Source organism: Quercus robur, chromosome 11, assembly GCF_932294415.1.
Source record: "Quercus robur chromosome 11, dhQueRobu3.1, whole genome shotgun sequence".
Lineage (NCBI taxonomy): Eukaryota > Viridiplantae > Streptophyta > Magnoliopsida > Fagales > Fagaceae > Quercus > Quercus robur.
This window is the reverse complement of record NC_065544.1, coordinates 26,944,808-27,004,061: the sequence shown is the minus strand read 5'-3', so window position 1 is coordinate 27,004,061 and position 59,254 is coordinate 26,944,808. Positions and strand designations below refer to the sequence as shown.

The window sequence follows — 59,254 nt, the reverse complement described above, 5'->3', positions numbered from 1 at the left end:
TTTCTGAACCTCTTCCTTGATCGCCTTGTCCCTCTCGGGAGCGAATACCCTCTTCTTCTGACGAACAGGCTTAAAAAAGGGGTACACATTCAATCGATGAGTGATCACACTTGGGTCGATTCCTGGCATGTCGTCATGACTCCATGCAAAAACGTCCATACTTTTTCTCAGGAACTGGATGAGGTCTTTTCTTGCCTTCTCCTTCATACCTGTTCCAATTCTGGTAAATTTCTCGGGATCATCTTCTTGCAAAATAACATCTTCCAATACTTCCGTGGGCTCTGCAACAACTCTTCTTTCCTCGATACTCATTGTCTGCACCTGTTCGTCCAAAGCCATCATGGCTAAGTAGCATTCTCTAGCTGCCAACTGATCTCCTTGTGCTTGCCCTATCCCGTACTTCGTAGGGAATTTGACTGATAGATGGTAGGTAGAGGTTATCGCCTTCCAACTATTAAGAGTTGGTCTTCCAATAATGGCATTGTATGAAGAGGTACAGTCTACCATGAGGAAATTGACTTCCCTGGTTATCTGTTGCGGGTATGACCCTACCACAACTGGTAATGTAATGGTACCCACGGGCTGCACCTTCATTCCTCCGAATCCAATCAGTGGTGAGCAAACTGGACGAAGTGGATCCCGTCCAAGTCTCATCTGTTGGAAGGCAAGGTAGTACAATATGTTTGCTGAGCTTCCATTGTCAACTAACACTCTCCTGGTTGTATAATCTGCAATAAGCAGTGTAATGACGATCGCATCGTCATGCGGGTGATGGATCCTCTCAGCATCTTCGTCGGTGAAGAAAATGGTTGGCTCGTCCATTGATCTCGTCCTCGGTGATCGTCCAGAGAGCTGGACGTTTTGTACCACTTTGAGATACGTCTTCTTCGACTTGGAAGATTGCCCCATTGAGTTCCCTCCGACGATAATCCTTATCTCTCCTAGTGGGGGTCGGGATGATTCCTCCATTTTGCCTTTCAACTTCTCATCTTTATGATCCCTTCCAACGAAGTGCCTCAACTTTCCTTGTCTGATAAGGTTCTCAATTTGCTGTTTCAGGTTATAACACTCATCCGTGTCATGCCAATGGTCCCTGTGAAAACGACAATATTTGTTCTTATTGTGCTTATTGGGATCCCCCTTCATCTTCTCTGGCCATTTTAAAGAAGGATCGTCTTTGATTTGCATGAGCACATGATCAAGTGGAGCGTTCAGGGGTGTATAATTCTGGCTTCTTCCCAAGGGACCTGTCTTCCTGTTATCTCGTTCCTTCTTATCTTCCGTCCGTCCCTTCTTTGGACGAGGGGCTTGTTCTGAGTGTCGAGCTGGGTGCGCTTCCATCCTTTCAGCTCTTTTCCTCTTCTTGGCTATGATCGCATCTTCTGCATTCATGAAGTTCTGAGCCGAATGGACGAGCTCAGCCATGGTTTGAGGCTCCTTCTCATATAGCTTGTGGATAAATAGGTCAGAGTTGATCCCGTTATGGAAGGCCGCCAATAGAAGTTTATCATCTACCTCGTCCACACTAAGGGCTTCTCTGTTGAAACGAGTGATGAATGATCGCAGGCTTTCGTTTTCCCCTTGTTCTATGGTGAGCAAGCTGGACGAAGAACGCTTGTGCCTTTCTCCCCCGATGAAATTGTTAACAAACAATTTGCTTAACTCTTCGAAAGAACTTATGGAACTTGGGGGTATTTTACTGAACCAAACTCGTGCCGGGCCTTTAAGGATAGTAGGGAAGGCTCGACACATGATTTCATCAGGGACCCCTTGAAGGTGCATCGTTGTCTTGAATGTTGCAATGTGATCAAATGGGTCACGCGTCCCATCATACGAGTCCAGGGAAGGCAGTTTGAACTTTGATGGTAGAGGGTGGCCATTGATGGAAGCCGTAAAAGGAGAGTCAGTTCTGTGGACCAAATCTTCTATAGGATTTGTCCTCCTCATGTTCTCCTTCATCTCCTCCATGACTTTCTTCATTTGGTCAATCTCCTCTTTCAAGTGTGGCACCGCCCGTGAAGTGGTGCCTCTAAACTAACTTCCAATCTCAGTATTCTCTCTGTCACCATGGCCTTGTGTCTGTCCTTCGTGTTCCTCACGTGTCTGTCTTCTCTGATTGATCTCCATTCTTAACTCCTGGTTTTGGCAAGTCAATTCCGCCATTGCAGCCGCCATGGATTGCACATGCTGAACGGACGACGTCTGCATGACTGGTGCAGATTGGTGATCACACTGGGGATCACTTGAAGCGCCTCTGCTTCCCTGACGGCCAGGGCTAGTAGCCCTCGACCTAGTCCTGACCATCCTAACCCTTTGTCGCGGAAAAGAAAGTCGCAAAACAACCTCTTCCCACAGACGGCGCCAACTAATATCGCTTCGAATCGGTAAGGTGGATGGCCTGGCTTCGGTGGGCTATCGAAACGGTTGAAGGCCTACAAGGAACAAAACACAATCAAAGAGGAGACCAGAGAAGACCGATCGAACCCCCTCCAATGGAGAAGTTAGTCTCGCAGAGAAGGATGTTCCAAGTATTTGGGAAAATTGTCTCAGAGAAATTCTTACCGCTGTCGGGTTCAGACTGGTCCTTTATATAGGGAGCCTGGGACGGTTATTTGTCCAATAACCTCCCCAGGATTTGTGGAAGCCAACAAGTCCGGAGTTAACTTCCTTAACGGCTATAAAATTGTAACCACTAACGGAAGTTAACTTATTCGAGGGATTTGTTGAGATAGTTGCGGGTTTAGTCAAAAGTTCTAAGTGTTGCGCTTTCGTCCGTCTGGTGTAGGACGGTTTGGTCGTCCAAGGATATCTGATGGTTGTTCATGGACGACCCTCATGGACGTGCATGTCGTCCATGGGAGAATTAAATTATAGAGTGGTGCTATTGTCCATGAACGTTTCTCCTTCTTCTGGGTTAACTCTTGGATCAACTTGCACTATAGGCTTTGGACGATCGATTTGGACGAGCTAGAGATGGATTATTTTCCGCTTCTCTATCACTTTCCACCTTATTTACCTAAATAATAACAATTTAACTCTATCCTCATTTATTACTTTCCATAGACCTCGTTGGGTGTTGTTTAATGGTGTCCCTTTCTTCTTAAAATTGCTTAATATTTTTTTCATTGGGTGTTGTTTGACAATGTTTCTTCCTCTTTGTTAGACTTGTTCCGTGTTTCAAATGGTTTTTGGGTTTTCAGTTTTCCTAATCTCCTAATTCACGTACTCTCTTAAAAAAAATTTTTTTTGATAGAAAACTTTATAGATATAAAATGATTATATAAATTAGTGTATCTAAAAATCATAGCAGCTCACCAAGACCGTGCATGTGTTGCTAGAGGTGTCAGCCACAAATACAAAACAAAGCCTCATACAAACTCATACTGACATTTCTACTCTAAACCAATTAACCAAGTCTCGTAAATGAAAAAAAAAAAAAAAAAATCTCAGAATCAAAGAGTAAAAGACCTCAAAGCTTTGGTCAAGCTTCTTAATTCCGTAAGTTTTTTTTTTTTTTTTTTTAATTCATAAAAAAAAAAAATCATTTTGTTTTTATCTTTTCTTCCTCTACCTAGAGCACATTGAGAGAAAGAAGCAGAGAATTTTGTTTTATACTAGGTAGGCAAGAGAGAGATAATAGGTGAGAGAAAGAACATAATTTCATTTTATATTGGGTAAGCAAGAGAGAGAAATTAGGATAGAATCAATTTGTAATAAATAAGGAAGAGAAACATAAAAGATGCTCATAGGGTGTGTAATAAATCGAAAACATCAACCGAACTATGTCCAAAATTTCGGTTCGATTTCGATTTTAATTTCTTGAAACTGAAATATTTTAGTTTCGGTTTCGATGTCCCACACAAATATACCGACCTAACCGAAACCGAACCAAAATATATTAAATATTATAGCAAGAAAGGTCATGGTATCATAGTGGCAAGGACATGCTTGTTCCCACAACTAAACCCAAGTTCAACCCATGACAAAGGCTTTTTATTTTTTTTTTCTCCTTATTATACCAAAATTATGTTGTTTTGGGTTTGTTATATAACCCTACTAATCGAATCCAAATCTTTTGTCTCACTTTTCCTGCTCCACTCTATACTCCACCAATAAAAGTTTGCCACGTGTTAACATAATTAATTAAATACTATCATTATTGACTTATTAATATTATCATTATTAATTAATGATAGTATTTAATTAATTAGGTGAATACGTGGCAAGCTTTTATTAGTGGAGTATAAAGTGGAGTAGGAAAAGTGGGACAGAAAATTTGAACTCCTACTAACCCTACCCTATTTTTCAACTCTTCTCTCTCACTTCAACAGCAACCGTTCACCCTCTCTCTCTCTCTCTCTCTCTCTCTCTCTCTCTCTCTCTCTCTCTCCAGCCGTTCGCTCTCCCCACCTCTCTCTTTTTGTCATGCCTTTGTTTCTCTCTTTCTCTCTATCATGCCACCGTCTCTCTCTCTCTCTCTCTCTCTCTCTCTCTCTCTCTCTCTCTACTTCAAGGCTTCTTCGCCGTTCTCTCTCTCTTTTTTTTTTTGGTTTGCTACTTTGCTTGGTACCTGGTGTTTGGGTGCTGAGAAAACGTGGGAAAGCAAAGGGAAATAGTTTTTTATTTTTTTTTATGTGTGTGTTTGCTTGGTACTTGGTGTTTGGGTGCCAAGAAAATGTCGGAAAGGAAAGGGATATAGGTTTTTTTTTTTCTTATTTTGGTATGTTCTCTTAATATATACATGATTTTGAGTTTTTTTTTGGGTGTGCTTGCTTGGTGCTTGGTGTTTGGCTACTGAGAAAATGTGGGAAAGCAAAGGAAAATAGGTTTATTTTTTCTTTGATCTATTTGGTTTCTAAGAAATTGGAAGCAATCGAAAGCCAACCGAATCAAACCGATTGAAATCCAGTCAATTCTGTGTCAGTAGCAAATTTGGTAAAACCGAAAATTTTGGTTCAGTAGAAAAATCGCACTTAAAACCGACCGAAACCAACCGATTACACCCTTAGATGCTATATTAATTAGATTGGTTGAGGTGGCTAATATGTTTTTTTAACCGTTAGATTTCCTACAAATCTATGATATAAAAAATGTGTAACATTTACAAAATTATACTTGGTGTAACTAGAACCTATCTATATATATATATATATATATATATATATATATATATATAAAAGTTGAACAATTATTTTGAAGAACATTAACATAATTTTCTCCTTTTACGCAAGTTTGGCCCAACCAAAAAAATGAAATGGGTGGGAGCATGCTCTCTCACAGAAAGAAGCTTATTCATCCAAATAAACTCTTAAAAATATTTTTTTAAGAAAAATTAATAAGACAATATCTGAAATCAGTAAGAAAATAAATCAATCACGCTTGTAGGTCATTTGGCTCTGCTTGGATGCGAGTTGTGGATGATAAAGTCCAGCTTATTTGTGGGTCTTTTAAGCCACTTAGATTTGCGGGTCATTTAGCACTAATCTCTGAGTATTTTTTTTGGACTTAAGGTCCCAAAGAAAAAGGTGAGAAAAAAATTTGGGTATAACATAAAGCCCACTTTGTAGATGGGTCCATTGCCATTTGCTCTTTTCCTTGGGCTTTTTTTTTAGGCCCTTAGGCCTCTCTTTTTCTTTATATATTCAGCCCACCCATTTAGCCATGCCCCAAAATAGTTAATGTGGGGAGGCTTAGGAATTGGACCGTGGCCAGAAAAATGAGGCCCAAATTATTATTATTATTTTTTTCCCCATCAATATAGTACAACAAAAGAATACGGTGCTGTTTTAATTTTGGGTTCTCACTTTTCTGCTTCTTTATTATTCTAACAAATTTGGAATTCCTAGCCAAAAAAAACAAATTTGGAATTTAGGAACCAATATGTCAACGATGTGGGCAAAAAGACATGGTTTAACCGAATGAACTGATTGTTGTTCCTGTTGCAAAACCAGAAAGAGCTTTTGGTAGGAAAAGATGGTGTGAAATGAAAAAACTTTTTTGTAAGGTTGGGAGACAAAGGTGATGGTTTCACACGTCTTTCTCACAAGTATTGAGAATATATGAAAATTTGCTTAGAACCAAGAGATAAAAAGGAAGCATACTTGTGGGTTCTAGTTAACTTAACTAGTAAAGTTTATGATAGTTGAAAAAGAGATCTGAGGTTCAATTTTCGCCTACACAAAAAATGGATAGGTGTCTTGGTTTAAGGATAAATAGCTATTATTATGAGTGGACATCATAGGTTGAAAGTAAAAAAAAAAAAAAAAAAAAAAAAAAAAAAAAAAAAAAAAAAAAAAACTTGGGAGACATCTGGATAAAAAAGTTACATTAAAAGCAGAAGAGTTTAGAAGATAAAAGAGAAAAAAGGGGTGGGGCATGCACAAGGAAGAAAGAAAAGGTATTGTAGAATACTTGAGAAATGATGAAAGAATAATTTGAGAGAGTCACTTAAGCAAACAGAAAACTAGAATCTTTACCAAAGTTCTTATAGGTACTCACTCAATGAATAAGATTAAAAATGGTGATTTCTTAATTACTCAAAAAAATAATTAAGATGTTGGTTTATCATCTACTCCTCTCCTCCTTAAAATGAAAAAGATGTTTGTCTATTAGCTAGCTGTTGGTATCGAGTTAGAAGCATTTCTTATGGACTGATATTTTTTTTTGGTTATGTGAGTTGTTACAAGTTATAACCATTTCTTATAAGCATATATTTACTTAATGTACTTATGAATGTATATAGTCAAGAATCTTGTAGCCAATGGTGGCTCTAAGAATTTTTTTAAGAGGATTACTAAATAATTTAAATTGCACAAAATCAAATAAATAAATAACTTAATATATCAATTTCACAAATAGAGAAAAATAAAATAAAAAAACACACACACACATACATATATCAATTTCACAAATCGAGAAAAAAATCTGCACACTAATACATGAAGTATTACAATTTCTTTCTACCAACAAAAAAGAAAAAAAAAAATTGATAAGAGATCATAAAGTGAGAACTAAGAATGCTGAGATAAGAGTAATAAAGTAAGAGAGAGAGTTAGAAATGATGATAGAGAAGAGAAATATGGAGAGAGAGAGATGATATTTGCTACAACTGCGAGCAAATTATTGTAATTGTAAAACCAAAGAGAGCATTTCTATTGGCATCGCCAAGGAGAATTCATAACCACAATATTTCTCTTGATACCATTTTTTTAAGGAAAAATGAAATTGGAGATTATTTTAATGTAAGGGGTTGAACGAATTACAGATTTTAATAATCAAGGATTCTTATTTATTTATTTTTCTTGTTTTGAATATGCTTTTTGTTGAGTAATTTGCTCACTTCTTGTTGTTTGGTCTAGTTTTGTTTTTGTTTGGGTTACTTTTGTTGTGATTTGGGCTAATTTTTATTGTTATTATTTAAGCCTTTTTTCTTTTTGGTTTGTAGGGTTAAGGATTACGTTTTGGAGGCCAGAATTAATTTTGGAGTTATACTATGGGTCCGTTTGGATTGAGCTTATTGTTGCTGAAACTGAAAACTGAAAACTGAAAACACTGTAGCAAAATAATTTTTAAATGTGTGAATAGTACCGTGAGACCCATTTTTAATATTTTTTAATACATGAACAGTGTCAGCACAGTGCATAAACAGTACATTCACTATTCATAACAGTAAATTTGTCTCCCAAAGTCAACAAATGCGGGCCAAAAAAAAAAAAAAAAAAAACGCGAACTGGAGAAAACACGGACGCACAGGCGCGGAGCCCAAACGCCCTCTATATTCACAACATTTTAATAATAAATCTTATGTGACAAACTGTTATTAGTGGGCAAAAAAGTTATGTCAGTATTGGGCCAAAATTAAAATCAATAACAGCTTACTACAAAAGATTTGTTTTGAAATTATTGTGAAAATGTTGTGGATGTAGCATTACTCTTATTTTTTTTTAACCCAAATGCTTATAATTCTTAAGTCAAGGTGTTCAACATTTTTATTAAGGTGGTCAAAATAGGTTAGATTATTATTATTATTATTATTATTATTATTATTATTTTTTGCAAGTATATATATATATATATATATATATTTTTTTTTTTTATGGCAAGCTAGGTTGGTCCTATAACTACCTTAACATAAACATGGAGCCACCCTTGCTTGTAACTCAAACTAGTACTTCCTAGCATTTCCAATGAAGATGTCAAGGATTCAAATCCCACCATTTTCAACTATTGAATTATCAAAATAATAATAATAATAAAAGAAAGGGAAAAAAACTATGAATGTATATATGCATATGTAGTAATAAATGAATACAAATCATTCTATTATTCTTCTTTACTTTTCCTATAAAATAACCAAAATTAAAAAGAATAAATAAATAATCAGACACATGGCATACAATAATTGATGGCTAAAAAATAAAACACAAAAATTGAGACATTGTTGTAAATATGAAATAAAATGCCTAGTTGCTCATTTTATTGTAATAAAAGCACACTTTATATCGTGACAAAAAATAAATTCACACCAGTGAAATTCTAATTGCAATGGAATTTATCTTGATTTCTTAAGTGGAGATATTATTAGATACGGGTGTGTGTGTGTGTTTTTTTTTTTTTTTTTGGATAACTGGATAGTAAATTAGTAATAATAGGGGATGGAGGATTTTGAACATCTCTGTTTGAAATACTAGGGAGTCCGTTTGGTTGGAGGGATTTTAGTGGGGATGGAAAAGAGGAAGAGAAATTGATTTTTTTGAGTGTTTAGTTGGAGTGATTTTAGAAAAGAAAATTGGTGGGGTCTGGGTGTTGAGCCCGGGCCCACCAGAACTCAATCTCCCCAAATTGGGAAGAAAATACTGATGGAAAACAAGGAGCTTTGCTCCTTTCCCTTTTGGACAAAACTATCGCCACAACATCAACATTAATTTTTTGAACTTATCTTTTCTTTCTTTTTCTTTTTCTTTTTCTTTTTTGTTTTTGTTTTTTTTCAATGCTGTCTCACTTGTTTCTTTTTTCTTTTTTGTTTTGGGTGCTCATCTAGTCATGTGTTTCTTTTCTCACCGGTTTTGGGTTCTTGAATTTTTTTCTGCTATTTTTTTTTTTTTTTATAGAAAAATAAAGTGTTTGTGTTTCTTTTCTCACCAATTTTGGGTTCTTGAATTTTTTTCTGCTATTTTTTTTTTAAGAAAAATAAAGTGTCCATTTATACACAATTTCTTTAAAATAAAAATATAATGTGTTATTTTTTTTATTATTTATCTAGTAAGGATATGATTGTAAATTTATATAAACTATATTTTTTATCCTCTCATTTTTCTTCTCAACCAAATAAAAGAGTTTTCTATTATTCCACTTTACCACCCCTTCAAAAACTATGAGAGAAAATTAAAATTCCTTCTATACTCACAGTTTTTCATCTTCTTTTCGTTTTCTATCATCTCATCCTCCAACCAAAAGGATCCTAGGAGCTAGAGGTCTCTCTCTCTCTCTCTCTCTCTCTCATTACCGGGTTTCAAGACATGAGAACCTTCCAGCAAAACAAAGATTCTAAGCCTAACGAAATATCATCTACAACGGAAACTATAGGCCAATGGGGTTTCAAGGTAGAACAAGAGATACGTTTAATACACAGAAAGAACAAGAGTAATAGGCCTTATATTTGATATCTCTTGCAACGTACTGGATCAACAGGGATAGGATCTAACCTCAATTTGTTGTGCAGCATGATAACAGCAGCACACGATCAAGAAGAAGTTTTGCTCCTGATCCAATGAGATTTTGAGTTTTCTATGACCATTCTGACATAGAGTACCCCAAATTCTTGGAACTTTATAGGCCATTCTGACAATGAACATACAATTCGAGCCACTGGACAGTAAATAAACAAATGCTCCACAGATTCTAGAGCCTCCTATAACCTAACACAGCATGAACTAAACATCCTCTATCTCCAATCTTTTTATTGATTACCTCATGAGTTGGGATCACATTCCAAGAAATTTTTCCACACAGAAAATGCCTTGAGCTTTTCTTGCATTTTTGAGTTCCAAACGTCATACTGGTTTGATTGAAAATATGTGAAGGGTTAAAAATATTGTGGTTAGCGATGTAATTGGGCTATGATCTTATCAAATGAGAACTAAACAAACTCATTTTTCACAAGTCGGAGCTTTGTAAACCCAAATACGTAGAGTAGCTAGATTTCCATTCTAAAATGGTGGTAACAATTTTACATGGTATAGTAACACCCACAAACACATACTAGAAAGAACCTCAATTCAATCTTCCTTACGTGTGTGAGTGTGTGTCTATTAGCCAAAGGAAAAAAAAAAAAATTCCTTCCGTGTCAATTTTTTTTACTCATTGAACGAATAAATAAAATTAGAATATGAGCCATCCAAATTCTTTTAGATTTGTGTGCTTTACAAAAAAATTTAGAGAAAACTCAAAACCAAATTGTCTTTCTCCTTGGATTATCTCCCAAACAAAAGTTCATATATTTTTTCTATCTTGATTTCACGCTATAAAGTCTAGCAGGCATCTTTTAAAACAGCACCCTCACCCCCCCCCCCCCCCCCAACAAAAAAAAAAACCTACTTTAGAAACTCCATATTTTTTTCCAGAATCTTCTCATCGGGCCAGAACCACCAAATTATATAAAAATTCAATTCCTATAGTTTTGGTGGGCAAGGAATACAGAAATTTAGTTTTTTTTTTAACGAAGAAAACCATAAATAGGATAACTAGAATAAAAGGATATCTTTTCTCTTAAAAGAAGGATAATTAGAAGGATAAAGATTTCCTCCAAACCGGGTTGGAGGAATCTCCTCCAACTTATTATGTGGTGGTTCATATAACCATCCATATGTATTAAATCACATGACTCATTAAATCATTTAAATAAGTCACATGATTTCTAAATAAATCATGTGACTAAAAGTACACATGGATACTCATTTGAAATGCCATGTAATGGGTTGGAGGAAATTCCTCCCAAATTGGTTTGGAGGTAAACTTTGTTCTAATTAGAATAAATAACCAAATTAGGATAGAAATTTGAGAAAATCTTGCAACAGGGGACCATTATCGGCCCCTCCCACCTCTTTTTATAAATCATATTCAATTTTAATCTATGATGTTTGTTTCATGATGATTTGCTCTTTATTATTAGGCGCAAATCATCAATTAATTCGAATTCGAGATCTCTTATTTAATAATAAGAGATTTTATCATTTTTTTTTTTTTTTTTTTTTTGAGAAACCAGACTAAAAGTCTGGGCTTATTGAGTTAACTTGAAACTTATAATAAACCATCACCCTTTATATGCTTTGGAAGGTGAAAACCTTCATAAAAATTCTTCAATTAAAAGTGTTCTATTTAGGGCAATATCTAAAGTAATATTGAGATCATTTCCATTACAAATTCATTCATTTTATGATCCACATTATTTATCACAAATCTAAACGGGTATTTAATGTCACACCAATAAAAATATTAAAATGATTTGACACAATAAAGAATAAAAATTAAAAAGAATTAAAGAATATTAAGCAACGACGAAACAATCTATACGTCTGTATCAGTTGACCAAAATAGGATCAAGTTTTGTATGAAGTTTCCTTTTTTATAATGTAAATAGAATAGATTCTGGGGTTTTCGGCGGTGGCCAATACACCAAATTGTTAGATCAAGAACAATAATATCTTATTATAGGCTAAAGGAATCCTCACTTTTAATGTGAGCTTGAAACTCAAGCATCGGCTCACATGATTCCCAAGTGTTTCAATATCCAACCCTTTAACAGTGAAACTTCAAAATGAATCAAAGTTCCAAAAAAAAAAAAAAAAAAAAAGCACCTGCTTTGCCATCTTGCCATGTGATGAAAGAGAGATTAGTCCCAAGTCCCAACTTCTATATTGATTTTGAACTTAGTGTCTCTGTCTTCCTCTAGAATTCACCAACTAATAAATTAATTTTTCTTACCAATTAAGTAATTACTTAAAATATAACATAGTATTATTTTTGTTGGATAGACCCGTCTGGAATATTAACTCTCTCATAATTAAGGCAGAAGAAATGTCATCATGATGGCAGAAACTAGAAATTCTATATTTTAGTTGAATTGTGGTTCTAGACCTTTCTTTATTCTTTCCACACATTATATTCTCAAACTTTCTCCTCCAAGACTCCAAGTATATAGACGCCAGCCTATAACACCTCAAAAACTAAACAATACCTACCTTCCAATACCCTCTAAGTGACTATCTCTCTGTGGTGTTGTATTTTTGGTTTGCATTTCAGAGATGAATGATCCCAAATATGGCTATCCATATGCCAATCAAGGTAACTTCATCCTCTTTCTTGTCCTTACTAGCTTCCTTTCTTTTATTTTCTCTGTTATGTTTTATATGTGGTGGCCAGGGAAGGCTGTTATATATAGCTAGATTAAACATTTTTTTAAAATTTTATTTCAATTATTAACTTAAATGAATACCCCTTTAAAAATCTATATCTCCAATGAAAATCTTGCTGAATCATTGGATTATTTCTCAACTTGCACTTTGTTATTGTTAATTATCAGTTATCACTATAGAGGGGATGTTATATTTTGGTAAAAGAAGAAAAACAAAAATGGAACATGTTCTTATTATTTCAATATGCAATTTTGAACACAGGCCCTTATCAAGGACCACCAGTGGCGGCACCTCCTCAGTACTATGCAGCTCCACCACCACCTAGGCGAGAACCAAGTTTTCTTGAGGGATGGTGTGTACTATAAACTAGTTCTGTATCATAATTGCTTCTTTGTTATATATATAGTGTATTTACCAACTATCTCTTTTATTCACAAGAATATATATGTAGTAATATATATACAGGATATCCTGATGATCGTGACAAATTCTAACTTTTTTTGTTTATTTGATTTGTCTGATTTTGCAGCCTTGCAGCTTTATGTTGTTGTTGCCTCTTAGATGAGTGTTGCTGTGACCCATCCATTATATTTGTTACCTAATACTTTGTATACTACATGTAGAACTATATTACCTTGTATTGAAAGGGTCTTTTATATATATATTCCTCTGTAATATACTTAATACATATTCTGATCAGTTCTAATGCCCTTCTTGTTGATTTCCATCATATTCAGGACATTCTTTGGATAATGATAACTTATTTTTATTGGTTTTTTTAGTTTAAATAATAAGTTATTATATACAAATACAGTTACCTTTAAAAAAAATGCAATGTTTAAGTTGATAAAAATAATGAAAATTCTTAGTTAATATTGTACCGTAAGATTTACAATTTCTCTTCTTAGAGAGAGAGAGAGAGAGAGAGAGAGAAGCACAAACGATTTCAACGAAATCTTTTGTGCATCCATGTATGTGACAAAAAGTGGGAAGCATTACGCATATTAATAGTATATATCTAATTCTTCAACGAAGGTCTCAATAAGAGTGGATAGATAAAGTGGATTCTCCATCTATAAAAATATTTTCCTTTCTCTTTAATTTGGAAAATGGAAGATGTTATGGGCAGAGAGAATCTCAACTGAAGGGCCTGATGTCATAGCTTTGCAAACTTCATGAACACCTCTCTTTTTTTTTTCTTTTTTCTTTTTTCTTTTTTTTTTCTTTTTCCTTTCTATTTTAAGTGTAATTATATTAAGAAATAAATTTTTTAAGCACAAACGAGTCTTGGAAACTAAACACCCGGCCCATGCATCAGCCAATAATTATCATACAATATGATTAGGAAGGTCCAAGTAGAACACAAAAGCAAGATTATAAATGAAATGGATTGTTTATGAACAATTTGAACTCAATCCGAGGAAAAAAAAAAGTCTATATTTGTTTATTTAACAAATGAAAAAAAGTCTATATTTGTTTATTTAACAAATGAACCAAGTTCAAGTCTAAGTTTAAGATTGACAATTAAATAAGTTAAGTTCAAATATAATAATGTGCTTTTGAATAAGCTTATGAATATTGAATACAAGACTTTATTTATATAACTCTAATATTATATGTTTATATGTATATACATGCATAGAAATATACTTATACACAGACTTGAGATTTGATTTTATAAAATTGTAAATAAGTTCATAAATTATCAAATTATTAATTGTAATTTATTAATAATATAAATAGTCCATATGTAGTAAAAATTGTATAATTTTTAATAAAATAAGATTGGTAAATCTAATTAATTCTCATAAGTTCATAAACAAAATTTTTCTATCTAATTAAATCAAACAATATAATATTATTTAGTTATTAAGTATTAGCATAAATTTGTGAATAGCTATAAAAATTTAGTTGTAATTTTTATTAGATATGAGAAAAGTAAAAACCTGTAATATTGTTTAGTGATGAGCTCGAGCTTGATTCATTTTTGAAATAAAATTAGATGATAATTTGGAACTTTTATTACTCGGTTTGAGTTAGTTCATTTATAACTTTTACTAAAGGGTCTCTTCATGTGCATGCTGGGGTTTTGGGCTTGTTTGGTACCAAAGTTAAACTTAATTTTCAATGCTTAGTAACGGTGTTTAGCAAAAAGCGTTTAAGTCAAAATTCTCAATTTAGAATGTTTAAATATTGTATTTTGAGAACACCTCAAATGGTGTTTTCATTTTTCAAATAACTGTTTTAAGTAGCATTGTTGTAATTATTTTGAAAATTGTGAGACCTACATGATGCTCACAACACATAAAACACACTTTTTTTTTTCCTAAAAACACATATTCATACTAAATGTTTAATTGTGCTTTCAATTTTAGAAAAAAAAAATGTTATAGAAATATGGTACCAACAAAATACACTTTCATTACAGAATCTAGAGTTTTTGAAAACCGATACAACCAAACGGGCCCAAATTTGTCATATGCTTGATGAAGGAACCTGGCAACCTGCACTAAAAAATCATTCCAATGCATGGATGAGAGTTAAAAACAGAGTTAGAACAACTGTGAGAATGTCTACAAGAGGTCTAGCAGCTACTTCTGTGATGATTTTGCGAATGTTCAAACCATGGGCCAAATTGAATCTCTTAGGGAACGTTTGGTTCGTTATGATGTACCCTTAATGTCATGAACATTACTTAAAATAATATGATATTAAGTTTTTTTGTTTATTTTATTTTTTAAAATATTACCATAATTTAAAATTACTAAATATATCACATCATCTTAATCTCATTACATTTCTAAACAATATAATGTTATATTTTTGTATTGAGATTATATTAATATAATATTACGATGTAACGTAATATCATGGCAAACCAAACACCCGTTAAGGGCCCGAGAGTTTTGCAATCACAGTATTCCTATTGTCAATGTTTTTGGAAATTTTTTTTATTCAAGTACACCTTCCTCCACTTGCCTTGAGTTTACCCATCACTAATGTTAGGTTCGAAGAAATCCTCTATGGTTTCTTACCATTAACAATCCGTCTGGTTAAGGAGATTTGGAGTTTGGAAAAATGGAAGGGACAACTGGTGGAGTCTAGGAGTTTTCTTTCCAGGTTCACTAAAATACAATCTCTCCAAAATAGGGAGAAATGTGAAGAGAAAATAAGAGTTCAAAAATGATTAGCCTTTTGGACAAAGCTATCCTAGTGCAACAAGGTTCTTTTTTCTTCTTCCACGGTTCAATCTTTCTTTTTTCTTTTCTTTTTTTCGTTCAGTTCTTACTTCTCACTTGTTTTGGTTTTTCTTTTTTCTTTTCTTTTCCTTATCCATTTCTTCCCTTCTTTCGTTTTGTCATTTTATGTTACTTTTCCTACGTTCTTTTTTCTAATTTTTTTTTTCATCAAATTATCCATTTTTTTTCTCTCATATCTTTTGGGTTTTTGTAGGTTTTTTTATATGAAGTGTCCATCCATACACAAATTTTTAATAAAAATATAGTTTGTTACTTTTTTATTTTTTATCTAAGAGGGGTATGAGATTAAATTTATACAAACTACATTTTTTATTTTCTCATTTTTATTCTTAATCAAGCAAAAAAAAAAAAAAAAAATTCATCACTCCACTTTTCCATCTCCCCAACCAAATTGAAGTTTGCAAAAATTTTTATGTTTGTTGTCTTCTTTATGAAGTTGAAGTAGACTTTAAATGGAGAGAGCCTGGATTTGGCAATAATTTATGGAAAACACACATTTCAGAAGAATATGTGGAGATTGATTCTAGTTTATATTGACCAACACACACTTCAGCTACACTTTTTATCTTTTGATTTATATGAGGTTGTTAAGGTCTTATTGGCCAGGGGTCTATTCTGGCTCGTATAGGTGCTTCCATTAGTGGGCACAACCTTAAGAGTTACATTAATTATTGCATTAGCTTTGCATCACATTATTAATTATTACATTAAATAAAAGAGACGGCACCTACTTATTTAATTCAACTGGGAATTCAAATATGGTATGGTCACCTTATTGGATCATGGGATTCAAATATTTGGTACAGAAATCACAGATCAGACTCAAACTAAGATCAACCTATGTTTTTCTTTCGGTATATTAATTTCTTTGACTACTTTGGGCTCTCAATTTACTTGGATTGCACCAACAAAGGGGCCCGAAGGATATTGTTGTGATCCTCATAAGGACAATGTTATTTTGGACACCAGGCCTACCTCAATGGTTAATGAACTTAATAAGTAAACCCAGAAGTGTCAGTTGTGAGTTTGAGTTAAGTCAAAACTATCTTGTCATCAAATTAAAAAAAAAAAACTTAAGGTTCATCTTTACTTACACCAAAAATCAATTAGTATTTTTGTTTGATGATAAAAACAATGCTAAAATGATCGTCTTCTAAGTTTTACCATAATTCATTTTAGTCATATAAGTTTTAAGTTTATTTAATTAAGCCTATCAACTTCCATTAATTTTTTTTTAATAATGGAAAATAATTTTCAATCATTGATTAAATTTTTTTAATTTAAAAAATTTTGAAGAAAAAAATTAATCAATTGGACAATTAAATGCAACATATAACAAAGGTTGATGAAGAAGCCTTGATTGAATAAATTTGAAACTTAGAGGATTGAAAAGAAAGAAAATAAAGTTAGAGGATTGAAGTGAATCATAGAAGGTGAATTTTGCATTTTAGCCTAAAAACAATCATTATGGACGAACACCATACGTTTAAAATACTATCCTATTCAGGGCCGACTCTACAATAGAAGCAAATGAGGCACTAACCTAAGGCCCCCAAATTTTAACCAATAGAGTAAAATTTTTTTTATTGTAATGTTATTAATTAAGCCCAAATATTAGCCAATAAATAATTTTTTTTTATCAAATGAAAAACAAGAAAAAAGAGAGAGAAGAATGTTATGTTTATAAAATTTTTCACAACAAATCTTAAGTGGCAGGTTGTTACTAGTTGTTATTGGTAAGTAAAAAAGTAATTTCAATAATAGGTTTAAATTAGAATCAGTAACAACATAATACTTAAAATTTGTTGTGAATATAACACTTTTCGCAACCAAAAAAAAAAAAAAAAGCAATACACAAAGAATTTCATAGCATTTTTCATAACAGTTGAGTTGACAAACTTTTACTAGTTTTCATTTAAGTCTATCATTTAAGTCTATCACTAACATCACATTTTTATTTACCACTAACAATTTGTCACATCAATAGTTGTGAAAAGTTTTGTTAATCTTTTTGTGTTTATAGATTTTCTAAAGATTAAAAAAAAATTCTCAAAATTTTTCTATTTAAAAATATAAAATGTCTCAAACCAATTTTCGCCTAAAGCTCCCAAATGCATCAAGCTGCTCCTAATCCTATTTATAAAAAAAATTTAAAAAAAAATGTTGGTTCAATTACAATATTATTTCGATTTACTAGTTTCTTATTTTTGTGATAAGACTGTAAAAACATTTGACGGGCTTATCTTCAGCCCAAGTGAACGTGGTACATGATAAGGGGTAGGTTGTAGAAGAGGTCCAAAACCATCATAGACCTGTAGTTTCATTCCTGGCAACATGGGAACAGAGCCTCTTGACAATTTTAAAAATCTAATCCACGACAGGTCAGTCTTACAATTTAAAATTCCAAAGCTACATATATTTTTTTCCCAATATCTTCTGAGTTCTCAATCACATTCTACATATGTTTATTTTATAGAATCTTCAAGGAAAATGGGGCACAGCTTAGTCAATTCTGTTCTAATTAATTAATAGCAAATTATATTTCGATAGACAAAGACTAGTGAAGTTATTTTGCAAGATTTAAAGCTTTTATTATTATTATTATTTTTCGATAATATTTATGTTGCAATTATTTTTTGTTTTACTAAATACGTTTATCAAGTTAATCATATTTTATTTTTATATAAGCATAGGCAGCCAATTATACCCCTCCCCCCTCAAACCTCCCCAAAACATCCTTTAAGTGTAGCATTTATTTTTTAATGAAGGTATAACACATTTAATTATACCATGTTATATATATATAGAGAGAGAGAGAGATAATATCAAAACTAATCACAATACTTGGTTTTTCACAACAACTAAAATTCAATTCAACTTTCTCATATCGTTCAAAACAAATTCATGCACACCAACTCAAAGCAACGTGTACATATTTTAAACTTAATTTTTTTTTTTAATTTACTTATGTCTTATTTTCTTATGACATATACCAAATACCTTCTCATCCCTCTGTAATATATATATATATATATATATATATATAAATATTTTTTTTTCCTTTTAATATGTTGACTTTTGCATAGTTTCAAAATTTGAGTTCTCACTATAAACTCAAGTTTTAAATAATTAGAACAAAAAAAGAGAGTTGAATTCTTTCTATATATTTTTTTTTTCTGTTTCTCCAAAAAAAAAAAAAAAAAAAAATTCTAAAAGCAATCAGGGGAGTAAATCGGTATACAACTTTTGAAGTATATTGTATACTTTTACCCCTTTTACATTGATAAATTTTGACTAATCAAATAACATATATTAACTTTATGAATTAGATTAACCTCTTGAATTTTTTGTTATCAGTTATGACTTGATTACTTTTGTGTCTTTATTTTATAATTCTTTATTTATTTTTATTAATCTCTCTCTCTCTCTCTCTGAGAAAGAATAAAATAACCAAAAAAAGTAGTAAAATTTGCAATACAAAGAGAAAATAATTGAGAAAGATGATAAGTACTCATTGATTAATTGCTGGCAAAAATTGTTTGTAAGGTGTATCATTCCCCATAGAGATAGTGTGCTAATTTTTAGAAAAAGTGACGTGTGCTAATTCTTATTTTTTTTCTCATTTCTTTTTTAGTTAAAGCTAATGTTAAATATGTTATTGTGATATTTTGGAGAGTACAAAGTAGGGAACATCACAATTCCTTGTTCCAAATATATTACATTAAAGTGGAAGTTGAGAAAATTTTCAATCAAGAGTCCAAATTATATTCTAAATGAATTCTAATTTTGTGGTATGTGCCCTTCTCATTGTGAATTAATTTGATACCGAATTTCTTATTATTTTAAATGGTATTCAATTTGTTGTACGTCATTCCGTCTCTTATTTTGTGTCAAGTGCCTTTACATGTAGATTTATGAATCTAAACTTAAAAATATAAAAAGTCTCAAATAAAAAATTTATTATACTTCTATGTATAACTTTGAATGTGAAATACTTCCAACTTATTTAAAACTATTTAAGTCCATCTAAAATTACTTCTAACCCATTCTATTTAGATCCCATTTGAAACCAGTTCTAATCTATTTAAAAGCAATCCAAGATTTCTTACAAAAACTTATTAGTAGTTCAAATTTGATGCAAACTATCTCTATATTTTAAATGAACTTCAATTTGTGTCAAATGTCATTCCATCTCTCATTTTGTGTCAAGTGCCTATACATGTAGATTCATGAATCTAAACTTAAAAAATATTAAGACTTAAATCAAAATGTATTATACTTCTATCTAAAACTTTGAATGTATAATACTTCCAACATATTTATAAAACTACATCTATTCCATTCGATTTAGATACCATTTGAAACCAGTTTTAATCTATTTAAAACTAATCCAAGTTTTCTTTAAAAAAAACTTATTATTAGTTCAAACATAAATTTAAATGAATTAGTATACCATGATCTAAAATTTGGTTGTTAATATCTTATTTGAAAATGCACACATGAAATAAATTTACTTCACCACAATAACAAAAATTAAGTTAAGAGGTAACAAAATATTTCTCTCTTCTTCTTCTTTTTCTAATGTAAAATACACAGCAACTAACAATTTGTATGTTTTACCAAATAATATTCTTATAAGGTTCTTTTTTTAAAAGAGTTGTTAAGATATAAGAATGACCATCAATAGTATTTTACTTATATAAGAATTTTAAAGTGCATCTAATTTTGTTTATTTTTAAACGTATGAGGTTACAAAATAGTAATATATATATATATATATATATATATATATATATAACTTCAACAATGATAAAAGGCCTCCATTTCTCGTCCAACGTGAAATCCATTTGCTTGAAAGAAACCAATGCTTGAGATTTTGGATGGGATGCTAAATGAGAAGATACTTTGACGAATGCTTGAGATTTTCAACGAGCTGAGGAAGCACTGACGAATACTTTCAACGCCTTCATCATTTCTCTCAAGCAACTCAAATTTCCTCTTCAATCATTTTCAACTCTTTCTTGAAAGATAATGTCTTCAATATTTAATTCTTTGTGTCATTTGTTCATCTTCTCAAAATTATCGCTCTCTTGTTGTAAAGTTTTGTTGAGCAGCTTCAAATCGTGGCTGTACATCTTCGACCTTCATATAATCTTCTTTGATGGTTGCCTATAAAACTAATCATGTCGATTAAAGTAAAAGTTCATAATTGTAGGTAAGCTAAAGAATGTTCCACCCTAATCGTAAAGGAAAATTTGTTTTGTCAACAATAATCTCTTTCTTGCCCACAAACAAATTTTAGAATACCATATCTCGTCCCACCAATTTGCATTATATCTATCAAATTCATAATGCATGTTCGACCTTTTTCTATTCAAGAATCTTTGCATTATCAACAAAAGAAAATTAAAATCAAAATCAAACAATCAATATTTAAAAAAATCATCTCTACGAGTTCTATCAAAGTATGAAACCTCATTGTGATCAAGAACAAAGTTCTATCAAAGTATAAAATCTCATCGCAATCGAGGTCATGTAGATCAATAGGTTGATTGGGAAAGCAGTCTCTAACACAAACACTCTGTCGAAGTAACACGGGTGTGATCTTGACCCAAGCTTCTCTAATACTTAAATCGAAACTCACTAAACCCAATGTACAATAGAGCTGCAAAGGTTTTTCTCTCATACCTTTGGGATGGTGTGGTCTAGCTTTTATATAAGGTTGGTTTTTCACCACCACTTTCTTGAATTTCTTCCTTTATTTGGATCATGACATAATGAGTGTAATGGTATTAATGGAAGACGAGAATCTCAGAATTTATGCCTATAATCAGGGATTGTGGGTTGGTGGGGTTGAGATCTTGCCCATTAGATCTAAAGACTGTGCCCTTCAATATTGGAATGCCTTTGTACTTATTCCCTAATCAACTTCATGAAATGATGAGGGTGTGCTTGACAGTTCCGAGTCTCTTTGGACAAGCACACTTGAACGAGTAATGTCCATCAATCCCTCGAGTTATCATGATCATTGTAAAAAATATTTCACTTGTATTTTGCACCAAAATTTAGAAATTTTATGTCCATCAATCCCGTCTTTTGCATAGTATGCAAAGGAGTAATGTAAACAAGTTTTTTTTCTCTAAAAAAATTCATAACCCAATCAAATGTAAAGGGAAAATACTAGAATTCAACCAAGGCCAATGTACAGAAAGGAATGTGGCCTATGAATTGACCATTGGGTTGTGCAAAACAAATGAACAGAAAACAAAGGATAAGGAGAGTAACATTGGCTTTTCAAGCAGAGAGAAGAATGATATCGTTGAACAACTGGCTAAAGTTCGGCAAAAGAAACAAGATGGCTAGGCTATAGTATAGAAACCAACGTCTTAACCCATTCTCTCAAACTCAATCTAGCGTGTGTTGACCTCTTTTTTTTAAGACATATATACTAGCGGTCAAATCAATATCCAACTAGCAACTCGAATTGGTGCATATATCTTTTTCTTCGTCATCCTCAATATTTGGTGTAATGTAATTCATGAAAATAAATTTTGGGCACATAAGCTTGGTTGACCCCACAGAAGAATAACACTACAAAATGGTCAAGAAACATAAAATATTGACTCTTTTACCAAAATGTTTCATCTCCTACAATATTGATTTTTTTTTTTTTTTCAAAATCACTTATAAAAAAAGATTATTTTTCTGAAAATTCCAATTCAAATTGTTCTTATCCACTTTCCTAAGCTCCATAAAACATTTAAGATTTTAAACAATATTATTCTTAATCCCCCTCTATTGTAATTTAGGCGGCTTTAGACTTCATATTTGGCAAGAAATCTTAAAAGTGAGAGATTATAATTTTACAACATGAGTTTAAAATTTAATTTAGAAATTCATTTATTATGTTTTTAAATTTAACCAATTGTATTTATTATCACAGTTAAAATTTGTAGTCATTTTAACATTTTTCTTATCCAATAAGATTTTTGTTTTTTGATCGTGGAATTTAATGAATCAAGTTTCTAGAACTAAAAGTCCTTTTTATTTGGACTTTTATGCGAAGTGGTTCTAATTCCTGGTGATAGTCAAAAAATAAAAAATAAAAACTCTTGTCCATTTAATGTCCGAAAGAGGGTAATATAGTAATTTCAGCAAAGAAGAACAGGTCCATGAACCCAAAACGGGAGCACCGAGTCCCAAATTACACCCCCAATAATCCACAATATATTTACCAAAATACCCTTCATAACATCACATAAAAAAGTGACCGCCACGCGCTCTTACCGTCATCAACCCCTAATGCGCGTTTGCGTTTGCGTTTCCTTCTCGCTCACGCCGTAACCACCCAGTTATTTTCCCGCCACGTCATCACCCAATGGGCCCCACAATTTTTTTTTTCAAAAAATAAAAAACCCTAAATGCACGACAAATTCAAACCCAAATGAAAGAGATCAGAAACCCCAATTTCCAGAAACGCGCCACGTGCACCACCACTCAGATCCACACCGTCCATGACAGATCACACGGTCACTCCAGCGGGCAGAAACAAAACACATCACAACCGTCGGATCAAAGATCAAAACCGAATCAACGCACCAAACGCTGCCCGAGAAAAACCCGGTCAGATCTCATCGCCTTTAAGAACCGGCCCTAGCCTCCTCTCCTTCCTCGCTCAGATTTAAGGGTTCGATTTTTGGTCCAAAAATCCCAAACCCTTCTCTTTACATTTTTTCATTTCTCTAAATTTTTTTGTTTTATTTTTCTCTAAATTTTTCTTTTTCTGTAAGTGGAAAAAAAAAAAAATTGGGAATTTGTGTTGGGCTTCTGAGAAATTTTTTTTTTCCCAAATACATAATCGGCGCGTGGAGATCACGCCCCACTTGATTCATGGTGGCATTGAGGAATTGGGAGGCATCGACTCTTCTATGGCGTCAGCGGTGTTAGCCAGAACCACATCGAACGGTGGAGGAGCTTTCATGGCGAAACTCCCATTTTCAAACCCTAACCCTAACCCTAACCCTAAAAAACGACAACAACAACAATATCACCACCACCACCACCACGATGAATCTCCGGCCGTGACGCAATCGATAGCCTCTGACGACGCGTCGTCGATCAACCATAGAAGACGACACAACAACAACAACCACCACAATCACAACAACAACAACAACAATAGTAGCACGACGACTGAATTACAGGGTTCTCAGAATCACAGCAAGCAATACCTGAGCATCAACATTGCTACGTATTCGAAGAAACAGCTCCGAGACCTAAAGTTTCGGCTCGTGTCGGAACTCGAACAGATTCGCCAGCTCCAGCTTCGAATCGAGCTCCAACGCAACAACGGTGGTGGTGGTGGTGCTACTACAGCCCCGATTTCGTCGAAGAAATCGAAGGGGAAGAAACGGAGCTTGGCTTTGGAGAATCCAATTTCGAACCCGAATGCGAATTCTTCAACGGCGGTTGCGGGTTTGGGCTCGATGATGAAGGCGTGTAAAGATGTGTTGACGAAGCTGAGGAAGCACAAGAGTGGTTGGGTTTTCAACGAGCCTGTTGACGTGGCAGGTATGGGTCTTCACGATTACTATGATATAATCAAGCAGCCAATGGATTTGGGTACCGTGAAATCGAGGCTCGCTCGGGATTTCTATCGATCGCCGTTGGATTTTGCGGCCGATGTGAGGCTCACGTTTACAAACGCCTTGACGTATAATCCGAAGGGTCATCTTGTTCACGGTATGGCTGAGCAATTGTTGGCGAGATTTGAGGAATTGTTTCGACCCATTGGTGAAAAAATCGACCCAATTGAGATCGAGCAGCAGCATCATCTGCGGCCGCAGATTGAACAGCAACAGCTGCAGCAGCAGCAGCAAAGGCAGGTTTTTGATGTGGAGGAAGAGTTGCAAGCGAGTTCTTGGAACAACAAGAAGACTAGTGTTGATATTGACGATGATGATGCTGGTGATGATGATCATTTGGTGCGGATTGAGGAGAAATCGGAGCGAATTGATAAGGTTTTGGTGGATCGATCGGAGAGATTGCAGGCGCCTGCTAGCTCATCGAATCCGCCAACAACAACAACGAAAGCAGCGCAGCCAGTGAAGCCCTTGAAGCAGCCGAAGCCTAAGGCTAAGGATCCGAATAAGAGGGAGATGAGTATTGAGGAGAAGCACAAGTTGGGGCTTGGATTACAAAGCTTGCCGCCGGAGAAGATGGAGCAGGTTGTGCAGATTATAAGGAAGAGAAATGGGCATTTGAAGCAGGATGGGGATGAGATCGAGCTTGATATTGAGGCAGTAGATACGGAGACCCTTTGGGAGCTTGATAGGCTTGTTACCAACTGGAAGAAGATGGTTAGCAAGATTAAGCGGCAAGCACTCATGGGCAACAACATGAAAAACAATGTGGTAATTTGGCTTATGTTTCGGTTTAATGGGTTTTTTATTTTTGGCAAATGGGTATTGTTTAATTTGATTCAAAATTTGAGCTATTTTACTAACTTTGTTGTGGTAATGGTGATTGTGTATTATAGGAGTTACCTGTGAGTGAAAAGATTGAAGTTGTGGCGAGTGAGGCAAAGAAGCCCAAGAAAGGAGGAGGGGAAGTTGGAGAGGAAGATGTGGACATTGGCGATGATATGCCGATGTGCAATTTCCCTCCGGTGGAGATTGAGAAAGATGTAGGCGGTCATGCCAGTAGTAGCTCCAGCAGTTCTAGCAGTTCAGACAGTGATTCCTCTTCGTCAAGTGGTATAACCCGAGTCTAAATTTCCATGGTGGGGCTTGAATTCTTTGAAACTTTTGTTGAAGAAAAAATGGCTGATAGTGAGGTTTGTTGCAGATTCGGATTCAGGGAGTTCTTCAGGGAGTGATTCGGATGCAGATAATGCGCAGTCTTGAAGCAGAGCCAGCAGCATTGAATTGTTGAAAGGAGCAGGATAAGCAAAATGCCTTCTTTCATGATGCTTTCCATGAGAAGGGATATTTTTGTGTTGGATAAGGTATATAGTTTGTGCTACAATTGCTTCCCATTAAATTTATCTTTTTTTTTTTTGTAGTTTGTGTTTTATGTGCTGAATTATGAACTCTTTTGGTACAGGGGATGTTGAAACTCTGGATGTGATTTGTGGACTTTTGGGATTGTTGCAATGTATTTTGATGATGGAATTTGGAGTGAGCAAGCACTTTTGGCTGTGGCGTGACATAAATGTAAAAAGCAACCTCTAGTAGGGGATAAAAAGATGGAAAAAAAAAAAAAAAATGTTAGGTTAGATGGTAGAGAAATGTAGTGAAAAAAAAAGGAGTTAGGAATGAGTAGGTGATAGAATTAGAGAAAGATTGAGATACCTATGTATACATTAACCGCATTAAACATGATTTTATAAGAAGCAAGCTATTGTGGTTCAATTCTCCAAATCTTTTGTTGGGTGTGATTCTTTTTAAGCATGGCACAATAGAATAGAAGAGACTTTCCATGAGCCATTCCCTCCTTCGTAGATAAGGGATTCCAAAGTTACACACATTCCAATTGTGAATCGAAAGAATCATTGGGGAAGAAATATTGAAAGCCGATTAAACCCATAAAGGGTTATTGCTAAATATAACCTAAAATTATAAATAAATACTTGTAATATCAAAGTCCACTTAAACCCCTACCAAGGCTTTGGATTCCACAAAAGGAATCATCAGACTACTACTACTTATATAAGTAAGTTAGTCTCAAACCCATGTGGATTTCTTCATACGGGAACTGAGAAGAATTTCGCTGAAACACACTGTATCCACGTGGGTCGGCTAAGGTCGATGGGTGGAACTTGGAAGAGTGTTGGAAAATGCCAATTGACTATTGTTCCCCTGGAGAGAGAATCATTGTCCCCATCAAATGGTTAGTCCAACTATCTATACTGAAAAGAAATGATTTCTGGCCCCCAAAAAAGTATTCGTTTGACACCAAACAAACATGTTCTTGTGGTATATTAAGGATATTGTAGTATATAATCTTTGATAGAGACGGGGGACATTGCTTTTCATTCATTCATAAAGAAAGCACAGCGCTCGGGGGGGATTTCAAAAGAACAAAGCAATTTAGAATAACACATCATATAAAATTATTACTTCCGTTGATTTTTGAGTTGTAAAGGGGGATTCTTCATTGTACAAATTAATCGAGCACAGAACAGAAACGGCCTTAAAATTGTATTAGCTGACGCGACGCAAGGTACCAGCTCCGATTTTAGTCAATACCAGTCGGTGAGTGAGAAAGTTGACTTCTGAGATCACATTATCAATACTGTGCGTGCATGCAATTCTTCACTTCAGATTTACTTCCAAAAGCATAATGAAAGTGTTTAGGAAATACATGAGAATAGTTTTCTGGTTCCATGTAAATGGTGCTCTTAATACAAATGCGTTTATCAACAGATCAAATTCAAAACTTCCCGGTCGTCAATCATGTGCTTAACAAAAGATCATACCTTTTGCACTATCAATACAGCCATATTGTTGAATTCAATTGGAGAATCTAAAGTACAACACTTATGAAAATGTACCTAAATTTGCCCTACGGAACTAAATTATGCAATGCTCAATGGATAAATTAAAAGCAGAAGCTGCTAAAGACTCGAGAGAAATACCATCATTAAAAATTTAGCAAAATGTAACTGTGTTCAAGAATACGTGTCCCACGGATTCTTTAACAAAAAGTTAGGTTCAAGTAAGCTGTAAATTCAAAATTTTCCTGGCTATGACCATAACCCTTCCCATATAAACACTCATGAGACAACAGAATAAATAAATACTAATGCAGACAAAACTTCAAAATTTCAACATCAGACACTGTCCAACGAAACTGACACCTTACAGGTTAAGGAGCTCCAATTAGAGAAAGCCAGAAAGTGACCACAACTCCAAGAAGATTTCTGTTCAATCCATCTGAAGAGCTGAAAATTCTGGTTGATATTTTAACATATCACTTTCAGCACTAAATTTCATGACTGAAAGAATCTTCCTAGGATTGTAGGAATGTAGACAAAAACAAATCTGCTAAGTCTTTTCACCAATATCTTTCCTAATCGTGCTACCTTTCCACTTTCTTCAAATTAACAAAATTCTCACCAAGTTGAGCTTCGCAAGCAGCATGAGCATCTGAGTCCAAATGTTTAAGAAAAGACCTGTTCAAGTTAAGGTTGGATATAATCTGAAGGACCTTGCCACAAAACTTCCGCACTTCAGCCCGCCTCGATTGCTTTTCTGGCATGTTTGTTACCAAATCCTTTATCAGATCACAGAGTTCACGCAGATGGCTTTTCATAACTTTCTTTGATGCATCTTGGCCGCTTTCATCAGTGGAAACCAGAGATTTCAGTATCTCAGCAACCAAATCTAGTGCTTCCACTCGCCGGAACTCTGACTTAGTGCTACCACATTTCTCCAAAAGGAAGCCAAAGAGATGATGCCCAATCCATGGCCTTCTACGAAATATTTCTTTCAAAAATTCAGATTTTATTTGAGACTTTTTACTTTCAAAGTATCCCACCAAAACACCCTGGAAAATATCAAGAACCCTCTGGAGTTCAGACTCCGAAAACTTTCCAGCATCAATGATCTTCAGGATCCAAAAGGTTGAACTTTGAGCAAGGGAAGTAACCATTTTGTGTCGGGTCCAGGAGGCTGATTGCTTCTTCTTGGATGGACTAACAGCAGATTTCTTCCTCTTAAATGGTTTAGATGCCAGCTTCAAGTTCTTTTCTAACAAAGATTCAAGAGTAGTTAGCTGCACAGCTTCACCCTTTGGATAGTCTTTGGCTTTGAGTACCTTCTTTTGCAGTATTCCCCATATACGCTGTCCAAGCTGTTCAGAACCTTCTGCAATATGTGGGCTAACAAATGCTTGAGCTAGGTTTGAATACACTGTTAGAACCTGGGGCTTACCTGTGAATAAAGACAGCCACAACTACAAATAAGCAACCAGACAGATTATGTATATCAATCATTTCTTAAGAGCAATGATAATGTAACAAAAGATCATTCTTGAACTTAAGACACCAATCTTGGGCAACTTCACCTACACAGCTGGCCAAGGTGGCATACTGAACCCCAGTTTTACATGCAAATTTTTATTTTTTAGTTCCAATGTTCCAAAAAGCAATTAAATTTGTCCTACAGGAAATAGTGGGAGTCAAGTCCCATCCATTAAAATTTATATATATCAGCTAATATTGATACATGCAACTTGAACTTGCCTGGATTTTCATGCAGGTAAATTTCCAGCAATGACAGGACTCGAAGTTTGAACAGTACAAGCTGGGAATGAGCATTTTCACCCTCAGCCTGATTCTTTCGCTCTTTGAAAATCTGGGCTAGGTAAGTATCCATCCGAAACATTGCATCATCATCCATTCCTCCATCAGAATCATCAGAAGCATCAAGAGCTTCTTTGCCAACTTCCCCAGACACAGCATTATCATCTGTTCCTCCATTAGAATCATCAGAAGTTGCATCATCATCATCATCATCATCCTCTCCATCAGAATCCCTGGAAGCTTCAGGATCTCTTTTGCCAACTTCCCCTGAACCAACAACAGCCTCAGAATCATCTGTATGCTCATCAGTCTCACCTGTATTACCTGTTTTAGCTTCATCAATTTCCTCATCTTCCTCAATACCAAGAAAATTTTCATCGTCACTATCATCCTCTTCATCCTCAGCCTCCTGATGTCTAGCCGGTTTAAAAGTTTTCTTAATGACCCGCAACATCCGCAGCAGTCCATCATCCGTGATATTATCACAAAAATATCTGAAAACCTACAAAAAAAAAAACAGATGCCAAATAAATAATCATATAAACTTTTTGCTTGAAATATCATCACCAATATTATGTTTGGTTCATTGGTAGAGGAAATAAAAGAGAAGAAAATCTACAAATTCTCCTCTTGTCCAATGTGTTTCCTTTGTCAACAGGGAGAGAAAAAAAAAAAAGGAAAGCGTGAGGATAAAATGTCAGCGGTTTCCACTTAGAGCCACCAAAAACAGGTGAGATTTGGAGAGTTGAATGCAAAGGAAGAAAAAAAGCATAAACTTCATCTTTTTTCCCCCTTTTATTTCTCAACCACTTTCTTTACACTAGACACTATGTAGATGTAAATGTAATATGTGTTTAGAAAGAAAAAATACACACACACACAAAACCCTTAAAAAGTTTATGATCTCCAATTTCACAACACATACATACATACGTACTTTTTCCATGTTCTTTCTCCTCTCTCTCATCCGTTTTCATTCTCCTCCCTATCCATACTTTTTTTTTTCCCAAAGAGAGCCTCTAGCACATGCATAGAGGCATGTTGTATGCTGAGAGGTTAGTTTAACTTGAGAGAGAGAGAGAGAGAGAGAGAGAGAGGCAGAAAATGTCGAAGCAGTAGAGGTAGCCATTCAAAGCACAACTTCTTACATTTTGCTGTAAAATTAATGTAACAGATGAATATTTTTATTTTTGATAAGTAATGAAATAGAAAAACAATTATATGGTAGTAGTCTGAAAATTTAACAAACTCTTATAGAGCTGGAATTTTTTTATTGGTAAGTTACACGCATACAATGGGTCTTGAACCCATGACCTCACCCTCCACCTAGGATTTATAAGTAAAGCAAGCGCCAGTTGTGGTACAAACACCATAAAGTACTTACCATTCCCCCCATCCCCCCAAAAAAAAGTCATAAAGTATCATGTGATTTCCCTTCTTTTCTGTAGTAATATGTGACCAAAATAGTGTAAATAGAAGAAGTGAAAAACTATTAGTCTAGATACTACCCTCGTTTTTTGCAATAAATACATGAACAAATAATTCTTGAAAAAAAGAACTCATAGTCCTTACTTTTTTCTATCAACTATTACTATTTTCTCAATCATTACCAGTCCCAAGCCCGTATAAAAGAAGTTGTGCTAGATTGACAGTCAACTTAAAACTTTTATCACATCTTATGAACATGAATCCTATGGATAACGTACAAGGATCCATGTAGTTGGCTCCAATCAGACGGGATTTAACACTTAGTTGAGTTGTGTTGTGAATTATCTCCTTTTAGAATTATTTCCATTTATTTTCTCAAGTAGACAATTTAATACCTTCCAGAAAGAAATGATGCGTCTTAGAGAACTAATTGTAAGCAGCAGCTACTTTATCAACTCCAAAAGGACCAAAACAAATTCCAACAAAGAAATCTTGTCTCAGCCAATTTACTCAGACAAAGGCTTTGCTTAATGAACATGCAGAATTTGCAGAAACATATTCTAAGAGTATTAAAACTGACAACTTTTTATTTTTATTGGTAAGTTGCACCTGTACCAAGTAGGTCTTGAACCCAGGACCTCACCCTCAATCCCCATTATTATTAGAGGAAGAGTGGTAACAGATAAATAACTGTAAATTAAAGAACAATTTCCTAACTAATATACACTTCACAACATTCTAATACCAAAGAAGTCCAGGATATATAAAGATGAGGATCGAGGTCTTGAACATATCACAAAAATACCAGTGAAAACCCATAAACTAAACATGCCACTCAACAAACCTGCTCAATAGCAGTCCGCATAGGATTTGATGACTGCGGCAGCAATGAAAGCAATGTATCCACAAGAACATCCATTAACTGAGGTGTCGAATCACCATCCATCTCATCTTCTCCAGAGCATGGAGGAATATCAAAAGCAGCAAAAGCTTTCTTGCAACAGATGATAAGTTCAGAGGCAGCTTCTGAGAATTCCCCTGGTCGAAGGAGTACTTGCAGAAGCAACTGGATGAGCAAGTACCTCAGTACATGCAATTTATTTGCATCAGTACTAAGCCCACAATTCCTTTCCTGCAATCATTAATAGCATAAAGTTGCATATCATGTCACAAGTTTAAACAACAAATAAGAAGTGACAGACAAGGATGTAAAAAACTAGAAGTTAAAATAAAACCTTGCACTTTAAACTCAAAGCTGAATAGCAAGGATTTCAAGCAAATTATTGATATACCAGTGATGCATATTTATTGGCCTAGTAAGCAACATAAATTGGGCCAATGGGCCTTGCCCCAGATGGCTAATGGCCCAATATGGCTAATAGCCAGGCGACACCGATTTTAGAAACAAAGTTTTGTTATTGAGAAAAGGATAAATCATAAATGGACCTTATTAAGTTACAGTCCATATCAAGATCCAAAATCTTTAAAATACTAAACTTAACACTATCATACAACATGTCATAGTCAGCCACAAGTCATACCAACCTTTCATTTGTAAGACAAATGTTGTAACATGAGTAGTAAGAATATATATATATATATATATATATATATATATATATATCTTGCCTTCTGTTCATGCATATATAATTAAGATCAATGAAGAGGATAAAACACAAGATACCTCTCTATAAAGGCTTTTTTCCATTGCTTCTAATCTTTCGAATGTGTTTTTGTCATCATCACTCAAACTTCGAAAGAGGGAAACAGAAGGAATGTTGTACAATGTACTAAAGAAGCGCATGAAGTAAGCCCCAAGATCATTTGCCTCAAGGCCATTAGCCAAAGCACGTGGCCCCTCTCCCTTTTGAGCATTTGCCAATAATAACTGGAGCTGCTCTATACACATCCTGCAAAGAGCACTTGATGTGGTTGCTTTTGGCCACCTAAACTTCTCTTGTAATTCAAAAGATGTCACTTCAGTGCCAAGAGATGCAGTGAACAAACCCTGAACAGCCAGAAATTTCAAAATTTCTTTTTGCACCCGAAACTTTGCCTCAAGATCCAGCTTCAAATATTTCAAAATACTGGGGAGAGACTCTACAACCCATGTTTTCAAAAAATCAGAATTTCCTGTTGTCCCGACCAAATCCTTATCCTCGATTGAACCTATCTCTGAATTGTCATCTGTTGTTTGACTCTGATCTGAGGGTTCCTCTGAAGCATTACCTTCATCTACAAACAAGTTCGTTAGGTTCTGAATAAACAGCATGCAACCAGATTCTGTTTTGAACCCAGCCATCAAATCTTTAACTGTTTTTATCCTTGTGATGCTATCAAACTTTCCACTGCTGTTTTTCTGTAGGCCAATAATAACTGCAACTCTTCTGACGTCGTCATCTCCAACCCAAGCCACCAACTCTTTAAGAAAATTCTGTGCAACTTTATACAGCCAAGAGTCCTTTGTGGAAAGTACATCCATCAGACACTGAACAAGTTTGTATGACAGAACAATTGGGACAAAAGAAGCAGGCAACCTTCGGAGAGAAAGAAGCAGAACATCAAATGCCAAGTGTTTACGGTCATGAGATGACATGAGAAGGGATCCCTCAATAATAACATCACAGAAGCACTGAAAATTTTTTGCTATTTCTTCTTCAGAAGAGCTACACTTGCGACTCTTCTTGTGTTTCTTTAAAGAATTTGAAACCGACACCGAATCTTCGACTTGCAAAACCATCTCAGGTAAAAGAATATTTAAAAGAACAGGCCACAAACTGTGAACTCGAGGCTGACAATAGGTGGATTCCTGTCATATTTCACAAAAACACAAATATCTTAAAAGTTCTTCCACAATTATAATTGCAGCAAAAAAGAAATAAATATACGAATAACACCTTCAAGCAATTAGCAAGAGAGGACAGATGGGCAGCAGTAAAAAGGTTGCTGGGGATAAATGGACTGAGCAAAAGCTTGTTGAATATCGGGCTGTCAACAGCAATTTTTTCTCGAAGTTTCAAAGCTAAGAGTAATGCATCTGGGTTTCCTACTTCGGTAGATCCTTCAAACCACTCATGCAGTCCTGGAGCTTCAAGAACATGATTCAACAATGCTTCCTTGGGCAACTGTAAAACCATAATAAGACAGGTCACTAAATATACTAATTCAAAACTGCAGCATTAGAAACACAAACACCCCCCCCCCCCCACCCCGGCGGCAAGATGAAGGCTACAGGCAAGGTAAGGCACGTGTGAGGGAGAAATCAGTCCTATAATGTAAAAGGAGAGCCTGATATTAGGGAATTGTATTGTGTACTGGAAACACAAAATTGGTGGATTGGTGTTGTATTTATAGATTTAATGGCAAGGAATGTGGACCATTTTTTGTGCATTGTGATGTGGAAAGCGGTGGTCTTTCCTTCTCTCAATGTCAAAATTACTGAACTGAAATCTTCATTTGTGAGATCTTTGTTTGAGTGGTCTCAATGCACTCCCGTTAGTGATAGACATTCACTTGTCCTCTCGTATAGATTATAAATTTTCAGTACTATTCTTTCCAAGAATTTTGACACCATGTGTACATAAAATCTCTTTTCAACACCAATAAAAGTAATATTTAATATATATATATATATGACCTATTTTTTTAATATTTTTCCATGTTCAGTAGTAATTAAAGATAATATCCTCCTTCCCTGATAAGTTAGGTCGAGGGTGACGTAATGGGTTCAAGACCCATTGAGTGCATGAAATTAGAATCCAGTCTTCCACTTGGGCACATAAATCATGTAGAACTAAGCATATATGCCCATGCAATAAAAAAATGATAAGTAAGCAAAAAATATTTCACTAATATCACTGAAATTGAATTATAAAATAAATAGATAAAATATATCCAAATAATCTTAAATTATGCAACAGAAGTACATTAGAGTATAGTTTTAAATTTTTTGAAAGTTTAGTAATGGAGTTTCACCTAGACTCTTTTGTGCTCGGACTCTTTTGAATCTTAACTATGTAAAATAAAGGGGTAAAAGGATTGTACATGTACATAAACGGGTAATAGTTGCATCCTACATGCAGTGGTTAAGCCAAGTGGACACCCTCTCCTTGTGTGTGTGTGTGTGTGTGTAATATGATATTCCTGAAGATGTACAAACTAAATATACCAACATAAAAAGAACAGCCCAAGAAAATATTTACCAATATAAATGGAATGAGGAAACAATGATGAGCAAACAAATGCCCATTAAATTTACAGTAAAAGAAAGGAGGAAATAAAAAAAAAAATTAAATACATGCAATGGAAAGATTCAAAATCCGCTGTCCAGAGTCCAAACAAAAAGTTAGAATCCCAAAAGGCAAGGGATAAGGCTAGTTAGGTAATGTTAATTAGAGCATAGCAGCAGTAACTGAGATATGGTTCAAGTTGAATGTGACAAAAAGGCAAGGGGAATGGCCAAATTAGTAGGTTAAAACAATAATATAAACAATCTCAAAAAGCCCAATAAAAGAATTATATTCTCTGTTGAAAAGTCCACATATGATCCATATGACAAAGTAAATTGACTGTGGCACTTTTTTGAAAAAAAACTATTGTGCTTCATATATACACCCCCCCCCCCCCCCCAAAAAAAAAAAAAGATGTATCATTACATTGTGCTACCCTATAAAAGAAAATAAATACCCGTTACCCCCGTGACATTGTCCCTATGAAAATGAAATGAAATTTATAGTTCCAGAGAAAATTTAGTGTTCAAACAATAAAGAATTCATTGATCTTCACTATAGTGAAATAAGCATCCTAAAAAATAATTGACAATCCACCGACTAATTACAATTAAAACTAGAGAACTAAAATGACATTTACGCATTATTTAATGACTCAAAACCATTACCATATATTTAGTATGGGTTTTGAAAATTCATTTTAAAAGTCATAAGTATACTTGAAGTGCATTATCAAACTACCGACACTGAAATCTATTACCATTTTCTGGAAAACAAGACAGAAGATATGTGCACAGAAATACAAAGTAACAGAACCAACTTAACTTATCAGTAATAAAATACCTTTTCAATCAAATCTAAAAGAACTGAAACAGCAGGTTCTTGCAAGTATCGCTTCTTCGAAGCAAGGGAGATAAGAATACCAGTGAATTCCTTGATGAATGAAGTATTTTTATCAGAATTCCACTCTTTAGTTAGTCTTCCAGATCGGGCAAGTGCACCATAAGCAAATAAGCGACCCAAAAGGCATTCCTTTGCTTCCTGCAATGCCATAAAGAATTTATATAGAGAAAATGGCAACTCTATCCACACCCAAAAACTAAAATAAAATAAAGAATAACAAAAATGCAAGCCTACCTGACCCTTCATTGATGATGTGACCTCTAACAAATCAACTATGAGTTTCAGTAATGAGTCCAGTGTTAAACTTTGTATTGAACCAACCAAAATAGTCAGACCTAATGCAAACCCTTGTCTTGCACACTGCAAAAGCGATTCCAGCATATTACCAATGGGTTAAGTAAGATAATGAACAACATAGTTCTAAATGTTCTAATACAATTAATGATGACCCCAAGCAAGCCATTTTATGGTTTACACATCCCATGAAACGAATCACATAATCAGCTGAGTAACAAATTGATGATCCAGTAAAAAGAATCATATCATTTGAACCTTGAAATAAGGTAAGAAACTGACATTTCAAATACTATAGTGCTCTTCTGTATAGGCTAAATAGACAATGTAGCATGCCAGAATAGGAAAGCAAATGCAACATAGGCGATCAAAATTAATATAATAATGACAGCGATACATATATACATACATACATACATATATATATATTGTAGATATGATAGTATTTCAAAGCTATATGGCAAGAATGACAGCTATAATTTTGAAAGAAAAAAATCAGCTAAATGTGTAAGGACATCAAGAAACCTGAAAAAACAATGAATTTTCTCAAATTTTTCTGACCCTAATAATTGTTCAACCGGGTGATGAAAGGATCATATTGAAACCAAAGTTCTTTACCTGTTTACGATTTGGACCCAGAAGGATTAGTAAAGTTCATTAACCTCTTCTCACTCAAACAAAAGGGTCACTTTCTTACTAGTGCAAAATCAACAAAAGGATTTAACTTCCTAACATTAAAATTAAACATAAATTATGACTTGGAATTTGTTATTACAGGAGCCTCTAGTTCAGTAGGTTTTGGGAAAATTTAAAAAGACTGCCCAATATGTGATGTCTTTAAATGTTTCACATTTGTAATGAAAACAAAATAACTTCCAGAACTACATAGATATGCGGAAGAACTGCTCTTTTATACATCCTGGGTACAGGGTATGAGGCTGCATCCCTTATTGAACTATCTTAATGAAGTTTTCTACTAATCAGAAAAGAGACTAAATAAATGCTAGGATATTATTATAATATTAATCAGATAAGAGATGGAGAAATAGCAACAACTATTATACCAAAGAATGATATATATATATATAACAAAAAAATCTTTAGGGCATCAAGATATCATTGAGCCGCAAAGTTTTTTTATAATCCATCTTTTCTTCAATCCAAAATAATTAAAATAGTGGTTCCTATTAAGAGGGGGGGGGGGGGGGGGGGGGGGGGCGCGGGGGGAAGGTTGTTCGTAACTTACTGGGAAAAAACAATAAATTATAAATGTTCACACGCACACATACACAACCACGTATGTTTTACCAAAACAATGCTTATAAATAACATTCATAAAAATGTACTTATATAAAATAAAATAAAAAACTAAAAGTACCTCTCTTGATGAAGAAACTCCACGGATTAGCCTACGAATAGCATATCTCACAGAAGGTGCACAATTTTTCAAGCCATCATCCTTTACAGCCTCCAATTTCAATCCAACCTCAACAAAATCCTTATTCTCCATCCTCTCATACGCTTCCTGAACTGCCTGTAACTCTTTCACCATTGCTTCAGCAGCTGCCTCCCTTACTTTACCATCCGCCAGTGCTAAGTCCTTAAAAACATCAATATGAAATTCGGGCAAACCACTACTCGAAGAAGACGCCACAGGTGCATGATCTTCACCCGCTACAGACTCTACACACAATTGTTTGGGCTTTTTCAGCTCTTCTTCATTTTCAGAAACTGCAGCATGCCTTCTCTCTTTGTCCAATGCTTTCCTCTTCTTAAATCTCTCCATGGGTTTAACGGGCAAAGTTTCATCTACTTTCTTATCCTTTTTCATTTTCATTTTCTTCTTCTCCAATGGATTTGGAACAACAACATTATCTGTAACTGCATCTATTTTACCCTCTACTTCTTCCTCTACTGAACTGGAGCTTCTTTTCTTACTACCCATTTAGACCAAAACTCTTTATTTTGATCAAAATTTTCTCTACAGTGATAGCATTCAATAAAAACAACCATTAAGCATTACAACACAGACCCAATTAAACCTTGAAAAAATTGAAGTAAAACGAAAATAAATGAAGCATTATAAGCACTATTGCAAGCATTCTACTTCAAAAACCACAATAATCAGTATAAATCTACAATTTCCTATCCTATAATCTCTGTATTTCATTCAGAAAATAAAACACCCACAAAATAAAGCATACAAATTTTGATAAGAAAACAAAAACCCAATTTTTTTTTTTTTACACAGGATCATATTCATGGTATTGAAGGTAAAGGAAAGCAGTAACTTTGCTAGTACCTGTTCGGATGCTGAGAAAATAGAAGAAGAAAAAAAAAATGCTTACGACTTGGTTTTATGTTAAGGAAAAGAGAAGAAAGTGAGAAGCTTGTAGGGTTTCAGGGATTGAGAAAACCAAAAACGGTGCGTTTTGTCCTCTGTGTCGTGCCGTGTTTGTGGCTACTGTCACTTTGGCTGCCAATAGCAAAGAGAAAGGGCACAGCTTTGTTGGAAACGAGTTTATTTATTTATATCTGTGTCTCATATTTGCAAAGCTGACCCTTTATTTTATTCTTATTCTAGGATATGCCTACACTAACATGACCTAGACAGACTTACTATTGTCTTGTAATAATTCTGATTTCGCCCCTCAACTATTCATATTTTTATTTGGACCTATGAAATCTATAAGATCTAAACACCCAACGCATCAATGAAGTTTTTTTTTTTTTTTTTTTAATGCGTGAGATTGATACAAATTAACAATTTCTAAATAAATAAATAATAATAATAATTAACAACATACGTCAATTAAAAAGAATAATGGAGTTTCCTCATATGATTATTGGCCAATTTTTTAAAATAGTTTTTTTCCAAGTGGACCCATGCAATTTAAACCAGCTTTAATACTTTAAATTATTACTTTTCGTCCTAAACTTATAGGATCTTGAACGTATTGAACGTAATGATGATGAGCGTGCATTAGAATTCACGGATTGAGTTCTAGGGTAATACACAATTCACTCTCATAATAAAAAATAAAAATAAATAATAAAAAAAAAAAACTTAGCAACTTTATTTTATTAGATTAAAATTTATTTTTTCAATTATTAATCTCAACAATTGAGAGTTATTACACAAAGTGTAATATTTCTTCTTCTTTTTTTTATAAAAATAATTATAATATACTACTAACTTTACAGTTTAAATTTTTTCTACCATTTTGAATTCTTTCCACCCTAAATCTTCAAGCATTTTGTATATAGGGAAATGTCAATTCAAACTAAATGTAATATGATATTACACTTTATCTCAATCTAGAATTTGCCTCAAATTAAAAATAGTTAATGGAAACTCGTTATTACAAAAGGGCTCTTTGCCCATGTCTTTTACCACTTAATTTTTATTTATTTATTTATTCCAATAGAAAGGATATACGATTTTGGGAGGGCACCCCAAGCAGTGCACCTTCAAACAAATATTTAGTACTTATTAGCAATCCTTTTGGCTAAAGCCATACACGCAAATTCGTTTCTTTCTTTCTATATATATATATAGAGAGAGAGAGAGAGAGAGAGAGAGAGAGAGAGAGAGAGAGAGAGAGAGAGAGAGAGAGAGAGAGAGAGAATGACTTGAAGGAGAATTGAAAATGACTAGCCATTTTGACTTGATCCCAAATGTCTTCTAGAACTAGGGTTATTTCCCAATACGGGCTTTCCTTGTATCATTTCTAGCTTGAAGTATGGTGAGAGCATCTATTTCTACCGGGACCAATGTGGAATGATACACATGAAAAAAGTTGGTAGAAGTAACAAACAACAGAAATCAATGACAAATGAAGGTTGGAAAATGGCTACAAGGATTGGAACATGGATGCACTAGTGAGAAGAGAGCAACTAATATGGTTGGGGACTTAGGAATGTTTCACAGCAATGACACGGTAAAGGATTTCAAACCCTGATTCGTATACTAACTGTTTTAAAAACTAGAATGGATTGGCTGGTTCAACTAGTTCAACTAGGAACCAAGCATCAATCCAATCTAGGAAAACCTAGAACCGGGACCAAAATTGATTCTTTGACCATACCAGTTATTAAAACCATGCTTATGCTATGTGAAGAAAGAATAAAATAAAATAATGTAGAAAGACAAAGCATAAGTAAGCAAATTAACTTTTAGTTCAATCTAACGTTTTACATCCATAGATAGTAGAAAAGTTTGAAACAACTACATATTTACTTATGAACTAAATATTATAATGAATTCAATACAAGGTTGTGGGGGCCAGTTAACCGGAAGGTACTATTAAAAGCTGTATGAATTGGGCTTATGGCCCAATCCGAGGATATTAACTAATCCAAGGATGGTCAAATAATGCTATTATGGGAACAGTATGAGAAGAAAAAATAAGGATTGTATATGATAGTCCAAAATATGTTCGAGGAGAAAAGTCATCTCAGAAACGGAGATTCGAGGTCAGTAAGAATGTCTTATCATCCTGAACATTCTTCAAGGTTGCATCACAACTAGAAGTCGAACATTGGATAAGGGATGAGCAAAGGCAGCAAATATTTTCAAAAGCTGCTACCTCCACATTAAATGCCTTCCAACTAACTCTCTGGCCGCATTAATGTGGAGGTGATGCCTGAACAGTGGTTAAGCAGCCTTACAGCTGCTAGTTGAAGGTTCTGGGAGGTGTTGAATAGGACAAGAAGGAGTTCCTAGAATCTAACCTACTCGTGTATGGTAAAGATGATACCAAAATTATAGTATATAGTATGGAAATGTGGCCTAAAGAGAAAGGATCGAAAAAACTAGGAAATCTTTGTAATAATCCTATGAACTCTTGTAACCTTATTCATCAACAAAACATAACATAGCTCCTCAGGCCGTGCCGAAGACAGATTTTCTTATCTTAATTATGTTGGATGCTCTTAAATCAACAATTGTTATTGTCTTCCTTATTGAATAGAACTAGTTCTTTCACCCACGCTCTACAAATTCATTGTTTGGGCTTATTGGGCTAAACCCAATCCTATATTGGGTCCAATCCAAATTCCGTCCTTACAAAGGTATATATAGGAGTACATTTGACTTCCTATTGTAACCCTAAAACAAGAGTTACTAATTGTATTACAAAGCCATTGTCTTCATGTATTTATGAAAATATCCTAATACTATACTTTAAGTTTTAACACATACTATTAAAGAAAAAAAAATCTTCATCTCTAACGCTGTCAAAGTCTCACTTTACCAAAATTGCAACTATATCCACGCCTACATAGTCACAACCTCTACAACCAAGGGTGGAGCTTGGGGGGCAAGGAAGTTCTTTCCCCCTTCTCTAGTTAAGTTGTTTACCCTAGACAACAAAAAAATTAATTTTTTTTATAAAAAGAACAAGAGCAATTCCCCATTCTCTCTAGCCACTGAATAAACAGACAGCCATACCGTCAGCATGAAAAAATAAATAAATAAATAACAAAATAACACAAACATCTCCCAATTGAGGAGAAATTAGTGGGACCTACTGGAGGACCACTAATGTGGTCCTCCCAGGTCCCAACACCCAATAAGAAAATGCCACATGGCCATTTTTTAAAACTCAACTCCACATCATCACTTCCCCTTAACTATTGTTAGCAAAACCAAACTAAAGTTAAAACTCAGCTCCACTTCCTCATAGTCGAGAACCCAAAATCAAACCGTGTGAACCCAAAATCAATTAGCCACTTCTCACCCAATTTCTGAACCCAAAATCAATTAGTCTGTATTATCGTTCCTATAGGGGATCTAATACTTAATTCTACTAGGTGAGTTTCTAGTAGAGTACTCATCTGGTATATCTAGGATCTAGATTTTCCTTACTTCTGTCAATTATTTGTTTGATAAGTTTTATTCTTTCTTCTACCCAAAGTTGTCTAAGGCTTTGAGTTCTATTCCTTCTTGGATTTTCTAATTCATTTTCTAAGGATCTAAGCTTTTCTTGAAGTTTGATTAGTTCTTCAGGTTTTCTTCCTTGACTATTCATTCTCTAGTAATGGGTACATATTTTAATACTACTGTTTTTACTTTGTTATTTTATTTTATTTTTTTCTGGACATTTGTTTGAATAGTGTCCTAGTTGGTTGCAAACCCAACATCTAAGATCTCCTCTAATTTCTTTGTTAGGTCTTCTCTTTCTGAAATATTTTCTCTTCCTGGGAATCTTTTCTTCAGATTTTTTTTTTTTTTTTTTTTTACTGCTAGTAACTCTAATTTTTGTTCTAAGATCTCTATTCGTTCCTCTAGTTGCTTTTTCAAATCTATGATCATATCTAGTGTAGCCTATAGAGACATTATTCGAGTTCTTTAATTTCTATTGGTGAGAAACTGTCTTCTAGTTTGTAATCTTGGGTTCTTCCTTCGTACTTTTGTTGTTTAACTAGGAAATCTATCAATCTTTGAAGGTTTTCTATAATCTTAGATCTGTTTTTAGACTGATCAAATCTGTTAACTATAGTTGTCTTAAAGTTCTTAAGACTTATTTCTAAAGCATGTGAATCTGAGTTATCTCTTCTTTCATTATATCTTCTATTGTTTCCAATTTTAGATATATATAGTTTAGGGCTATCTAAGGTTTCTTTTTTCTTGTTAACTACCTCTTTAAGTTCTAAAATCTGATCTACAGACTAGATTTCTTTAGATATATCCTCCATGATCTATATAGTGTATGCCGGGACACGTGTGGTTAGAAGAAGAGGCAGAAGAAGCAACAACAGGGAGGTGGTTTCTGAGGACATTTCTCGGTTCCACTACACGAATCCGACGGGCCACCCATTTGGGCTCCACATCTCCGGCATAATCATAGAGTGTATTGGCTGGGTTTGCCCAATATCTTCTCTAGAGAGATATTGGAGAAGATATTGGGCAAAATAGAGTTAGAGGGAGAGAGGAAGAAAGAGGCAGATAGGGTTAAGTGTTTGAGAAAATTTTTGAATATGTTTAGTTGATTTTGGGTTAAATCCGGCTGTGGGTAAGTGTGTAAGTGGAGCTAACAAAGTGTTTGAGAAAAGTTTTAACCTTGGTTTGGTTTTGCTAACAATAATTAAGTTAATGGGAAGTGATGATGTGGAGTTGAGTTTAAAAAAAATGGCCACATAACATTTTCTTATTGGGTGTTAGGACCTGGGAGGACCACATCAGAGGTCCTCCAGGAGGTCCCAATAATTTCTCCCAATTTAGACAACCCACCTGACACCTAAATAAATGCCACCAAACTCTCATCTTTAGTTTTAGCTTAACTTGCCACACCTTTTGAGTTTTGACCGCAAATCATGCCACTTTTTTTTTTTTTTTTTTTTTGCTTATCCAAATGTACTTCTTTTCGCAAGGTAACTCAACCCATTGATCTCAAATTGCACACATAATGTCTTGTATGGTGTTAATACCCTAAAGCCCTCACTATTTTTTTTCATCCTCTATCTCTTATTTTTCACAAATTTAAACTATGAATTTTTGTTATAAACCCAAATTTTAAATAATTAGAAGAATAAAGAAAAACAAATGTTAAAAAGCAATCAAGGCCGCAAAGTATATAACTTTTCATGTATATAGCATTGTACTCTTAATATTTTTAAATTGATTTATTTTCTCAATTCATTTTAAGAATTCAAATTTGATATTAAGTTTTTGTATTTAGATTAAGGGGAAAACTTATTTCATATAGTGTGCAAAACATATTGTGTGAAAGAAACATGGCCCTTAGATTAATCTCCTACTTTGATTGTTAGAAAGTATGAATTGGTTAATTTGTTTCTTTATTTTAATATATGGAATATATATTTGTAGTTATTTGAGATTTTGCATAACAATCACATTTTTTTTAATTATTTTATTAGGAATATCAATTAATAATTTTATTAGTAATATCAATTAATAATTTTAGGATTTATTTATTTATTTATTAATGTCTTTTAATCTTTGCCCCCTTGAACTGAAATTATGGTTCTGCCATTGTCTGGAACTATCCAATTCCTATTCCCTATTTCTCCATCCATAACTCCACTAGACACTATTGATGTTAACGTCGAGATCTTTGACAACATTGATGAGGATCAGATCAATTGACTTCAAATAAACTTAAATCTAGATAATATTTGGCTAAGCGACATAAATAACCAAGTGGATTGAGTTTGCAAATTCAAGAGACTGAAAAAAAATAATTAGAAGGCCATTTGTGTTTGATAATTTATACCAATGCTAGAATTGGCAATACAAGTTGGCGTACCATTCCCCTCTCATTTTCTTTTATTTTAATTGGATGTAAGACATGCAGCATTAAAAATTCAAAAACCTTAAAAAAAACCAATGTGAAACTACACAAAATCAAATAATTGAAGAATTCTTACTTTTTACTCACGCTCTGTTTGTTTCACTGAAAAATCTTCTGTAAAGATAGTTTTTCACATTTTCCAGTGTTTGGTAGCACAAAAAAAACCTGGTCAATGGAAAACTCTAATAAAAATAAGGCTTATTTTCTATAAGCTGTTTTCCAAAAATTTTTTTTGGAAAACAATCTCTCTCTCATGCGTTGCATCTCCTATAAATATTATCTTCGTCTATAGTCGTGGGAAACATAATTTTTTGGCGCCTTCTCTCTCTCATGGTAAGTTTTTTCACTTTTTCTCTCTTCCCTTTGTTTTTTCTCTTCTCACACCCTCATCGTCACTAACTCTGGTCTCTCCTTTTCCCATAGATCTCTCTCTTTAACTGTCTCTCTTCTCTCTTTTCTCCATGTTTCTCTTCCCTTCTGTAACACAATTCTCTGATTAGATTTTTCTTTACTTCACTGATTGATCAATAGCTCCAACTTGCAAAGGAGAACAAATTTACAACGGTAATTATTTCATTCCTCTCTACCAAAATCCCAATTCTTTGCTTTGAATTTCAAGCTCGATTTTCTTTTTTCTCTAAGAAATTTTTGGTTTGATGGATTCCAGGCAGAAGTTACTTCTTTTTCATACATAAAGTGCAAAAAATTAATAGAAGAAGAAGAAGAAAGAATGAAAGAAGTAAAAGATGAAAATTTTAAACATAGTAACCATATTGCTCTAAATTGCTTTTACATGGGACAATCTTTACCGGGGACTAATAATATTGTTATATAATGAATGATAATTGTTTAGGAGAATTGCATTTGTTGGCAAATACATTTTTTGTTAGCAGATATTATGTAGTGATGATATATTATGCAGTACATTATGTAAATACATAATTTAGAGTAATATTGAAGACTTGTAGTTGACCATAGTAGACAAATGGTTGATATGTGTGTGTGTACGTATGTTACTGTCTATATATATGAGCAAGATAAGTGGTAGAGATCATGAAAATTTGACAACTAATTAATTTTGATTGTATCTACTGTCAAAATTTTAGATTAATTAGTATGAAAACCAAATTCATTCTTAGTTTTTTATTTATATTTATAATGATTATATTAGTTAGTTTACATAATATACATGTTTGAAATTATACAAGAAATATTTAAAAAAAATTGCATACCAAACACCAGAAAACATTCTCAAGCGCATTTTCAAGGTCGTTACCAAACATTGGAAAATAAAACAATTTTCTAGAAAATGCTCTTTGAAAAATGAACCATTTTTCAGAAAACGTTAATGCTGAAACAAACAGAGCGTAAACAATGGGTAGAGCATTTGCTGGCAAGCGCCAGATCTGATGGGGAGGTAGACTTTCTACGGTGGTGATTTGGCTGTGGTTGGAAGGTGGTAGTGATGCCTTTTGGAAGACAACAACAAGATGGAAGTTTGGATTGTGGTTTTGACTGGCTACGTTTTGTTATGCGAGATGGATGTTTGGTTTGAGTGCATTCTGTCTCTTATTAGTGTATAAATCCAAAAACCATGTAAGATCCAATGTTCCAATTACCATCCAAATCAAGAAAATAGGAAATTTTCATTTGTTTAATTCTATGATTAACATATAACTTTTTAGTGATTTTTGGACTTCCTAAATGTAATGCGACTTACATCCAACTAAATAAGGAAAAAATAATTGGAAGATTTTAAATGGAAGATGAGCTGGACTCTACCAGTGTAGATAAGAACATCTAAATTTATTGAAAATTTGAAACCCGGGACAATAAGTTTGGTTCTTAGGCCAAGACGTCCCAAGCTGTATATCACATAACTAGCAATGAACAAGAATTCTGCCGCTGCAAAAATTTTCGTTAACAACGTATTAAAAGTGCACATACATGTGCCCAAATAAAGTAAGGCTTCCTAAGACATTCAACCTCCCACATTTAGATACAAAAACCGCTAGAAACTTTTTATGTCCTAAAGAGCAAATGAAGAATAAGATATCCATCTTAGTTTTGGTGATAAAGAGCCACTCAAAAGAAACTATCGCAAATAACAACTTCAGCACTCACTTCTTCACCTCTTCATATTCTGCCTCAGGAGCTTGGTCACCACCCTGAGAACCTCCAGAAGACGAGCCACCACCAGAACCACCTTGCATGTGCTGCCCTATCTTCGATACGGCTTTGTTTGCAGCATCAACCTTTGCCTTAATTTCGTCAATGTTGTCCCCAGCTGTTGCCGTCCTCAAATCTGCAATTGCATCCTCAATCTCTTTTGCAACCTCAGCAGGAATCTTATCCTTGTACTCATTCAAGCTTTTCTCAACACTGTAGATGGTGGTATCTGCACTGTTTTTGATATCAATCAGAGCTTTTCTTTCTTGATCCTTCAAAGCATGCAACTCAGCTTCCTTAACCATCTTCTCAATTTCATCATCAGAGAGCCCTCCAGATGAACGGATGGTAATCTGTTGTTCCTTGCCAGTGGTCTTGTCTTTGGCAGAGACAGTCACAATCCCATTGGCATCAATGTCAAATGTGACTTCAATCTGAGGCATGCCTCTGGGGGCTGGTGGAAGGCCCATAAGCTCAAACTCTCCAAGAAGCTTGTTGTCAGAAGCCATTTCACGCTCCCCTTGCAGTACCTTGATACCCACCTGAGTTTGGTTGTCAGCTGCTGTAGAGAACACCTACAATAATGAAAGTGCCATTCAGGAACTGAGCTTCCTCAACAGTTAAAAAATATATAAAGCAGACTGCTATGAAAGCTAATGCTGCAACATGAAGGGTTAAGTTGCCATCACACATATTTCCCTAATATTGCATAACCATAATTAATGCTTCTAAACAATGTAGAGTTATCAAATAACGCCCTATTGTACTGTTTTCTTGCTCAAGTGAAAACTGATAGAAAATTAAACTAGTAACCTTGCCCTGCAGTGTATTTCTAGCCCTTCACCAATTTACATAACTTCCCTAATCTAAGCATCATAGCATGGAAACCATACCTGACTCTTCTTTGTAGGAATGGTCGTGTTTCGGTTGATCAGCCTGGTGAATATACCACCCAGTGTCTCAATGCCAAGAGACAATGGCGTGACATCCAAGAGAAGCAATTCTTTGACATCACCACGTAGAATACCACCCTGGATAGCAGCTCCCATAGCAACTGCTTCATCAGGATTTACTCCTTTGCTTGGGGTCTTTCCAAAAATCTCTGAAACAACACCCTGTACTTTTGGAACACGGGTCATCCCTCCAACCAGAAGTACCTCATCCACCTCCTTTGCAGTTATGTTGGCATCCTTCAAACAGTTCTTACATGGGCCTCTAGTCCTCTCGATCAAATCATTCACCAGGGTTTCGAATTTTGATCTTGTCAGTGTGATATTCAGATGTTTTGCACCAGAAGAATCAGCAGTGATGAAGGGCAGGTTGATATCAGTTTGAGTGGTGGATGAGAGCTCTATTTTAGCCTTCTCAGCTGCTTCACGAAGCCTCTGCAAGGCAAGCCTGTCTTTGGAAAGGTCAATCCCCTCGGTTCTCTTGAACTCACTCACCAAGAAGTCCAACAAGGTATTGTCAAAATCCTCTCCTCCCAAGAAGGTGTCTCCATTTGTTGCTTTCACCTACACAAGAGAGAGTTCTTAGTGGGACTTAAAAAAATGTAGAGGGAGGAAAAGAAAACCACCATTAATTACAATCAAAATACTACCTCAAAAACACCATTAGAGATCTCTAGAATGGAAACATCGAATGTTCCACCTCCAAGATCAAAAACTGCTATGAGACCCTCCTTATTGTTCATTCCATAGGAAAGTGCAGCAGCAGTAGGCTCATTGATAATTCTCTGTACATCAAGGCCTGCAATTCTACCAGCATCTTTTGTCGCCTGTCTCTGAGCATCATTGAAATACGCTGGAACAGTGATCACAGCTTTTGAAACTGACTTTCCAAGATAAGCCTCTGCCGTTTCTTTCATCTTAGTCAAGACAAAAGCCCCAACTTGGCTTGGGGAATACTGTTGTCCATTGGCTTCAACCCATGCATCTCCGTTTGGAGCCTTGACTATCTTGAATGGAACCATCTTCATTTCTTTCTGTGTTTGAGGATCATCAAAGCGTCTGCCAATTAGACGCTTGGTTCCAAAAAGGGTGTTTGTGGGGTTTGTTACAGCCTGACGTTTTGCCGGAGTACCAACAAGTAGTTCTCCTTTCTGGTTGAAGGCAACCACTGATGGTGTGGTCCGAGCTCCCTCAGAGTTTTCAATAACTTTGGGATTCTACAAATTATCTCAGAATGTTAGAAACAAACCAAAGTGAATAAAAAACAACCCAAAACACTATATTTAATAAATAATGGGTAAGTCATTCAGAACATCATTATGAGAACATTGTTCCATGCGTATACCTTTCCCTCCATAACAGCAACACATGAGTTGGTCGTACCCAAGTCAATACCAATAACATCATTCCCAGCAGGCTTAGAACTGTATTGAAGGAATAAAGTAAACATTAATAACAAACAAAAAATGAACCTAAAAAAGGACAATCAAATACATACAAGACCACGCAGATCCACATTATACCTGAATGCTCTGGTCAAACTTGACCAGCTCTGACCCAGTTGCGAGGGAGCCCATGATGGCTTAACATTGCTAGTTAACTGCACATACATTAGAATATACCACTAAGGTAAGATGTCACCCATGATTTACAAGCTGGACTTGTACATAACTTTAGGATAAACCTTATACAGCAAACAATAATTCCAAGAACACAACAACAGATAGTAACTTAAAAAGACTCTAGAAAGTAACAGATATGTTGCATATGAACTTGTACTCCCACAAATGATGGAAACAAAAATTAAATAAAAAATCTAAAACAAAACAAAATTAGAAGAGCGCAAGAAACCGCATAAGAAATGAGCAGACAACATGGAACAATGTTACTATTCTGAAGAAGATGCACGGATCAGGCACTATAAATCCACAATGGCTACCAAAAAAAAAAAAAAAAAAACAACATTTCCAGTTCTTCATTCATCGTAACATTCACCAGTGAAAATAAGGAACAAAAAATCATAAACTTCCTTTTGACCCAGCTTTTATGACCATTAAGCATTTCCCAAACACTTATAATAAGACAGCTAATCATAGTTCACAATCAATAAACATCAGACAAAATGAAAATTTCTAAGTCGCAATTTACAACTCAGTATTACCAAAAATACTGTATGGAACACTAGATTACTAAAACTGAGCCAACAAACATATAATATAAACCCATGAAATAAAACAGAGAAAAAAGTTTCCCAAAAAGCAAAACCCTTTTGTTTACGTTTTTCTTTTGTCCTTTTAATTCACGAGATATCAGAAAAAGGCAAACCTTCTATTCTCAAAGCTATCGACTTTTATCAAGCTCTGTTTTATCAGATCACAACCAAACCAAACAAAACCGAAACAATAACAATCAAAACTGCTACTTTCATTTCTCAAAACACTCACAAGAACCAAACAGACCACCATGAACACAGTCACATATAATCGAAGATCAATATTATCAATTAAAAAAAAAAACAGAGAGAAATGTCTGATAAGGTTGGGATGAGAAATGAGACGTACAGATCGGTAGGTGGAGAAAGAGGCGGAGGCGACGTCACGACGTCGCAGAGAGCGGAGCAAGGCGGCGGTGGCCATAACTTGATCGCCTCTGTGAGAGAGAGAGAGAGAGAAGGGGTTTGAAGGAGAGTTCTAGGGTTTAGGGTTTTTGCGTTGCGGTGCGTTTATTTTTGTTAAAGCCCTGAGTGTTGAGTTTGAGGCTTTTTATTTTATGAGGCGGAAATGAAAATTTGAGAGATTATTCTAGCTACCATCAGTAGAACCTTCTAGATCTCGGTTTTGACCCCGAGCAAGCATCACCGTTGGATTGAACTACACAAGATGGCCGAAGGGTGTGTGGTCTTGTTGGGCTTTGGATTACTTTGGACCATTCGTTTCTCTATGACGTGGCAGAAAGAAGAGTCACTATTTCTTGGACAAAAAGTTTCTAATTCAGTCCATCTAATGTGTTTAATACTATATTTAATAATTTTTTTTTTTTTTTTTTTTGAGAATGAATACTATTGCTTTTATAAAATTAGCCAGGGTCGACAAAGAGTACATCAATTAGGTGGGGTGGAACATCCTTCACCCACACTGAATCACTGATAAACCTATGACATTTCTTACATGTCTAGTTAGGTTATGGGCTACTTTGTTACCACTATTAACGTATATTATGTTATAGGCTTTAGGCCCAGCTAGATTATTTATATAACACACTTGTACTTATACTACACTTTACTTGTACCGTATACATATGCTTACTTGTACCGCACACATATGTCTCCTATATAAAGACACTCATGTATATTCTTTGATTATGAAATACAATAAAATCATTTAGTATTTCTAACATGGTATCAGAGCCACTACTCTGACCTTTTCTTAGTAGTCTTGTCTTTATTGGTGTTACTCCATTCTCAACATCGCTTCCGCCGTCACAATAGTCGTCACAGCCTCTCACCGTTGAACCTTCGACGTCTTCCAGCCGTTGTCTTTGGGTTTCGGACCTGTAGCCGCTGTTGTTGAGGAGTCATACACCGCACAGACTACTGCACGTGTCGTCACCGCCTTTTATATTGCTCTAATTGCATTTCTAAAGGTATCACTAAGATCGTCTTGCGCTGATTCTGCGTCAACGCACCACGCGCCGTCCTTAGCTCCAGCTGACGTCACCTGTAACGTCATCAATGCCACGTCAGCCCTAACTACGTCAGCATTCAGTCATCTACTGACGTCAGCGCCACGTCATCTTGCTGACGTCATCTGATGACTGTTTACTTTGACCGGCCGTTGACTTTGACCGTTGACTTTTCTCTAGAGTTGACTTTTTCAGTCCAGGTTCTCCTTACCCAGTTTTTCGCGTAGATTTCATTTTTGCAATCTGTTTTTGCATATTGTGTCTCTAAATGGATAAAAAAATGTATTTTTCTTTCTCGCCCCATCAATACTATATTGGAGGGGAACAAGAATTACTTATTTTGGTCTCAAGCTATGCACAGTTTTCTTAAGGGTCGCATGCTTTGGTATTACTGTACTGGTGCAATCACTATTCCTATCAAGGGAATAAGTGAAGAAGATGCTGCATTCCTTGGTCGCATGATTGAATGGGATAGTCACAACCACATGATCCTTACATGGATTCAGAACACTTCCGTTCCTTCCATCTCCGATTTGTTGGGCAGCTTTGATGATGCAAAATTAGCATGGGATATGTTGGCCAAAAGGTACTCCACTATTCACGGATCCATGAAATATCAGTTAGTGGTTGAATTGCATTAACTCAGGCAAGAACCAAGGCAATCCATCAATGACTATTATGATCAACTTCGCTTCATTTGGGACCAAATTGACCTTTCTGATCCAACTTGGGCATGCTCAAAGGATGCTTAGCAATATGCTTCCATTAGAGATGAATTTCGCCTCTATGAATTCCTGATGTAACTTCACAAGGACTTTGAGCCCATTCGAGATCAGCTTCTAAATCGCAGTCCTGCTCCCTTTCTTGATACTGCTGTAAACGAGTTGATTAGAGAAGAAGCTCGTCTTGCAACCCTCCAAGCTCAGAATAAGCTCAATGTTTTGGCTATTACTCCTTTTGCTCCACCCATAGACCAACCTCAGCAATCAGGTGATTCCTTTCGCTCTAGCAATCGTCGCAAGCAAACCAAGAAAAAGTTCTTCAACTATTGTAAGCGTCCTGGCCACACCATTGAGACTTGTTACCGTCGCAACAAATCTACTGCTGCTGTTGCTAACACTGAGCCTACTCAGCCGATGGCTTCCATTTCAGCTGAGTCCCAGTCTTCTGGATCCATTATCAACCTTTCCCCTACTGAACTATAGGAGATCATAGCTCAGGCTGTTCGTATGGTTGGTAATGAATCTTTTTCCATTGCTTTCTCAGTTCTACTTGGTAAGTCTCAAACTTGGCTTTTTGATTCTGCCTGTTACAATCACATGACACCTCACTCGTCCTTATTCTCTAAACTTGACCCTGCATCACATCCTCTAAATATTCATATAGTTGATGGTTCCACCATGCATGGGAATAGTCTAGGTTTTGGTCCAACCTCTAACCTCTCTGTTCCTGGAGTCTTCCATGTACTTGACCTATCTTATAATTTGTGCTCTGTGGGACAATTAGCTGAACTAGGTTATCGCCTTATTTTTTACTATTCTGAGTGTATTGTGTAGGATTCAAGGACAGGGCAAGAGCTTAGGACCGGTCCTAGAGTTGGGCGTATGTTTCCCGTGGACAATCTTCATCTTCCACTTGTTGCTCCTATTTCTGTTGCTATTACAGCTGCTACAGTTTCTTCCTTACCATCTTTCGCACTTTGGCATTCTCGTCTTGGTCATACACCATCTTCTTGAGTACAACAGTTAGCTTCTAAGGGTCTGTTGGGTTCTATGTCCAAAAACAATTTTAATTGTATTTCATGTCAATTAGGAAAATAGCCAGCTTTGCCTTTCAATAGCAGTGAATCTATTTCTAATAGTATTTTTGAGTTAATTCATTCTGATGTTTGGGGACCTTCTCCTGTTGCTAGTATTGGTGGATCTCGATATTTTGTTATTTTTATTGATGATTATTCTCGTTATAGTTGGATCTTTCCTATAAAATCTCGTTCTGAAATTTTACCAATATACAGCAACTTTGCAAAAATAGTTGAAACACAATTCTCCAAACGTATCAAAACTTTTCGATCTGATAATGCTCTTGAATATACTCAATATGCGTTTCAAGCTCTGTTACATTCCTTTGGCACTGTACATCATCTAACTTGTCCAAGTACCTCTCAACAAAATGGTCAAGCCGAAAGAAACCTTCGTCACATCCTTAACACTGTTCATGCTCTTTTTCTTTCTGCTAAAGTTCCTACCCCATTTTGGGGTGAAACTGCTCTTCATGCTATTCATGCGATTAATCGTATTCCAAGCGCTGTCATCCATAATCAGATTCCGTATGAGCGTTTGTTTGGGTTACCCCCTGACTATCACCACCTTCGCTCCTTTGAATCTGCCTGTTTCATTCTTCTTCAACCTCATGAGCACAACAAACTTGAGCCTTGATCTAGACTTTGTTGTTTCCTTGGTTATGGTGAAACTCAAAAAGGGTATAGGTGTTATGATCCTGTCTCTTATCGTCTTCGTGTTTCTCGTAATGTTGTCTCTTGGGAACACTGATTGTTTGTTGAACTCTCTCACTTTCGTTCTTCCCTGACTACCTCCTCTGTTTTAGAAATCTTTCCAGATGAGTCTCCTGTTCCTTCTACAAATACTTTTGATCCTCCTTTGGACTTCTCTATTCAACCTTTAGATATTTTTTATGCTTCTTCTAGACAGGTCGAAGATGAACAGGTTGATAATGAGCTACCCCACCTTGAGCCTGAGTCCCCTGCTCCTGCTCCACCTGAAGATCCTCCACAAGACATTCCATCTAGCCACTTAACCCGAGTAAGATCCATTCTTGCACATTTACTTTACTATCATTGTTACACTGCCCTTGCTACACTTCACGAGCCTCAGACCTATCGTGAGGCCTCCACTGACCCTTTTATAGTAGATTGCAATGAAAAAAGAATTTGATGCATTAACCAAAAACCATACTTGGGATCTAGTCACTCTCCCTCCTAGACAGTTTGTGGTTGGTTGTAAGTGGATCTATAAGATCAAGACTCGCTTTGATGGGTCCATTGAGCGCTACAAGGCTCGTCTTGTTGCAAAAGGTTTTACACAGGAGTATAGGATTGATTATGAAGAGGCCTTTGCTCCAGTGGCTCATATCTCATCTGTTTGTGCCCTTTTAGCTGTTGCTGCTAGTAAATGAGATCTTTTTTAGATGGATGTTAAAAATACCTTCCTTAATGGGGATTTGAGGGAAGAAGTCTATATGCAACCTCCTCCTGGTCTCTCTGTTGAATCAAACAAGGTTTGTCGCCTTCGACGTGCACTTTATGGCCTTAAACATGCTCCACGAGTTTGGTTTGCCAAGTTCAGCTCTACTATTTTTCGCTTGAGTTACACTGCCAGTTTGTATGATTCTGCCTTATTTCTTCATCGTACTAATAAAGGCACCATTTTGCTTCTTCTATATGTGGATGATATGATCATAACTGGTGATGACCTCAGTGGCATTCAAGAACTCAAGGATTTTCTCAGTCAACAGTTTGAGATGAAAAATATTGGACATCTCAGTTATTTCTTAGGCCTTGAAATTACTCATTCCACATATGGTCTTTATATTACTCAAGCCAAGTATGCTTCTGACCTTTTGTCTCGAGCTGGACTCACTGACAACAAGACTGTTGACACTCCAGTTGAACTTAATGAGCATCTGACACCCTCGGGAGGAAAACCATTGTCTAATCTTTCTCTTTATAGACGATTGGTTGGCAGCCTAATTTATCTCACAGTTACTTATCCAGACATCTCCTATACTGTTCATTAGGTGAGCCAGTATCTGTCTACTCCACGATCAACTAACTATGCTGCTGTTCTGCGCATTCTTTGATACCTGAAGGGCACTCTCTTCCATGGCCTTTTTCTACTCAACTCAGTCTCCTCTTGTACTTCGTGCATTCTTTGATGCTGATTGGGCAGGAGATCCCACTGATCGCAGGTCCATTACAGGTTATTGATTTCTCTTTGGTTCTTCTTTGATTTCTTAGCGAAGTAAGAAACAAACTTTCGTGGCCCACTTCAGTACTAAAGCAGAATATCGTGCCCTTGCTGATACCACATCTGAACTCCTTTGGCTACGATGGTTTCTTAAGGATTTAGGTGTGTCCACATTAGGGGTGTGCAGAAAACCCACCGACCTGCCAAACTCGACCTAACCCAACCCGACCCACCGGGTTGGGTCGGTTTTTAAGGCTTGGTGGGTTGGGTTGGGTTACCAAAAAAATTATTATAGCGGGTCGGGTTGGGTTTGGGTCATAAAATTACAAACCCGCCAAACCCAACCCGACCCACCCATATTTAATATATATTTAAAATATATTTTATATTTAATAATTTAAAAAAAAAAATCAATTGTAGGGCACTTACTTATATATATATATATATTATATATTTAATAATTTGCATTTCCTCAATTCCTTCTACTAATACTAATTTAATATATATATATATATATATATATATAATATATTATATAATTAATAAATTTTTTTAAATAACCAATTCTTCCTATCCTATATAAAAACTAATTAGTTCACACAAATTCTAATAAATTACTATTGTTGTTTAGTCATTAGTGTTGAGCCTTTAAGGAGTTACATTGATACTAATCTTTAGGTTTTTTTAATATATTAATATTTATATTTTTTTTTCTACTCAATTTAATAAAAAAAAAAAATTTGTCAAACCCATGGGTTCAACCCGACCCAACTCGACCCACGTGGGTTGGGTTGGACTTATGTGATGGGTTGGGTTGGGTCGAATTTTTTTTGACCCACCATGGTGGGTTGGGTCAAAAAATCCCCTCAACCCGACCCAACCCAATCCATGCACACCCCTAGTACACATCCTCTGCTACTCCCCTTTGTTGTGACAACCAGAGTGCCATTCATATTGCTCATAATGATGTCTTCCATGAACGGACTAAATACATCGAGATTGATTGTCATTTTATCCGTTATCATCTTGTCCATGGTGCTCTCAAGATTTTCTCCGTCTCCTCCAAAGATCAACTTGCAGATATCTTCACCAAGTCACTTCCTAAGGGACGCACTTGTGATTTGGTTGACAACCTCAAGCTGGTCTCACATCCACCTTGAGTTTGAGTGGGGCTGTTAACATATATTATGTTATGGGCTTTAGACCCAGCTAGATTACTTGTATAGCACACCTGTACTTGTACTACACTTTACTTGTACCGCACACATATGCTTACTTGTACTGCACACATATGCCTCCTATATAAAGGCACTCATGTATATTCTTTAATTATGAAATACAATACAATCATTCAGTATTTCTAACAACCACTTCTACGTACATGAGAAAAATTTAAGCAAATACTAGAAACAAGCATGGATTTTGCTGACTCCAAAAGGTGACCAAATGAAGAGAACAAGGCTTCCTTGCTACGGAGGGTGTGTTGAAGGCCAAAATTTCACAAGAAAGCCCATTCCATAAAAAGTAAAGAAGGCCCAATTCAAGCAGTAAGAAGAATTAACATTAAGACCCTATTTATGTTCAGATTTTCAGCAAAAAAGGCCATTAAAAAATCCAGCAAAATCCAGTGAAAGAACTGGGCCAGGATACCCAGAGGCTGCCGGAGGCCCGGGATCCTCGGGTAATGTAGCACAGCTAATGTGGGATTGAGACAGCTCAAGAGAGGTACCATGAAATACAAGAAATGAAGAACAGATATGTCCTTCTCAAGTACCCAGGGGTGCAGCAAAGAATCAGAAAGTATAAAGCAAACATTTATGAACAAAGGAGCTGTACCACAAGGAATCAAGAATGAGAAAACCATAAGTAGAAGCGACTGGAAGGGAACTTTTAATCCAACAGTAAAAGATTCCAACTATTTGGGAATAATGACAGCAAGGAAAGACAACCAAAAGCTGAGTCTGAAAAGTAAGAAACCTTGAAAAAAGAGAGATTGAAGGTTAGCTGCCCAAGGATGCTTCGGAATGGAAAGTCAGCAAGTGACTTTTAGAGAAACAGCACTAAAAGATGAAAACTATGAGAAAAAAGATAAGAGACCAGCCCTTGTGCAACTGTCACAGCATGAGCTCTGAGGGGCAAAAGAGAGAAATTACTAGTACCTCGGAGCCCTAGAAAACACACTATAAAAGGAAGAGAAAAACCCATGTTGAGGGGGGAGATTTTCAGTAGGAAGAATATCATAATAGAGCCATTAGAACTTTGCAAAATTTAAGAAAAACAGAGGAACGTCTCCCAGTATCTCAGAAACAGCTACTATAGCACATACTTGGATTCAAAAGGATTCAAACTTTGCAAGTCTTAGAGGCTTGGATAGCCATCAAAGTCTGTAATTTTTGAGTTTATTTGAACCTTGTATCACGTCTTAGTGAGTATATTTGTAATCCACAATTAAGAAAAATAATGAAATATCTCATATTGATTTGAGGATTTATAACAATTACTTTGCATATTTCTTTATTATATTATCTTCCTTTACTGCTTCTTGCTGCTCAATACATATATTCTTGCTTGTTATTTTTTCCTTTTGCTCAGCCAAAAGCTGAGTTCTTTGCCCAAGCAAAGCCACTCAGACTTGAGTTCCAAATCCCACAAGTCTTGTGCAAAAGCACTAAGTCTGTGAGAATTGGGGTCAGGATCCTCGTGGCTGAATCATTCTTATGAAATTCATTTACATATATGTATATGTATTAATATATATATATATATATATATATATATATCCTAATATAAGAAACTAACAATTATTTGAAGATATGTGCATTGTATAGTTGTTCTTGTGTAGGACCTATAGAGGTAAAAGGAAAGGACAAAACTCCATTGCATAACAAGCATGGAGAAAGATTGTATAGTGCAGAGAATTAGTATTCTGGGTTCTTACAGGCCTAATACCCCCCGGGATCCCACGACAATACGCCCGAGGTACCAAGTGAAGGAATTCTTTAAAATGTTTATACGATAACAGATAAGCCTTAAATATTCTATTTCAATCTCTTTCTCATTGTGAATATTATGAATATCTATTTTACTTATTTTGTAAGAGTAAATGGTCATTTTATGATACTAAAACACTTATAATGGTATTTTATTGCTTAGGAGGAATCACATTTTTGCCTTGAGAAGATTTATGTGACTTGCGCACAACTTGGTTCGTAATCAGCCTCCATTTAGCTGCGGTGAACTAAGCCCAGTCCACCAAACTACTACTATTTGGCCCAGGATCCTTGGGCCTGTATGCTAAAGAATAAAAGCACTCTCACAGGGTGTTAATCACAACTTCCGAGTCTCCTTCAAGAACAAATGCATCTATACCCAGTTCTTGTGCAAAGACCAACGCCCTTGCTGCTGCCATGGCTTCCGCGATATCCGATGAGTATGGCATAGGAGCTTGTTTCGACAGTGAAGCAATCATGGTACCTTGACTATCATGAAGGACCACTCCTAGTCCAGCCTTGCCCAACTCCGGAAACATGGCGCCGTCGAAATTCAGTTTAAAACAGTTCGATTGTGGCAGACTCCACTATGCGCGGGGGGAGGCCGTGGCGTAGCAGAAGGCTGGCAAATGGATTGTTGTCTTTGTTGGAAGATAGCCAAGGACTGAGTTGCTTGATGGAGGACCTGCGATCTGGGAAACTCATTTGAACTGACCTGGAGCTAGTTGTGTCAGTACCAAATCGTCCACATCACCATGGCCATAATTTCCAGATTTTTCTTCTTCTCATGTAGCACACTAATCAGGTCTATAGTGTTTGAGATAGCATGTTGTCTTCGATCTTCAAATCTTGGAACTGCCTCCCATATTTCATCGAGCGTGGCACATTCCCAGACTGCATGGATTGCTGTTTCGGACTCCACACCGCACTGCTCACATTTGTCTTCCATTAAGATTTTCCTCCTCATTAAGTTCTGCTTTGTTGGTATTGCATCCTTGCATACTCTCCATAGGAAATGCTGCACTTTATTAGGGACGTTAAGCCCCTAAATCTGGTTCCAAATGCCACTTTGCCGTTGCTGGTTGGCTGTAGGGGCCTACAACAAATTTTTTATTTTATTTTTTATTTTATTCAACATAATAAAGGAGATTATTATGGAGTATGTGATAAGCTTAGAAGGCTTTTTTTATTTTATTTTTTTTATTTTTTATTTCTTTATTTTTTATATTTTTTTTTCTCCCACTACTTAAATAAAATTGGTTTAAAGTTACCTTCTTCTAATTTATTATATGATGATTAAAGAGATTATTACTTTTTTAATGAATTATATGAC

General features: G+C 35.2%; 3 protein-coding genes and 1 long non-coding RNA gene across 5 annotated transcripts; 2 read left to right on the top strand and 2 right to left on the bottom strand.

Moving 5' to 3' along the window:
- The first annotated feature begins 12,102 nt into the window (after nucleotides 1-12,102).
- LOC126707210 (uncharacterized) lies at nucleotides 12,103-13,207 on the top strand. Its single transcript, XR_007648862.1, has 3 exons — nucleotides 12,103-12,342; nucleotides 12,675-12,765; nucleotides 12,943-13,207. It is a non-coding gene; the product is annotated as an uncharacterized LOC126707210 (long non-coding RNA).
- Nucleotides 13,208-23,341: 10,134 nt separating this feature from the next.
- LOC126704618 (transcription factor GTE7-like) lies at nucleotides 23,342-26,085 on the top strand. The gene is made up of 4 exons (XM_050403654.1): nucleotides 23,342-25,086; nucleotides 25,212-25,428; nucleotides 25,520-25,679; nucleotides 25,778-26,085. Exons 1-3 carry the CDS (start codon nucleotides 23,602-23,604, stop codon nucleotides 25,576-25,578), a joined length of 1,761 nt encoding a protein of 586 aa, XP_050259611.1. The 5' UTR covers nucleotides 23,342-23,601; the 3' UTR covers nucleotides 25,579-25,679; nucleotides 25,778-26,085.
- A 1,213-nt stretch (nucleotides 26,086-27,298) lies between these two features.
- Nucleotides 27,299-38,345, bottom strand: LOC126704617 (uncharacterized). 2 transcript variants are annotated; one of them, XM_050403653.1, is made up of 9 exons: nucleotides 38,182-38,345; nucleotides 37,212-37,814; nucleotides 35,774-35,899; nucleotides 35,480-35,677; nucleotides 33,305-33,532; nucleotides 32,092-33,216; nucleotides 31,252-31,539; nucleotides 28,920-29,481; nucleotides 27,299-28,608 (listed from the first exon to the last, which is right to left on the bottom strand). In XM_050403653.1, exons 2-9 carry the CDS (start codon nucleotides 37,776-37,778, stop codon nucleotides 27,755-27,757), a joined length of 3,948 nt encoding a protein of 1,315 aa, XP_050259610.1. In that variant the 5' UTR covers nucleotides 37,779-37,814; nucleotides 38,182-38,345; the 3' UTR covers nucleotides 27,299-27,754. The 2 variants fall into 2 exon arrangements, with proteins under 2 accessions (XP_050259610.1, XP_050259609.1); XM_050403652.1 differs by having other exon boundaries at nucleotides 38,136-38,343.
- A 7,588-nt stretch (nucleotides 38,346-45,933) lies between these two features.
- Nucleotides 45,934-50,041, bottom strand: LOC126707420 (heat shock 70 kDa protein, mitochondrial). The gene is made up of 6 exons (XM_050407044.1): nucleotides 49,829-50,041; nucleotides 48,791-48,867; nucleotides 48,613-48,691; nucleotides 47,918-48,484; nucleotides 47,211-47,831; nucleotides 45,934-46,892 (listed from the first exon to the last, which is right to left on the bottom strand). Exons 1-6 carry the CDS (start codon nucleotides 49,901-49,903, stop codon nucleotides 46,269-46,271), a joined length of 2,043 nt encoding a protein of 680 aa, XP_050263001.1. The 5' UTR covers nucleotides 49,904-50,041; the 3' UTR covers nucleotides 45,934-46,268.
- Between the last annotated feature and the right edge of the window lie 9,213 nt (nucleotides 50,042-59,254).

Excerpts from the sequence above, each read along its gene's own strand:
- LOC126704618 (XM_050403654.1), top strand. The coding sequence starts at position 23,602 with ATGGCGTCAGCGGTGTTAGCCAGAACCACATCGAACGGTGGAGGAGCT. Across the intron at positions 25,087-25,211 it reads ACAACATGAAAAACAATGTG|GAGTTACCTGTGAGTGAAAA; the intron begins GTAATTTGGCTT and ends TGTGTATTATAG. Across the intron at positions 25,429-25,519 it reads TGATTCCTCTTCGTCAAGTG|ATTCGGATTCAGGGAGTTCT; the intron begins GTATAACCCGAG and ends GGTTTGTTGCAG.
- LOC126707420 (XM_050407044.1), bottom strand. The coding sequence starts at position 49,903 with ATGGCCACCGCCGCCTTGCTCCGCTCTCTGCGACGTCGTGACGTCGCC. Across the intron at positions 47,832-47,917 it reads TCTCTAATGGTGTTTTTGAG|GTGAAAGCAACAAATGGAGA; the intron begins GTAGTATTTTGA and ends TCTCTTGTGTAG. Across the intron at positions 46,893-47,210 it reads TTCCTACAAAGAAGAGTCAG|GTGTTCTCTACAGCAGCTGA; the intron begins GTATGGTTTCCA and ends TCATTATTGTAG.
- LOC126704617 (XM_050403653.1), bottom strand. The coding sequence starts at position 37,778 with ATGGGTAGTAAGAAAAGAAGCTCCAGTTCAGTAGAGGAAGAAGTAGAG. Across the intron at positions 29,482-31,251 it reads TGCGGACTGCTATTGAGCAG|GTTTTCAGATATTTTTGTGA; the intron begins GTTTGTTGAGTG and ends TTTTTTTTGTAG. Across the intron at positions 28,609-28,919 it reads TTACCTGCATGAAAATCCAG|GTAAGCCCCAGGTTCTAACA; the intron begins GCAAGTTCAAGT and ends CTTTATTCACAG.